Source organism: Monodon monoceros, unplaced genomic scaffold (assembly GCF_005190385.1).
Source record: "Monodon monoceros isolate NGI ecotype Baffin Bay Population unplaced genomic scaffold, NGI_Narwhal_1 Super_Scaffold_16, whole genome shotgun sequence".
NCBI lineage: Eukaryota > Metazoa > Chordata > Mammalia > Artiodactyla > Monodontidae > Monodon > Monodon monoceros.
Window position 1 is genome coordinate 80,375,385 of NW_021703772.1, and position 62,954 is coordinate 80,438,338.

Here is a 62,954-nt window from a genome sequence, read left to right on the forward strand (position 1 = left end):
TTGGTGTCATGTCCAAAAAAAATCATTGCCAAAGCCAATGTCATGAAGCTTTTCCCTTATATTTTCTTCTAGTTTTACAGTTTCAGGTCCTACTTTTAAGTCTTTAATCCATTTTGAGTTTATTTTTATGTACGGTGTAAGACAAGGGTCCAATTTCATTCTTTTGCATATGAATATCCAGCTTTGCCAGTATCGTTTGTTGAAGAGACTGTCCTTTCCTCAGTGTGTATACTTGGTACCGTCATCGAAAATTAGTTGAACATATATGGATTAATTTCTGGGCTCTCTACTCTGTTCCACTGATCTTTATGGGAGTACCATACTGTTTTTAATTAGTGGAACTTGGTATTATATTTTGAAATCAGGAAGTGTGATGCCTCCAGCTTTGTTCTTCTTCCTCAAGATTGATTTGGCTATTCAGGGTTCTAAGTGATTCCATATGGATTTTAAAATTGTTTTATATATATATACAAAAATGCCATTAGGATCTTGATAAGGATCACATTAGATCTGTAGATTGCTTTGGGTAGCATGAAATTTTAGCAATACTAAGTCCTCCAAATCATAATCATGAGCTTTCCATTTGTTTGTGTCTTTTTAAATTTCTTTCATCAATGTTTGATAGCAGTCAGTGTACAAGTCTTTCACCTCCCTAGTTAGGTTTATCCCTAAGTATTTTATTCTTTTTTGTTGCTATTGCAAAGGGATTGTTCTCCTAATTTCCTTTTCAGATAGTTTGTTGTTAGTGTATAGAAATGCAACTATCTTTATATGTTGATTTTGTTTCTTGACTCTTTACTGAATGTGTTTATCAGTTCTAACAGTTTTTCTAATAGAGTCTTTATAGAGTTTTCTATATATGTAAGATCATGTCACTTGCAAACAGGGACAATTTAACTTGTTCCTTTCTAATTTAGATGCCGTTTATTTTTCTTACCTGATTGCTCTTGCTATGACTTCCATACTTTGTTGAATAGAAGTGGTGAGAGTGGGCACCCTTGCTTTGTTCCTAGTCTTAGAGGAAAAACTTTCAGCTTTTCGCTATTGAATATGATGTTAGCTGTGGGCTTTTCATATATGGCCTCTATTATGTTGAGGTAATTTCCTTCTATTCCTTGTTCATTGAGAGTTTTTATCATGAAGAGGTGTTAAACTTGGTCAAACACATTTTCTGCATCTATTGAGATGATCATGTGACTTTTACCCTTTATTCTGTTAGCACTGTGTATCACAGTAATTGATTTTAGTACGTTGAAATATCCTTCCACCCCAGGGATAAATTCCACTTGATCATGAGGTTCAAACTTTTAATTTGCTTTTGAATTCATTGTTATAGTATTTTGTTGAGGATTTTTACATTTATTGAATATATTCATTAGGAGTATAGGTCTCTAGTTTTCTAATGATGTCTTTATCAGACTTTGGTAGCAAAGTAATGCTGGTCTCATAAAATAAGTTTAGAGTGTTCCCTTCTCTTCAATTTCTGAAAGAGTTTGAGAAGGACTGGCATAAATTCTTCTTTAAATGTTTGGTAGAATTCACCAGTGAAGCCACCAGGTCCTAAGCTTTTCTCTGTTGGGAGGTTTTTGACTATTGTTTCCATCTCCATACTCATTATTGATCTGTTCAGACTTTCTATTTCTTCATGATTCAGTCTTGGTAAGATGTATGTTTCCAGGAATTTATCCATTTCTTTTAGGTTGTCCAATTTTTTGGTGTTCACAACAGTCTCCTAAGATTTTTTTATTTCTGAGGCATCAGTTGTAATGTCTGCTCTTTCATTTCTGATTTTACTTGAGTCTTCTCTCTTTTTTTCTTACTCTAAACTTTGTCAATTTTGTTTCTTTAAAAACAAACTCTTATTTTCATTAATTTTTCTATTGTTTTTCTATTCTCTCTTCTATTTATTTCTGCTTGAATCTTTATTATTTCCTTCTTTCTGCTAACTTTGGGATTAGTTTGTTCTTTTTTTTCTAGTTCCTTGAGATGTAAAGTTAAGTTGTTTATTCGAGATCTTTCTTTCTTTAATGTAGGCATTCATCGCTAATAATTTCCCTTAGTATTGATTTTGCTGCATCCCATAGGCTTTGGTGTGCTGTATTTTCATTTGTCTCAAGATATTTTCTAATTTCCCTTTTGATTTTTTTTTCTTTGACCCTTTGGCGGTGGTTCAGGAGTATGTTGTTTAATTTCCATGTATTTGTGAATTTTCCAGTTTTCTATCTGCTGTTGATTTCTAGTTTTATTCCACTGTGGTCAGAAAAAGTACTTATTATGATTTCAATCTTATTAAATTTGTTAAGACTTGTTTTGTAAGCTAACATGAAATATCCTGGAGAATGTTCCATGTATGCTTAAGGAGAATGTATATTCTGCTGCTATTGGATGAAATGTTCTACAAATGTCTGTTAGCTCCATTTGGTCTATAATGTTGCTCAAATCTGCTGTTTCATTGTTTTCCTGATTTTATTTGTCTATCTGTGTTCTCTTACATATCATTAAGCTTCTTTAAGATGATTATTTTTAATTCTTTGTCAGACAATTTATAGATTTCCATTTCTTTGGGACTGGTTACTGGAGTTCTATTAGTTTCCTATGGTGGTATCATGTTTGCCTGATTCTTCATGATCCATGTAGCCTAGTGTTAGTGTCTATGCATTGGAAGGTGCAAACCCTCTTCCAGTCTTTACAAACTTGTTTTAGCAAGTAAAGACCTTCTTCTGTTGGGTCCCTGGGCTGATGGTATTGCCTCTAGAATTGCAGTTCAGTGGGGTTCGAGCCAGATCACATTACTGCTGCTAGGTCTACAGTGGGATCCATGGTTGTCGGACCTGTTACCAGGGACTCACATGGACACAGGTCCTGTTTGGTCCCTGAGCGGACAAGACTGTTTACAGGACCATGGTCATTAGAGCTAGTACCAGGACAAGGGTCCACTTCAGGGTCTGCAGCTGGATCCATAGATGGCAGGCTTCTTACCAGGGGCACAGACAGGTGTGGCTCCCATTGAGTCCCTGAAAGGTCTCCCAGAATTGGCCCTGGACTACAGCTAAGCGAGGCTAAAATCAAGATGCAGGACTGCTTCAGGATCCAGAGCTGGAACTCAGGACTGCAGGCTTACCTCCAGGGGCACCAATGAGCATGCTTGCTGCTGGGTTCCTGTGTGGGCAAGACTATCCAGGACCATAGGAGAGCAGGGCTGGAGCAAGGCTAGAGGGCTGCTTCAATATCTGCAGTCTGACAGAGGTCAATGGGCCTGACCTCAGGGACATGAGGAGTGTGTCTTTCACCTAGTCCCCAGGTGGACAGGACTGTTCCTGGATTGCTGCTGAGAGGGGACTGAGCTGAGTCACAGGACCACTTCAGGCTCCACGATGGCCAAGGTCAGTGGATCTGACAGGCATGTCTCCTGCCAGGTCTCCGGGTGGGAAGAACTCCCTGAACATAGTTGGGTGGGGATAGAGCTGAGTCACAGGGTCACTCAGGATTCACAGACCAATGTCAGCAGGTCTCCCTACAGGGGCATGGATGGGCAAGTCTCCTTCTGTGTCCCTGAGAGGGAGGACCACTCCCAGATCATAGCTTGTAGTGGTTGAAGCCAGGCAAAAGGACTCCTCCAAGATCTGTAGTCTGAGTAAAGTTGGTGGGCCAGCCTTGGCGGAATTGACAAGCATGTCTCCAGATGGGTACTTGGATGCATAGGACAGCTCCCAGCCTACAGCTGAGTGGGGCTGGAGCCAAGTTACAGGGTTGTTTCAGGATCTGCAGTCAGACCGAGGTGGACGGTCCAGCCTTGGGTTAGGGAAAGGCATGTATTCCACCTGGTCTGTGGATAGGCTGAACTGCTCCCAGTCTGAGGCTGACAGGGCCTAAAGCCAAGTTACAGAGCTGTCTTAGGATCTGCTAACAAACTGAGATTGGTGGGCCTGCCTCCAGGGCTCCAACGGGTATGACTAGCGGGTCTCCTGCGGGAGGGCAGGACTGCTCCTGGCCTGTGCTTGGATCCCAAAGTTCCCACAAAGGTACTTCTGTCTATGGATGGCTGTCAAATTAGTGTTGCTGAGGGGGGATACAGTGGGTTCTATTCCACTATATTGCTGATGTCACGCTGAGAGATTCTACAATGAGGATAAAGTCTCTGCAGAGAAAGACTTAAAAAAAAAAAAACAACTAACACTGATATCCTAAGAAAAATCAGAGAAAAATAAGAACAGGATACTACTATATAGGAACATTCAGAAACTAAAACAAAGCTCTTGGAATTAAAAGTGATAGCATAATTAAAACTTCATAGATCAAGACAATTCAATGAAGAAAAGAGTAGCCTTTTCAACAAATAGTGCTGGAACAACTGTATATCCTGATGCACAAGAATGAACCCTATACACACCATATATAAAAACTAACTCAAAATGGATCAGCAACCTAAATATAAGAGCTACAACTAAACAACTCTTAGAAGAGAACATAACAGGTAATCTTCATGACCTTGGATCAGAAAATGGTTTCTCAGATTTGACATCAAAAGCACAAGTGACATAAATAAATAAATAAATAAATAACTGCAGATCATCAGAATTAAAACTTTTGTACATACATATAAAAAAAACAACAAGGACCTATACTATATAACACAGGGAACTATATTCAATATCTTGTAATAACTTATAAGGAAAAGAACCTGAAAAAGAATATATACATATATATATGCATGTACAACTGAATCACTTTGCTGTACACCCAAAACACTGTAAATCAACTACACTTCAATTTAAAAAAAAGCTTTTATACATCAAAGGACACCATCAAGAAAGTGAAAAGACAATTCCAGAAGTGAAAAAAAAAATTGCACATCATACATCTCTTAAGAGATTTATATCCAGAACACATGAAGAACACTTACAACTCAACAATAAAAAGACAAATAAAGCAATGGGAAAAGGATTTGAATAAACATTTTTCCAAAGATGATATGCAAATGGCCAATAAGTATATAAAAAGATGCTTGATATAATTATTCATTAGGGAAATGTATATCAAAACCACAATAAGACAGGCTTCCCTGGTGGTGCAGTGGTTGAGAGTCCGCCTGCTGATGCAGGGGACACGGGTTCGTTCCCTGGTCCAGGAAGATCCCACATGCCGCGGAGCGGCTAGGCCCGTGAGCCATGGCCGCTAAGCCTGTGCGTCTGGAGCCTGTGCTCCGCAACGGGAGAGGCCACAACAGTGAGAGGCCCCTGTACCAAAAAAAAAAAAAAAAAAAAAAAAAAAAAAAACCACAACAAGATACCTCTTCACAGCTAGTAGGATGGCTATAACAAAAAATACAGATAATAACAAGTATTGGTAAAGATATGGATAAATTTGAACCCTCACACATTGCTGATGGGCACATAAAATGGTGCAGCTACTTTAGAAAATAGTTTGGCAGTTCCTCAAAAAGTTAAACATAGAGTAACCACACGACCCAGCAATTCCACTGATAGGTATACACCCAATAGAAACAAAAATATACAAAAACTTTCACATAAATACTTACAGCAGCACTATTCATAATAGCTAAAATGTGCAAACAACACAAATGTCTATCAACTGATTAATGGATACACAAAATATATATCCATAAAATTGAATATTATTTGACTGTAAAAAGAAACAAATACTAATACATGCTACAACACGAATCCACCCTGAAAATATTAAGCTAAGTGAAAGAGCAGACACAAAGAGACTATATTATGTGATTAATTTACTTCAAGTGTCCAGAATAGGCAAACTCATAGAGAGAAAAAGTACATTAGTAGCTGCCAGGGGTTGCAGTAGAAGGAGTAATGGGGAGTGACTGCTAATGGTAGGTGGTTTGTTTTGGGGGTGATGAAAATGTTCTAAAATTAGATAGTGATGGTTACACAACTTTGTGTATACACAATAAACACTGAATTTTACAGTTTAGGAGGGTGAACTTCATGGTATGTGGATTATAGCTCAATAAAGCTGCTCTTAAATTTAAAAATCCCCCAAGGAGTTAGTAATAAAAGAGAAGGAGGTCCAGGATTAAATTGCTGGGGCACTGTATTTTCTAGAAACTTAATAGAAAAGGAAAAGACAGCAAAAGATACTGAGCAGGATCAACCAGTGAAGTAAAAGAAAGAACAACATGAGGTCATTGAGGTTGAGAGAAGAAAGTGTTTCAGGAATTAGGGAATGGTCAATTATGTCAAATGCTGCTGGGCAACAGAGTAAGAAGAAAATAAAGTGACCATTGGATTTCACAAGCAATGTCAATAAAACAATATACTTGACTTATCTTTATGATCTTCATTAATTTGGTCTATTATTTCAAACTACCAACATACATTATTGGAAAATGGCAAAAAAATTGCATTTATAGAATTTGGCAGCTTTTTAAAATTTGCAATTTTCTTAACTTATATAAATATTCATTCATAATGAAACTTAATAAAGGGTTGGAAGAAAGATCGAGGATATATTCCAAAACTCAGACAAAAAGAAAAATACGGAAAATAGGAAAGAAAAATAATAAAATTAGAAGAACAATACAAGGGGTCAAACATTTGATTAATAGGCACTCATAAAAAGATAAAAAAGAAAAATGGAGAGGAGAAAATCATCATATAAAAAGTCAAGAAAATTTTCCAGAGTTGAAGGGCATGAGTTTCTAGATTAAAAGGGCCCAGTGAGTGCTAACCATAATGAATGAAATCAGGTCACGCACCAAACACCATCACTGTGAAATTTCAGAACGTGGGAGGAAAAAAACAGATAATCTAATATGGGACCAGAAAGGGAGGAGAAAGGAATTTCATACAAAGTTTCAAGAATCACAATTAAAGAGATATTTTCAATTTCCAACACTGAAATCACAGGATGGTGGAAATCTGTCTTCAAAATTTTGAGGGGAAATTATTTGCAACCTAGAATTCTATATGTAGTAAAAAACTAACAATCATATGTGAAGTAGAATAAGAGCATTTTTAGAGGTACAAAAGTATCAAAAAAGTTATTTTTTAATTGAAGTATAGTTGACTTATAATGTAGTGTTTCAGGTGTACAGCAAAGTGATTCAGATATATATATATATCTTCGTTTTTAGATTCTTTTCCATTATAGGTTATTACAAGATATTGAATATAGTTCTCTGTGCTATACAGTAGGTCCGTGTTGTTTATCTATTTCATATTTAGTAGTCTATAAATTTTAATCCCAAACTCCCAATTTATCCCTCCCCATCTTTCCCCTTTGGTAACCATAAGTTTGTTTTCTATGTCTGCGAGGCTACTTATGTTTGGTAAATAAGTTCATTTGTATCATTTTTTAGACTCTACATATAAGTGATATCATATGATATTTGTCTTTCTCTGTCTGGCTTATTTCACTTAGTATGATAATCTCTAGGTCCATCCATGTTGCTGCAAATGGCATTATTTCATTCTTGTTTATGACTAATATTCCATTGTGTATATATATGCCGTATCTTCTTTATCCATTCATCTGTCAATGGACATTTAGTTTGCTTCCATGTCTTGGCTATTGTAAATAATGCTGCTATGAACATTGGGGTGCATGTATCTTTTTGAATTAGACTTTTCTCTGGATATATGCCCAAGAGTGGGATGGCTGAATCATATGGTAGTTCTATTTTTAGTTTTTTAAGGAACCTCCATACTGTTTTCCAGAGGCTGCACCAATTTACATTCCCACCAACAGTATAAGAGAGTTCCTTTTTCCTCTCCAGCATTTATTATTTGTAGACTTTTTTTTTCCCCTTCCCTCGGTCTCCAGCTTCCTGGCTTATCCTGCAGATTTTGGACTTGCCAGCCCCTACAATTGCACGAGCCAACTCCTTAAAATAAATCTCTCTGTTTTTCTCTTCCTCTCTGTCTCTATACACACATCCTATTGGTTTTGTTTCTCTGGAGAACCCTGAGTAATACATTGAGGGAGGATAGACATTAGTATATGTTTGTGTGTATGTGTGTGATGGAGGGGGGTGATAATAGGACCTGGGGTTTTACTCTTGTCCCTAGATAGTCTGGGTATACCAATTTTCAGACTATACTGATCATCCCAACATGAAAATAGAGTAAAACGTGATTTTCTGAGCCTCACAACCAAAGATTCTGCGTTAATAGGTATAAGGTGGGGCCTCAGGAAACCTGCCTTTTCTACCAAACACCCTGAGATTGTTCCAGTACACAGTGTTCACACAATTTAGTTAGAAACAATAGCCATGGGAGTGTCACTTCTCAAGACAGGTGTTATGGTTTGAATGTTTGTGTCCCCTCAAAACTCATATGTTGCAATCCTAATCCCCAGTGTGATGTATTAGGAGGTGGGGCTTTGGGGAGGTGATTAGGTTATGAGTATGGACCCTCATGAATGGGGTTAGTTGTAGACTTTTTTTTTTTCTTTTGCAGTACGCGGGCCTCTCACTGTTGTGGCCTCTCCCGTTGCGGAGCACAGGCTCCGGACGCGCAGGCTCAACGGCCATGCCTCACGGGCTCAGCCGCTCCACGGCATGCAGGAACTTTCTGGACCAGGGCACGAACCTGTGTCCCCTGCATCGGCAGGCGGACTCTCAACCACTGCGCCACCAGGGAAGCCCTGTTGTAGACTTTTTAATGATGGCCATTCTGACCAGTGTGAGGTGATAGCTCATTGTATTTTTTTTTAATATTTATTTACTTTATTTATTTGGCTGCACTGGGTCTTAGTTGCAGAATGAGGGAGCTTCGTTGTTGTGTGGGGATCTTCGTTGCGGCGTGTGGGATCTTTTAGTTGCAGCATACAGGATCTTTAGTTGCAGCATGCGGGATCTTTAATTGCAGCATGTGGGATCTTTTAGTTGTGGCACACGGAATCTTTAGTTGTGGCCTGCAGAATCTTTAGTTGCAGCATGTGGGATCTTTAGTTGCAGCATGTGAAATCTTGGTTGCAGCATGTGGGATCTAGTTCCCTGACCAGGGATCAAACCTGGGCCCCTGCATTGGGAACATGGAGCCTTAGCCACTGGACCACCAAGGAAGTCCCCCTCATTGCAGTTTTGATTTGTATTTCTCTAATAGTTGGTGATATTGAGCATCTTTTTATGTGCTTTTTGGCCATCTGTATGTCTTCTTTGAAGAAACGCCTATTTAGGTCTTCTGCCCACTTTTTGATTAGGTTGTTTGTTTGTTTGTTTTTATATTAAGCTGTATGAGCTGTTTGTATATTTTGGAAAGTAATCCTTTGCTGGTTGCATCATTGCAAATATGTTCTACCATTCTGTAGGTTGTCATTTTATTTTGTTTATGATTTCCTTTGCTATGCAAAATCTTTTAAGTTTAATTAAGTCCCATTTGTTTATCAAAAATATCAAATTTTATTTGGTATTTAAGCCTTCTCAAGAAGATACTGGAAGATGTGTTCCTCCAATAAAAGAGAGTGAACTAAAAAAGAGAAAGATAGAAAACAAGGGATATAATATAGGAAAGACAAGGCCCATGAAGGAAAATCCCAGGATCAGAGCTGTGCTACAGAGCTAGAGAGCAACTGGTCTAAGACTGGAGCAGGTGAAAGGTATCAGGAGAGATTTACTCAAGAAGATGAATCTGATAGAACCCCAACAGGCCTGAAAGTTTTGAGATGATATTCCCACAACTGGGGGAGAGTTTGGTCTAAGATAGAGATAAAATCATAGAAAACTAAAAGAATAAAAACAATAAAACCAGATTTCAGGGAGAACAAAATGTTGTTCAAGAAAAGGAAAGTGATTGTGGTACACTACCTAGCTCATCCATGAGCAATAATAAGCAACAGTCGGGCTTCCCTGGTGGCACAGTGGTTGAGAGTCCTCCTGCCAATGCAGGGGACGCGGGATCGTGCCCCAGTCTGGGAGGATCCCACATGCCGTGGAGCAGCTGGGCCTGTGGGCTGTGGCACTGGGCCTGCACGTCCGGAGCCTGTGCTCCGCAACGGGAGAGGCCACAACAGTGAGAGGCCCGCGTACCGCAAAAAAAAAATAAAAAATAAAAAAATAAGCAACAGTCATGTTGGGAGGTGGGGAGGACCAGAAGTGGACTAAGTATGGTCAAGGCAAGTAGCTGCAAAGCATTAAATCTTCATCCTCCAGAGTGTTAAGTCAAAACATAATGCTAAAAATATTTTCCACTTAAATGTCTCTTTCCCTTGACTTTGTCAGTGCTCAGACTTTCTCTGTGTTCCAACAGCTGCAGCACAATGTTGAGTATATAACAGATGCTAAGGAAAACATTTTACGGTAAATCATTAGCTAATTGTTTATTTAAAGAGGAATTATATACTGACAGGCAAAATGAAAATGTTTGACCTTAACTTTATGTAAAAGTTTCCTCAGAAGTAGTTATGGATTGAAGAAAATATTTTGAAGGTACATGTTAAAATTTAGAAATACCTTTTGCAATTCTGCTTATGGTATTCTCTTCACAGAAGAATTATAATACATAAGAAAACATAAGCTTTAAATATAACTAAAAGATATCATCTGACCATGTTTTCTGGTGGATGGTCAAGTAAAATAAAGAGAAATAAGTCAGTATGAAAGCTATTGAAAATCTCACTGTTCTTTCTATTTATGAGCATTATCAAACACATTTGCATCTTCAACCTTTCCCTATGTGCAAGCCCAGAATCCAACACTTTAATCATCAGGACCATGGTAAGGCTGTAGGAGCACAGCCCACACACTAGAATTCTGAGTGCAATGGCTATCTGAGTTATTCCTGTTTTTCTATCATTAAATCCTTTGGAAATCCTTAGCTGTTACCTCTCACTGCCCCCTTAGATTTCTAACTTCTTTCCCTTATAAGTGAAAAGTCTTGGAGACCTTCAAGACAGCAGAGGAGTAAGACGTGGAGATCACCTTCCTGCCCACAAATACATCAAAAGTACATCTACATGTGGAACAGCTCCTGCAGAACACCTACTGAACGCTGGCAGAAAACCTCAGACTTCCAAAAAGGCAAGAAAATCCCCACATACCTGGGTAGGACAAAAGAAAAAAGAAACAGACAAAAGAATAGGGATGGGACCTGCACCTCTAGGAGGGAGCTGTGAAGAAGGAAAAGTTTCCACACACTAGGAAGCCCCTTCACTGGCGGGAACTGGGGGCGGGGGGCGGTGAGTCGGGGGGAAGCTTTGGAGCCACGGAGGAGAGCACAGCAATAGGGGTGCAGAGGGCAAAACGGAGAGGTTCCCACACAAAGGATTGGTGCTGACCAGCACTCACCAACCTGAGACGCTTATGTGCTCACCCGCCAGGGCGGGTGGGGGCTGGGAGCTGAGGCTCGGGCTTCAGGAGTTAGACTGCAGGGAGAGGACTGGGGATGGCTGTGTGAACACAGCCTGAAGGGGGCTAGTGCACCACAGCTAGGCGGGAGGGAGTCCAAGAAAAAGTCTGGACCTGCCGAAGAGGCAAGAGACCATTGTTTCCGGGTGTGTGAGGAGAAGGGATTCCTGCTCTGTGTGCCTACAGAAGGCAGAGCACCACCTAAGCGAACTCCAGAGACGGGCATGAGCTGTGGCTGTCAGCTCAGACCCCAGAGACTGTCATGAAACGCTAACACTGCCGCCACTGCCACCAAGAATCCTGTGTGCAAGCACTGGTCACTACCCACACCCCCACCAGGAGCCTGTGCAGCCCACCACTGCCAGGGTCCTGATATTCAGGGATAACTTCCCTGGGAGAACACATGGCACGCCTCAGGCTGTTGCAATGCCACATCGGCCTCTGCCACCTCAGGCTCACCCTGCATTCGAATTATGACTACCGTACCCTTGCCTCTCCCTGGCCTGAGTGAGCAAGAGAGCCCTAAACAGCCGATCCTTTAACCCCCTCCTGTCTAGGCGGGGAACAGATGCCTGAGGGTGGCCTACATGCAGAGGTGGGGCCAAATCCAAAGCTGAACCCCAGGAGCTGTGCAAACAAAGAAGAGAAAGGGAAATCTCTCCCAGGAGCCTCAGGAGCAGCGGATTAAATCCCCACGATCAACTTGATGTACCCTGCATCTGTGGAATAACTGAATAGACAATAAATGTTCCCAAAACTGAGGCGGTGGACTTTGGGAGCAACTGTAGACTTGGGGTTTCTTTTCTGCATCAATTTGTTTCTGGTTTTTATGTTTATCTTAGTTTAGTTTTTAGTGCTTGTTATCAATGGTAGATTTGTTCATTAGTTTGGTTGCTCTCTTCTTTTTTTAATTTTTAAAAAAATTTTTTTCCTTTTTTCTCGTTCTGTCAGTGTGTATGTGTATGATCCTTTGTGTGATTTTGTCTGTTTAGGTTTGTTTTTACCATTTGTCCTAGGGTTCTGACTGTTGGTTTTTTGGGAGGTTGTTTTTTTTTTCCTTTTTATGAGTGTGTGTGTGTATGTTTGGGTGATTGTGTCTGATTACTTTTACTTTTACCATTTGGTTTCAGGTTCTATCTGTTCGTTTTTCTGGGGTTTTTTTTGCTTTTCCTTTTTTTTCTTCCTTTTCTTCCAAGCTGTGCGGCTGGAAGGGTCTTGATGCTCCAGCCGGGTGTCAGGTCCGAGCCTCCGAGGTGGGAGAGCCAAGTCCAGGACACTGGGCCACAAGAGACCTCCCAGGCCCACATAATATCAATCAGCAAGAGCTCTCCCAGAGATCTCCATCTCAAAACTAAGACCCAGCTCCACCCAACAGCCAGCAAGCTCCAGTCCTCGACACCCCATGCCAAACGATTAACAAGACAGGAGCACAAACCCACCGTTAGCAGAGAGGCTGCCTAAAGTCATACTAAGTTCACAGACAACCCAAAACACACTACTGGATGCGGCCCTGCCCACTAGAAAGACAAGATCCAGCCCTACCTACCCGAAGACAGTCACCAGTTCCCTCCACCAGGAAGCCTAAACAATCCACTGAACCAACCTCACCCACTGGGGGCAGACACCAAAAACAACGGGAAATATGAACGTGCAGCCTGCGAAGAGGAGACGCCAAACACACTAAGTTAAGCAAAATGAGAAGACAGAGAAAAACGCAGCAGATGAAGGAGCAAGGTAAAAACCAACCAGACCAAACAAATGAAGAGGAAATAGGCAGTCTACCTGAAAAAGAATTCAGAGTAATGACAGTAAAGATGACACAAAATCTTGGAAACAGAATGGAGAAAATACAAGAAACATTTAATAAGGACCTAGAAGAACTAAAGAGCAAGCAAACAGTGATGAACAACACAGTAAATGAAATTAAAAATTCTCTACAAGGAATCCATAGCAAAATAACTGAGGTAGAAGAACAGATAAATGACCTGGAAGATAAAATAGTGGAAATCACTGCCACGGAGCAGAATAAAGAAAAAAGAATGAAAAGAATTGAGGACACTCTCAGACACCTCTGGAACAACATCAAACGCACAAACATTTTAATAATAGTGGTCCCAGAAGAAGAAGAGAAAAAGAAAGGGTCTGAGAAAATATCTGAAGAGATTATACTTGAAAACTTCCTTAACATGGGAAAGGAAATAGTCGATCAAGTCCAGGAAGCACAGAGTCCCATACAGATAAATCCAAGGAGAAACACGTCAAGACACATATGAATCAAACTATCAAAAATTAAATACAAATAAAAAATATTAAAAGAAGAAAGGGAAAAGAAACAAATAACATACAACGGAATCCCCATAAAGTTAACAGCTGATCTTTCAGCAGAAACTCTGCAAGCCAGAAGGGAGTGGTAGGGCATATTTAAAGTGATGAAAGATAAAAACCTACAACCATGATTACTCTCCCCAGCAAGGATCTCATTCAGATCTGATGGAGAAATTAAAACCTTTATAGACAAGCAAAAGTTAAGAGAATTCAACACCACCAAATCAGCTTTACAGCAAATGTTAAAAGAACTTCTCTAGGCAAGAAACACAAGAGAAGGAAAAGACCTACAAAAACAAACCCAAAACAATTAGGAAAATGGTGATAGGAACATACATATTGATAATTACCTTAAATGTAAATGGATTAAATGTTCCAACCAAAAGACACAGACTGGCTGATTGGATACAAAAACAATATCCATATATATGCTGTCTACAAGAGACTCACTTCAGACCTAGGAAAACATACAGACTGAAAGTGAAGGGATGGAAAAAGATATTCCATGTAATGCAAATCAAAAGAAAGCTGGTGTAGCAATTCTTATATCAGACAAAATAGACTTTAAAATAAAGACTATTACAACAGACAAAGAAGGACACTACATAATGATCAAGGGATGAATCCAAGAAGAACATATAACATTTGTAAATATGTATGCACCGAACATAGGAGTACCTCAATACATAAGGCAAATGTTAACAGCCATAAAAGGGGAAACTGACAGTAATACAATAATAGTAGGAGACTTTAACACCCCAGTTTCACCAATGGACAAAGTATTCAAAATGAAAATAAAAAAGGAAACACAAGCTTTAAATGACACATTAGATTAGATGGACTTAATTGATGTTTACATGACATTCCATCCAAAAACAACAGAATACACATTCTTCTCAAATGCTCATGGATCATTCTCCAAATAGATCATATCTTGGGTCACAAATCAAGCCTTGGTAAAGTTAAGAATATTGAAATCACATCAAGTATCTTTTCTGACCACAACCCTATGAGACTACCTATCAATTACAGGAAAAAAAACTGTTAGAAATACAAACACATGGAGGCTAAACAATACACTACTAAATAACCAAGAGATCACTGAAGAAATCAGAGGAAATCAAAAAATACCTAGAAACAAAGGACAATGAAAACACGATGACCCAAAACCTATGGGATGCAGCAAAAGCAGTTCTAAGAGGGAAGTTTACAGCAATACAATCTTAGCTCAAGAAACATCTCAAATAAATAACCTAACCTTACCCCTAAAGCAATTAGAGAAAGAAGAACAAAAAAAAAGTTAGCAGAAGGAAAGGAATCATAAAGATCAGATCAGAAATAAATGAAAAAGAAATGACCAAAACTATCTCAAAGATCAATAAAACTAAAAGCTGGTTCTTTGAGAAGATAAACAAAACTGATAAACCATTAGCCAGACTCATCAAGAAAAAAAGAGAGAAGATTCAAATCAACAGAATTAGAAATGAAAAAGGAGAAGTAACAACTGATACTGTAGAAATACAAAGGATCATGAGATATTACTAGAAGCAGCTCTATGCCAATAAAATGGACAACCTGGAAGAAATGGACACATTCTTAGAAAAGCACAACCTTCTGAACAGAACCAGGAAGAAACAGAAAATATAAAGAGTCCGATCACAAGCACTGAAATTGAGACTGTCATTAAAAATCTTCCAACAAACAAAAGCCCAGGACCAGATGGCTTCACAGGCAAATTCTATCAAACATTTAGAGAAGAGCTAACACCTATCCTTCTAAAACTCTTAAAAAATATAGCAGAGGGAGGAATATTCCCAAACTCATTCTACGAGGTCACCATCACCCAGAGACCAAAACCACACAAAGATGTCAAAAAGAAAAAAAACTACAGGCGAATATCACTGATGAACATAGATGCAAAAATCCTGAACAAAATACTAGCAAACAGAATCCAACAGTACATTAAAAGGATCATACACCATGATCAAGTGGGGTTTATCCCACAAATGCAAAGATCTTCAATATACTCAAATCAATCAATGTGATACATCATATTAACAAACTGAAGGATAAAACCATATGATAATCTCAGTAGATGCAGAAAAAGCTTTCAAGAAAATTCAATACCCATTTATGATAAAAACCCTCCAGAAAGCAGGCATAGAGGGAACCTACCTCAACATAGTAAAGGCCATATAGGACAAACCCACAGCCAGCATTATTCTCAGTGGTCAAAAACTGAAACCATTTCCCCTAAGATCAGGAACAAGACAAGGTTGCCCACTCACAGCACTATTATTCAACATAGTTTTGGAAGTTTTAGTCACGGCAACAAGAGAAGAAAAAGAAATAAAAGGAATCCAAATCAGAAAAGAAGTAAAACTGTAACTGTTTGCAGATAACATGATACTATATATAGAAAATCCTAAAGATGCTACCAGAAAACGTCTATGGCTAATCAATGAATTTGGTAAAGTAGCAGGACACAAAATTAATGCACAGAAATCTCTTGCATTCCTATACACTAATGACGAAAAATATGAAAGAGAAATAAAGGAAACACTCCCATTTACCACTGCAACAAGAAGAATAAAATACCTAAGAATAAACCTACTTAGGGAGACAAAGGACCTATATGCCAAAAACTATAAGACCCTGACAAAAAAAATTAAAGATGATACAAACAGATGGAGAGATATATCATGTTCTTGGATTAGAAAAACCAACATTGTGAAAATGACTATACTACCCAAAGCAATCTACAGATTCAATGCAAGCCCTATCAAACTACCAATGGCATTTTTCACAGAACTAGAACAAAAAATTTCACAATTTGCATGGAAACACAGAAGACCCCAAATAGCCAAAGCGATCTTGAGAAAGAAAAATGGAGCTGGAGGAATCAGGCTCCCTGACTTCAGACTATACTACAAAGCTACAGTAATCAAGACAGTATGAGGCTGGCACAAAAACAGAAATATAGATCAATGGAACAGGATAGAGAGCCCAGAGTTAAACCCATGCACATACGGCCACCTTATCTTTGATAATGCAGGCAAGAATATACAATGGAGAAAAGCCAGCCTCTTCAATAAATGGTGCTGGGAAAACTGGACAGCTACATGTAAAAGAATGAAATTAGAACACTTCCTAACACCATATACAAAAATAAACTCAAAATGGATTAAAGACCTAAATGTAAGGGCGGACACTATAAAACTCTTAGAGGAAAACATAGGCAGAATTATCTATGACATAAATCACAGCAAGATCCTTTTTGACCCACCACCTAGAGAAATGGAAATAAAAATAAAAATTAACAAATGGGACCTAATGAAACTTAAAAGCTTTTGCACAGCAAAGGAAACCTAAACAAGACGAAAAGACAGCCCTCAGAATGGCAGAAAATATTTGCAAATGAAGCAACTGACAAAGGATTAATCTCCAAAATATACAAGCAGCTCATGCAGCTCAATATCAAAAACAAAAACAACAACCCAATCCAAAATTGGGCAGAAGACCTAAATACACATTTCTCCAAAGAAGACATACAGATTGCCAACACATGAAAGCATGCTCAACATCACTAATCATTAGAGAAATGCAAATCAAAACTACAATGAGGTATCCCCTCACACCGGTCAGAATGGCCATCATCAAATAATCTACAAACAATAAATGCCGGAGAGGGTGTGGAGAAAAGGGAACCCTCTTGCACTGTTGGTGGGAATGTAAGTTGATACAGCCACTATGGAGAACAGTATGGAGGTTCCTTAAAAAACTACAAATAGAACTACCATATGACCCAGCAATCCCACTACTGGGCATATACCCTGAGAAAACCATAATTCAAAAAGAGACACGTACCACAATGTTCACTGCAGCACTATTTACAATAGCCAGGACATGGAAACAACCTACGTGTCCACTGACAGATGAATGGATAAAGAAGATGTGGCACACATATACAATGGAATATTACTCAGCCATAAAAAGAAACAAAATTGAGTTATTTGTAGTGAGGTAGATGGACCCAGAGTCTGTCATACGGAGTGAAGAAGTAAGTCAGAAAGAGAGAAACAAATACCGTATGCTAACACATATATTTGGAATCTAAAAAAAAAAGAAAATGGTTCTGAAGAACCTACGGGCAGGACAGGAATAAAGACGCAGACATAGAGAGTGAACTTGAGGACACGGGGAAGGCGAAGGGGAAGCTGGGACAAAGTGAGAGAGTAGCACTGACATATATACACTACCAAATGTAAAATAGCTGGTGGGAAGCAGCTGCATAGCACAGGGAGATCAGCTCGGTGCTTTGTGACCACCTAGAGGGGTGGGATAGGGAGCATGGGTGGGAGGCGCAAGAGAGAGGGGATATGGGGATATATGTATACACATAGCTGATTCACTTTGTTATACAGCAGAAACTAACATAACATTGTAAAGCAATTATATTCCAATAAAGATGTTAAAAAGAAAAGTTTGAGAGAAAGATAAGGTATAAGCCTAATCAAAGGAAGACTGATTACTTTTTTGACATTCTGTAAAAAGAGCAATAGCATTTTAAGCAGCTAGAAAGCTAGAAAGGTTTCTTTATTTATTCATTTTTTAAATAAACCTGTAATTGGATCATTTGGTTTTAACAACTCCTTTGATTTAGAAAGTCAGATTGGTATTTAGAAATTCATGTCAAAGAGAAATTTATTAAGAATCATGGTTAACAAAATTCAAAAAGAGTCATGTACCAAAATATTCATTGCAGCTCTATTTACAATAGCCCGGAGATGGAAACAACCTAAGTGCCCATCATTGGATGAATGGATAAAGAAGATGTGGCACATATATACAATGGAATATTACTCAGCCATAAAAAGAAACGAAATTGAGCTATTTGTAATGAGGTGGATAGACCTAGAGTCTGTCATACAAAGTGAAGTAAGTCAGAAAGAAAAAGACAAATACCGTATGCTAACACATATATATGGAATTTAAGAAGAAAAAAAAATGTCATGAAGAACCTAGGGGTAAGACAGGAATAAAGACACAGACCTACTGGAGAACGGACTTAAGGATATGGGGAGGGGGAAGGGTGAGCTGTGACAGGGCGAGAGAGAGTCATGGACATATACACACTAACAAACGTAAGGTAGATAGCTAGTGGGAAGCAGCCGCATGGCACAGGGATATCGGCTCGGTGCTTTGTGACCGCCTGGAGGGGTGGGATAGGGAGGATGGGAGGGAGGGAGACGCAAGAGGGAAGAGATATGGGAACATATGTATATGTATAACTGATTCACTCTGTTATAAAGCAGAAACTAACACACCATTGTAAAGCAATTATACCCCAATAAAGATGTTAAAAAAAAAAAAAAAGAATCATGGTTAAAATTTGCAATTGGCCAATACGAGAAAATTCTTCATTATTTTTCTTTTGCAGAACATTTTTAATATTATTTGACACTAAGATATTGTGACTTGGGATTTGAACCATTTTTTAAAGATAGTAAAAGCTGCCACAAAACAGAAAAATTCTCCCAATATATTATTCCATATAACATTGGGAAACCATAACAACTTCTGAAGAAGCAAAGAATTTACATATTATTCCCTAGAAAAATATCTCTAACTGAACAATAGAGAGCAGTTTTATTTGAAAATTCATGACATTTTAAAAGACAAATCAAAAAAATGTTAAAAGTATAATCCTTTATAGAGTTTTAAAGCTATATATACATATTCACGCATGTGTACATTTACATGATTTTGAATGGTACTACTATGCTCATAAAAATGCTGTACTCTCTTTCAGGGAGATTTAGATACAAAGTTTTACACTGAATCACTGGGGATTTATGCCAAAGTTAAAGCAACATACAAAAGCAAAATTCCAGGAGGAGCTGTTTTTAAGCAAGAGGAATTGAAAGGCAATAAATTGTTTATCTATTAGGAAGTTAAACATATAATTGTCTAATGTGAAGTCAGAAGACTAAAGTTGCTTTTCATTTACCTATACCTATGCACACATTATTAAGGCAGTTGGTATATTAGATCTACTTGGTGGCCCTTCCTGCCAACTCTCTGCCAGATAGAAAGGTAATGACCTGCTTGAACGTCAGGCATTCCATCTAAAATAAGGGAAGCAATACATTTTAAAAGTCTAAAACTTTGCAGAGATCATAGAAGAAAAGGACTCCACATTTCATGCCATTGTTCCACCACAGTTGATGTACAGTTTAAAGAACAATCTAATTCAGAGGATCTTTGTGATTCTTTTATTTATCATTGCTTGAGAATTACTAGACTACTAATACATGCTCTGGTCTGATCAGTAATTTGCTGGCTATTCTCTTCTATCATAAATTCTGGGGTGTTCATTTGGTCTTTAATAGCAGTGTGTCAAGAAGTAAGACTCACCTTCCAGCTCCATCAGTATATCCACAGACACTTTGTCTTCAAGCCAAAATGGAGTAAAAAAAGGATGGATTTAGCACCACAATCACCCCCTGTGTTAAAAACAACTAGAAAATCAGACAAAATATAGGAAACAATGGCTTACAGACATTAGAGAAGAGACCTGAGAGCTAGAAAACACACAGTGGAACCTCAACATTCACCAGATCACTTCCTAGGGGCAGTTTTAAGGCAACAACACAGAGTCAAGCAGTCTTCCTGCATTGAAGAAGCAGAGATCACAATGCAGGTAAACCAAGAAAGTTAGAATTTGTGGAACATAGCACTACAGAGAAAGTAGCTGCACAAAGAAAGAACTCCAGAGATCTGCCGTGGGATCCACTTGAGACTTTGGCTACTTATCAGTGCATGCATGAGAGGAAATGGTCCAAGGCTAGAGAAAGAACCACAAGAAAGGAGGAGTCAGAAAAACCTCTGTGAGTCACAGAGGACTAGAAATAGTTTGTCTCCCCTCAAGCCAAACTGGAATACACACAAACACACACACACACACACACACACACACACATATATACACAGAGCATCAAGTAGAATGCTCAGAAGGGTATTGTATGTCAAGACACAATGTAATCAAATTGCTGAAAACTAATGATAAAAAGAAAATCTTAAATTTATCCAGTAAAAACAAGATACACTGACACATTACCTACAGGGCAATAAAGAAAAGAATAACAGCAGACTCATCAGAAACTATGGAAGCCAAATGTATTAGAAGAAAAAACAAAACAAAACACTGTATACCTACAGCTCTTTCCCAAGGGAAAATACCTTTCAAAAACAATGACTAAATACACATTTCTGGATGAACAAAACTAAGAAACTTCATCACCAGTAGAGCAGCACTCCAAAAATATTACAGGAAGTTTCCTAGGCAGCCCTAAAATAACACAAGATAAAAAGTGAAATCTTCACAAAAGATAGAAAAAAGCCAGAAATGATAAATATGTGGAGGAATGTAAAAGATAAATTTCTCACTTTTATACTATCTTCACAATATAATTGACTGTTTAAAGAACAATTGATAACATTATAGTTTGGGATTTACAGCATTTGTGGATGTAAAATATATGACAATGCTAGCACAAAGGATAAAGAGATGGAAGTATACTGTTGTAAGGTTTTTATATTACATGTGAAAAGGTACAATATCATTTGAAGGCAGACTGTGATAAGTTGAATGTACATATTGTCAACCCAGGAGAAACTAATAAAAAACAAAAGAAGGAGGTACAATCCAACAATGTAAATAAAATGTAATCATAAAAAATAGTCAATTAATCTCAATAAAAGGAAGGGCAACAGGAAAAAGGAACAAAGAACAGGTGGGAAAAATAGAAAGCAAACAGCAAGAAGGTAGATTTAAATCCAACCATATGAATAATGACATTAAATATAAATAGTTTAAACATTCCAATTAAAAAGCAGAGATTGCCATATCGAACCCCTCCAAAAATGACTGCAAGACTCATTAAATATAAAGGCATAGGTAGCTTAAAAGTAGAAGGATGGAAAAATATATAACATGCTAACACAAATCAAAAGAAAATTTGAGTGGCAATATTAATACGAGACAAAAAAATAGTTCAGAACAAGAAATATTACCATGAATAAAGAAGGACATTCCATAACGATAGGGAGGTTAACTCATCAAGAAGACATACCAGTCCTAAATGTTTACATACCTAATAACAATTTTAAACTACAAAATGTAAATCTGAAAGGAGACAACCAAATCTTAGTTATACTTGGAGACTGACACCTCTCTTTCAGAAATTAATAGAATAAGGATTCAGAAAGTCTGAAGGACACAGAAAATTTCAACAAGGCTATCAACTAACTTGACCTAAATAACATTTATAAAACACTATACTCAACAACAGCAGAATGCACAAACTTTCCAAGCACACATTGCTGCATATTCTCCAAATCAGATCATATTCAGGGCCATAAAATGTCTCAATAAATTTAGGAGAACTGAAAACAGTTAAAGTATGTTCTATGTCTACCAAAGAGTTAAACTAGAAATCATCAGGAGATATAGTATGGGAAATCCCCAAGTATTTGAAAATTAAACAACACACTTCTAAATAACTCATGAATAAAGAAGAAATAAGGAAAAATAGAAAAAAATTTTAACTGAATAAAAATAAAAACATATCAAAGTTTAAGGAATGCAGCTGAAGCAAGGTTTAGAGGGGAAATTATAGCAAATGCTTATATTAGAAAACAAGAAAGTTCTCAAATCAATTATCTAAGCTGCTACCATAAGAAACTAGAAAAAGAATGAAAAACTAAACCCAAAGTAAGCAGGGGAAAGAAAATAATAAAGAGCAGAAATCAGTGGTATTGAAAACAGAAAACCTGTACAAAAACAATGAAACCAAAAACTATTACTAGGAGAAAAGTCAACGAAATTGATAAACCTCTAGTCAGACTAACGAGGAAAAGAAAAAAGACACTAAATACCAATACTTGGAATGAAAAGGGGACATAATTATATTCTCTAAGATATTAAAATGAAGATGCCTGCCCCTGAAAGTTTATAATCTAATTGGTAGGACAAGTTCTAAGTACATAAAACAAAGAACAATCTTATATCAGTAACAATAATAAACAATACCAATCAATCACTTATTATATGCAAGGAAAAGTTCTAAGTACTTTATATATATTAAATCATTTAATCATCACAACCGTAACAGGTAGACACCAGTATTAACCCTACACTACAGATATGAACCTTAGGCACTTGCCCAACATAGATATGATGAAGGGAGATAAGATAATTTAGTACTTTAGAATAAGGAGGAGAAATCAGGATTGTGCTGGCCTTGGAAATTTCTCATGGAGGAGATAAGGCTTGAACTAGCTCTTGTAAGGTCTACACTGATGATTACTAAGTTTTTCACAATAGATGTCACAATCTAATATTATCAGAGATCTAGTACTTCAGCAGAGTAGTTTAAATCAATTTTTCAGCTCTTTCAACAAACATTTATTGAACACCTACTATGTTTCAGGCTTTGGGATCACAGAGACGGATAAAAGATGGATATCTATGGGGTATGTATATTCAATACATACCATACTGCTAGATGGCACTGGGGTGCAGTCCTCACCTTCAAAAAGCTTGTAATCTAGTTAGCTGTGCGTGTGTGTGTGTGTGTGTGTGTGCACATGTGCATGTGTAAACCAATCAGAAAGCAACTGAGCCTAGGTTATAATCATGAGCTAACCTTAGTAATATTATATGAGTTGAGGAAAGCAGATTAGTATGAATTACCCAGAAATAACTTCTTAAAGGAGACGCCTTGGAGCTGAATACTGAAAAGGAGGGAGAAGGGGCATACCAGCAGGTATTAACAGGATGACAAAGACTCAGGTAGGAATAAGTTATAGTTTGCTTAGCTAACCATAGGTAATGCTAGAAGATAGCTGAAGACAAAACTGACCATGTAAAGGGGGCAAGAGTGATACAAATTGGTGCATGAAAATTGACTTAAATCCCAAATTTTCGTTGAGAATATAGGCTTTGTAAATTTCATCCCCAAATCCTAACTAAACCCTTCTGTTTTACTTAGGCGGGAGAAAGGGCATAAATACAAGAGGAAATTCCCAAAACAATGGATAAAAAGGTTTCAATGATCATTTGATATGCATGTAATTTCCTTGGAACTCAGAAATATCAATACAAATTAAAATAGAGAAAAGCTTACCTGATCTAAGCTTTTATAGATTTTTTTAAAGACAAAAGCTTCTTTAAGTAATTAACAAACATGCATCACTGATGCCACCAACATCATCAAACCGTAAAAAAAACGGGAACCTTATGCCAAAGCGTAGGCTAATCATTGATACTCCCGTGGGCTGGTGAAGAGCCTACTCTACTCAAATGACAGGGCACTGGGCTTTCAGCATGTCCAGGAGATATTCCCATTGCAATTTGTCAGCAGATTAGCAAATGTTCTTAGTGACAGGAACACACAGCCCAGGAACCCTCATTGGTGGCTGAAATCACCTCAGTGCAATGTCGCTCTCCTCTCCTGTTAATACCTCTCCAATTAAACAGCTTTGTCATCTCTGTATCTAAATTTAGACATAGGTATCAAGTTTGGATGCCCGATGAGACTAAGTGCTTTGCAGAAGTTTGAAGTAACCAGTCTTAAAATGGAAGAAAATAAAAGGAAGGAAAACACTAGAGGTGGATCCGACCCGATCCCTGCCCCATTTAAGTTTCATAAGAACACAGCTGAAGGAACATTCTACCGTAAATTGAAGGGCTCTGTATTAACAGCAGGAAACCAAAGCTCATCTCACAGCTCTTCCCCCGCTAATTCAGCATCCCACCACAAATTCGAAAATCCTCACGTTGCCATGTATTGCCACCTAGTGTCCATAGGCTAATGTTAACATTAGCTGAGCCAAAAGGTGCCATTTTTCTGCAGTTACCCTCCAAGGGCTTCCTGTTAGACTTGGCAGTTCAGTACATCAGGATTCCTAAGGTTATTCCTCATTCTACTTCAGGGCATACCCATGAAAGTGTAATTCTGGATTTATTTTATTTTGTTAACCCCCATTTTGTGTATTATCCTCAAGTACTTTGAAATTGCAAATTGTTCCCCAGAATAACTCTTTCTCAACACTTAGCATATACCTCACTCCCACCGTTCCTTCTCCTTACTCTTGTCCATTATTGGGATGTGGACTCTCTATGTATAGTCTATACACTTTAATAGCATAATTTGCTGCATGAAATATAATTGGGAAGAGAGGACTGTGCCAGAAATGCATCAGAATTTTTTATACACCAACATTTGAGTGGCTTTCATTTTGGAGATTCACGCTTTCCCTCCTTCTAGTCCCACAACCACACAGTGGGAGAGAGAAAGACATTTTAATGAATAATCAAAAATCAAAAGAATAACAGACTATAACAGAAATGAAAAATAATTCCAAGAATTAATTAAGTGGCCCTATTTCCCTCCAAGCAGTCTTTAGTGTATAAGCCCAAGCAAGCCATTTCTAGACAGGAAGTATAAACATTTTTGAAGATGTGAGCTTTCAGTTAGCAATAACTCTCCAAAAGCATTTTTAGACCTACATTTTTTGAGCCAGACTTTTTCCATACAAGGCAGAATAGAAGATTTGATCAATTAGATGACCTTCGGGTACAGAAATATAAACATGGAACAGCTTCCTTAGTTTGCCTTTGAGTTAGATTTGCCAGATTGCCATGCAATATCTAACCCATACTTACACTAAAAAATTATGCATTGTTTATCTGAAACTCAAATGTAACTGAGTATCCTACATTTTATCAGTCAACCTTACATGCGGAACAAAAGATGTAGTTGGGGAAAATAACCAGGCTCTTAGCAGAACCAGAGTCATTTTTATGGAAAGGGTACTTTGGTGAGGTTTCAAAGACCAATATCAAAGCAAAGGTCCAACACTATAAGCATTCAAATAATACTTTGTATTTATTTAACACTTCAAAATTATTTCACATTTATTATCTGGGTCCTCCTCATGATACCCCTTATGTGGACATTTTTTATGCCTGTTTCAAGGCTCACAGACGTTAAGAAATTGTCGTGGTGATCCACATGGAGCTTTACAGAAAAGCCAGAAATTGAATCCAAGTCCCCCAGCATGCTGCAGTGTCTACAGATAAAGACAATGTTTACAGGGACAGCACACAAGGCTTCAATCCCTGAGCTGCAGATGAAAATTAAATATCTGGCAAACCCAGTATAAAACTAACATTGTGATATAAGGCCAGGAAAAGGAAAAGATATTCTAAGAGTCATTGAGTGCCTTGTATACTTTGACTGTGGAATCCAGTTTGGTTTTTTAAACCACAAAACATTCACTTTATTTCCCCAAGTACACTGAGACATTATTCCTTAGAACAGGTTTACTTACATGTACCCCAAATTTCTAAATCTCCAATCACTCTTTGTAAGCTGTTCATATGTCCTAGAGATCTTTAATAAAATCACAGGAAAATCCAACTCTGTTTAAATTAGAGTTCATTTTCCCTGGATCTTTACATTGCAAATTTAGAGAATGTTCTTGTAATAATTCTTTTGGCTGCTAACGATGTCATTTTCAAATTGTACAGTAGTGACATCTACTGTTCATAGTGTATATTGCACTCCTCCCCAGGACAGTTTTTATCTTTTACTTGTGGTCCTTGAACTCTAGTGTTCATAAAAATTCCCTGAAGGGTTTCTTAAAATGCAGCTTCCTTAGCCCGTTACATATTCTTTTTTTTTTTTTTTTTTGGCTGTGTTGGGTCTTCGTTTCTGTGCGAGCGCTTTCTCCAGTTGCGGCGAGCGGGGGCCACTCTTCATTGCGGTGCACAGGCCTCTCACTGTCGTGGCCTCTCTTGTTGCGGAGCACAGGCTCCAGACATGCAGGCTCAGTAGTTGTGGCTCATGGGCCCAGTTGCTTCGTGGCATGTGGGATCTTCCCAGACCAGGCCTCGAACCCGTGTCCCCTGCATTGGCAGGCAGATTCTCAACCACTGCACCACCAGGGAAGCACCCCTTACATATTCTGATTCTATATATATGGGCGATTTACATTATGCAAGGCCCAATGCTACCATCTCTCTTCCACTTCCTAGTCAATCTCATTCAAGAGAATTTAATTGTACATATGAATCACTATGGATTTTTTTAAAATACAGATTCTGGGGCAGTAGTTTTGGATTGGAGCCAGAGATTTTGCATTTTTAACAAGCTCCCTGGTAGCTTTATACCCTCCTTTCAAGTCTAAGTATTTCCACTTCTTTACGGAGCCAGATCACCACAGCCTGAATCCTAAGTTTACCAAATGTGACTTATAGATGCTTCTCACTCAGTGGTTAATCAGTTTTTGCTTAAATCTTCTCCTCATCCTTGTTCTCTGCTCTGTCTACATGCTTTGAGTTCTAAAATACAAGCATAATCATGGGCTTCCCTGGTGGCGCACTGGTTGAGAATCTGCCTGCCAATGCAGGAGACACGGGTTGAAGCCCTGGTCTGGGAAGATCCCACATGCCGTGGAGCAACTAGGTCCATGAGCCATGGCCGCTGAGCCTGCGCGTCTGGAGCCTGTGCTCCGCAACAAGAGAGGCCACGATAGTGAGAGGCCCGTGCACTGCCGATGAAGAGTGGCCCCCGCTTGCCACAACTAGAGAAAGCCCTCGCACAGAAACAAAGACCCAACACAGCCAAAAATAAATATAAATAAATAAAATTTTTTTTAAAAAAAAAGAAGGGCTCCTTGGACTAAGCAATGAAATGTCCCCTACACCCTTACCCCTTAAAAAAAATTTTTTTAAATAAATAAATAAAATAAAATACATGCATAATCACCTCAAGGTAAAGTAGCTCAAAACAAAGCAGGCCAACATCCTGAGGGGAGTCTCACCTAAACCCATGCCTGTTCCTTTCTAGACCAAACAATGTCCCAGTACCAAAGAGATAGGAAGGTCGTGGCAGTATTATCACCTCTGATAAGCCTTGTGCATATATAAGGGAACCAAAGCTCCTTACCACATTATCACTTCCCTGTGAGAGTAGAGTTCAGAGGAGTTCAGTGATGATGACAATAATGTAGCTGATAAGGAGGAAGGCGATATCAGCTAACATTTATTGCATACTTGCCGAGTGCCACGCACTGCGCTAAATTCTTTTCATGGATTACCTTCATATATCTATGAGGGAGGCAATATCATTGTCTTCATCGTAACAACAAGGAGAAAGACAGAAAGAAGAGCAGATAGGCAACTGCTATATCTAATATCACAATTACAGTCCCGTGACACACTGTATGAATCACATTCAAACTAAAAACCAAAATATTAAATCACAGGCTCCTCCTCCTCCATTATGTCCTAGAGACAAATAACACTCACTCTGTAACATTTCTCTGTAACATCCACATATTGCTACCTAGCAATGGATGGCTAGAACATGCAAGGGGTTTCCAGGAAAATCTTGAGTTTTTAGAAATGGCCAAAACATATACCTGCCTTAATGTATCAAACACTAAAGAGCTATCACAGCACTGATGCAGGCAACTTAAAAAGATGTGTTCTCAATGGCTGAGTTCTGTGACCAAGTCAAAGAATAAAAACCAAGTGTTCACACATCTTTTCTTTTCTCCATACCCTTTTTACTCATAACATTATCCCTTTTTACATGCTATTTTCTTACAACCAGGTAATAGTTCCATGCAACCTTTTTTTAAAAAAAATAACACAGAATATTGTCTCCAAACTTCTAATATGCTTTAGATATGCTTGGTTGAGCAGAAAATATTCCTTCTTGTCTCTTTTGGTTTTATAATCCTACTCTCTTTACAGAAAGAGCTAGCTGCAATACAATAGTCTTTCCAAGTTGAGCATTCAGTGATGACTATATATTCCTCGGTTTGCTTAAATATGCATCCTTTGTTATTGAGAATCGATGTTTTCCAGAATAAAAAGGAAACCATGTGTTTATCAGAGAGTATTAATGCAGGCAGCTGTGAGAGTGAGATGAGAATGAAAGCCCCAAGGATTACATATTGGCCTCTGAATAATCTCATAATCTGGTACTTTGATCAATCTTTATAGTTCTGTGAAGGCACTGCTTTGTCTATGAAGAATAAGAACAACCCAAGAGAGAGTGAAAGGAAGAAGGCGAATAGATAAGGGAAAATTTAATAACAGTTGAGAGGCACATACTCACCTCTCGCTCTTCTTCTCCTTTGTTTTATTGTCATGGAAGTAACAGAGATTTTGGAGCCAGACAAATCCAAGTCTGAATCTCACATTCATCACTGTATGTAGTTGTACAGCATCAAGCAGTTTACTCAGCCTCTCTGAGTCACAGTTTCTTCGTTTATGCCATAGAGACACTACTGCTCCCCCAGCCCGGTTGTTGGGTGGATAAGTGCTATTGAAGGATGGAGCCTGGAAACAGAAGAAAAAGCAGCTGTTACTAATGGTACCTGGTTATTAATGGTCACCACTTCTTTATCTGTTCAACCTTCAATAAATACTATTGATCACCTCGCTGTGGCAGGAATACAGTGAAGTCCCAGGAATACAGTGAAAAAACAGGTGAAATCTCTTCCCTTAAGAGGCTGTGTTTCATCCTGCGAATCCACAGTTATCAAAATTTCATCCTCCCACCCCCACTCCACCGAAACTCCTCTGGCAAAGTCAACATTGCCCTAGTTATCAAATACAATGGATTGGTTTTGGTCCTCAATAACACCTTTTTGTAGCATCCAGTAAAACTGAGCAGTTATCTTCTTCATGCCTAGAATACTCTCTCCTGATTTCCTTTTACCCTCTGACTGAAATTTCTCAGTCTCCATTTCTAGTTTTTTCTTCTTCTGTTACCCCTTTAATTAATATTTCCTACTCTTCTGACTTTTGCTCTTTTTCTTTTATACTCTACACTAGTAGTTCTTGATCTTTTCAGAGTCCTGAACTCCTTTAAGAATCTGAAGAAGCTATGTGCACTCTCCCTAGGGAGGGAAGCATGGATCTGCTTACAAATACACAAAAATTTCCATACATTTTCAGGACCTTCCTCCCTAAAAGCCCACTGTTGAGTTCCAGGTTAAGGGGTTCCTATGGCTTTAACTGTTACTCATATGTCAATGACCTCAAATCTCTGTCTCCAGCATAAAACACTTTCCTGAGCAACAGGCCTGCTTTCAAATGCCCCTCAGGCATCTTAAAATTCAAACATCCCAAATCAAATTCATTATCTTTCCCCTAAAACCTGTTTTACTCCTAGGAGACAACACCTATGGGAAAGAAAACACTATTCTTAAACCTAACAGACATAGATTTAAATCCAGCCCTGGAAGCTTCATAAATATACGTAAGCTATGTGCTTTAATTTCTTCATATTAACATGAGAATAATAATACATTCAGTTTCTGGATTGTTATGAGAATTAAAATAAATAATGGGAAAATCCCTATACAGGTGCCATCACATAGCATACATTCCACAAATTAATATTACTGGATTCCAAATCTCAGAAAAAGCAACTCCATTCACCAAGTATTCTAAGTCGAAAATGTAGGAGTTATCTTCAACTCGTCCTTTTCCTCATCTGCAACCAATGGATAGCTATGCAGCATCAATTCCTCAACTCCACCTGCCCTTAATTCAGGCTCGCATGTTCTTTCTCATGGACACAGCAATAGTCCCCTAACCACTTGATCCAGTGGTTCCAATTCCACATCCTTCCAACCTATCCTCTATACTGAAACCCAAGAATCTTCCCAAGACACAAATCTGATAATGCCATGACTGCTTAAATCTGCCCAGTTGCTTCTCGTTGCTTCCAGGGTTACATCCACATTAGTACTGCACTGCAGGCTGACTATGATTTGGCCCCTGTCTACTTCCAACTGAATCCCTTGATTATTTGGGGATCTCCCCAACTGCCCATAGCGTTTTGGATTCTGTATCTCTGTCCCAACTGCTTCCTTTGACTGAAATGCCCTCACCCCTGTAATGCCTTTTCTTGGCATTCAGGCAGACAACTACTCATCTTTCAAAACACTGATCAAGCATCACCTCCGCTATGAAGTTATTCCTGACAGCCTCCTGCCATTCTGCCTATCACTGACTCCTCTTATCTCCCACCTCTACCTGACAGATGATTTTCTATCCTGGCAAAGATGTATAACATATGGTTCCCAGGCTCAAAAAGCTTAGGATCATCATTCAACCAGTAATCTTGTTATATAACCTAGACAAGTAAGCCGCTTTGAAGGAGAAATTATAAGTCATGAAGAAATAACAAATTATAAGTAACTTCAACACTCAGAAGCCCCTGTGACTCCCAAGCCATGAGCTGTGCGTGCGCACGTGCGGTGCTATATGTGTTAGCTACATATCAACTGATCTAATCTTCACAAACTATGAGTTAGCCACTATTATTATTCCCGTTTTATTATTTTTAACATCTTTATTGGAGTATAATTGCTTTACAATGCTGTGTTAGCGTCTGCTGTATAACAAAGTGAATCAGCTATATGTATACATATATCCCTATATCTCCTCCCTCTTGAGTCTCCCTCCCACCTCTCTAGGTGGTCACAAAGCACCAAGCTGATCTCCTTGTGCTATACGGCTGCTTCCCACTAGCTATCTATTTTACATTTGGTAGTGTATATATGTCAATGCTACTCTCTCACTTCGTCCCAGCTTCCCCTTCCCCCTCCCCGTGTCCTCAAGTCCATTCTCTACATCTGCGTCTTTATTCCTGTCCTGCCCCTAGGTTCTTCAGAGCTTTTTGTTTTTTCTCATATTCCATATATATGTGTTAAAGTATGGTATTTGATTTTCTCGTTCTGACTTACTTCACTCTGTATGACAGACTCTAGGTCCATCCACCTCACTACAAACAACTCTATTTCGTTTCTTTTTATGGCTGAGTAATATTCCATTGTATACATGTGCCACATCTTCTTTATCCATTTATTCCCATTTTAGAAGTGAGGAAACTAAAATAAAGAGACTAACTTGCCCAACATGACCCAACTAAATATATCAGTATGAATAAAGTATGGACTTCAGTTAATTGTCTTTAAATGTAACTGACAAATGAAAATTATATACTCTTTACATTTTTTTTTGCATTACGCGGGCCTCTCACTGTTGCGGCCTCTCCCGTTGCGGAGCACAGGCTCCGGACGCGCAGGCTCAGCGGCCATGGCTCACGGGCCCAGCCGCTCCGCGGCACGTGGAATCCTCCCGGACCGGGGCACGAACCCGTGTTCCCTGCATCGGCAGGAGAACTCTCAACCACTGCGCCAACCAGGGAAGCCCCATATACTCTTTATAAATAAGGGGATATATATTTATTGCGCCTATTTTAAAGGCCTGGTACATAAAGAAAGACGTTAAGTGCCCTATTCTCAAAAACAGTGATTTCTTGAAAAATAAAAAAAAAACACATACAAAGAACAGAAAACTGTACCTCTTGGAGGCAATAAAAAAGTCTTAGGGAGAGAGGAGGTTTTCAAATACCTCAGTTCAGTGAGTTAATGCACGAAATTAAACAGCTGCCTAAACCCAGCTCCAGAGCTCAAGCCTCCAGGCTCTCACGTCATCCGCGCGTCACTTTATCTCCGCCCACGTCGCGGCGGGGGACTATCCAATGGAAGGGCGGCTCTACGTGGGCCTCCTGTGCGCGTGCGCATCATCGGCTCGACGATCCTTCCCATCGATGCGCTCAGAAGCAACTCCTTCAGTCTGGGCACTGCCAGCTTCGGCGCTACCCGCTCTGCCGTCGCGCCGCCATTTTGAAGACGGGAAGAGTCCGGGTCTCCAACACCTGGGGGCGGCGGCGTAGACTGGTACGTATGATTTCCGCCCGCATTAGCCCCTCCAAATTCGCCCATCTTCGGGCTGCAGCTCTCGGTGTTGCCTCTATTCCCACAGGGTCCTTATCGCTGTCGCCAGTCGTCCTGGCACTCTGTCTTTAGGATCCTTTTCGCTTCCTCATCCTTCATCTCTGCTGGCACATTTGCTTCTGTCGTCGGGCAGCCCTGACCGGTGTTCAAATACCTACTTAGAGCCTCAGGACTCCATCCCTGTGGAGCTCCTCATTGGCCACCCCGATCTAGTCGGAGTCGAGTCCGATTCGCGGACTCGAACCGGGCGGGCTGAGAGCCTCACGCCCTCCTGTGGGCAGCGAGCTGTGCCCTGTGGGGGCGGGGGGCGAATTTTGGGGTTCGGGGAGAGCTTGGACTTTGGTCCTGTCTTGGTGGAGGGGCACACAGTAGGCGGTGGTGGACGTTACCCCAGTGATCTGTTGTTAGAGTTTAATCCGTCACCGGCCTGTTTGTTTTGTCCTTTCCCAGGAATAACTTTACAAAAGGGAAGATATTTTTCGCCTGCCCTTCCCGCCAGAAATGGCCAATGTGAGTAAATTAGCCTCTTAAGAAGCAGTATAGTAATAAAATAGTTTGGGAACTCGTTAGGAAGGACGGGTTTAATGATAATGGCATTGATGGCATAATGTTTTTCGTAATTAGTGTACCGGAAATGGCAAGAGAAGCAAGGGGTGTGAATTGGGTTGATACGCTTTGCGGGTAGTTTGAACGCAACATATTTCTCAATACACGTCTATTTATTTCTATAAATTCGTTTTTAGAAGTAAATTCAGTGCCAGCACCCTTTCAGTAGTTTTAAAAGACATTATTTCAGTAAATATTTAGAATTATTTTTAAGCCGTTTTCTGTTACTTTGGTTAGGTAAACTGAAGGTTTTTGTAGCAGTTTCAGTACAGGAAGTCACCTTCCAAATACTACAAAATGGGCGCAAGAGATATTATTCTCACAGGCCAGAGAGATTTATTCACTGTAACAGTACAGCGATTACTCAAACGCATCCTGCCATAGGGAACACAAGACATATTTTAAAACAATTACAATAAGAGTAGAAACTAATTTTAAAACCTACACAAAGGTACAGTGCAGATTCAGAGCTTTGTGGAGAAGGAAAAGTAGGGGTTTGTGTTCACTTAATCAGAGAAGCATTTGAGGTTTGAAAGATGGGTGGGATTAGATAATCTGAGGTTTGGTTGGGCAGAGCAGGAGGTATATTTAAAGACACCCCCCCTTTCAAAAATCAGGAAGTCAGTTCTGTCTTCCTCAATGTAAGATGTGTGAAAGAGATAAGTGAGAAATAAGGTTGGATTGTGGATTTGGAATCATGTAATAGAGAGTCTTGAATGCCAAACCCAGTAATTTGGACTTTATTCTTTAAATTTTGGTGATTTAATTAGAGCTGTGTGTTAGGAAGACTAATATGGCAACAGTTAGCCAGGAGAGTATTCCTGTAGTCAAATATGATATATTAAGTAATAGCCTAATGGTAAGACTATAAGGCCAAGTCGTAAAAGTAGACCACTAGTGTATCCCGTGTGTTAAGGTGAACTTATACCTAGACATAATCATAGGAAGGGAATGTTGTAAAAGAAACATGTGCTACTCTCAAAGGAAAGATACTAGTTAGAGTAGTATGCTAATATTTGACCTGGCTTTATTTTGATTTGAATGAATAAATTAATCCAGTAGGTATTTTGAAGGATACTTTTATTGTTAGAAAGAAGTTTACATAAAACAATATTCAAATATATGTTTAAAAATTTGTGTTCGTTTATGTGCATTTTAAGTGCTGAATGGATGTTACTAATGAAACATGAAGATAGATATGTATGTCTTCAACAATTTAGTTTGCATACATAGCATGGGTCAGGTATGTCTATGCTTCAGAGGCTGAACAGGTCAATTAAGAAGCCTTGGTGGGGACTTGTACAAACTGAAATACTCATTTCTGATATAAAGGGAGCAGCCTTTCCTTAGCTACAGTGATGTGTTGCCAACTAATGTCATTTGGGAATGTGAATCCAGCGCTGCCATATCTTTGGAGTTTGTAAGAACAGCTGAAAGTCTGGATATTTTGTGTGAAATATCACAATTGCTCAATGTTGATATACAATTCAAATTTCTTGTACCACTGAGAATTACCATTTTTGTCTCTGAGCAGGTTGGGTGCACACCCAAGGGAGGATGCTTAAATTTTCAGGTGGGCAGAATGCTCTGGAGACAGGTCTTGCATTTTGAAGACATATAAAGGAGGTTCTGTCTATCCAGATCTTGTAGAAAGAGTTGGAATTTGTCAGGCCTAGGAGGAGAGGGAAAAGGACGTTTTAGCAGAAGAAATCTTGTGGCAGAATAAAAGAAGGCAGACAAATATGGGAAGAGTTGGGTAGATATTTTTATGTGACTAAAGAGTGGAGTAAGAGAAGGAGGGATAAAATGAGTAAGAAATTATGTCAGAGAAGTAGAACGACCAGTTAGGATGTATTCTTGTACTTAGGATGAGAAAGTCAGAAGGAACACAGGGCTGGATTTCAGAATACTATGTGAAAGGGAAAAAGAGTGATTCTACAGTATCTAGACTATTTCAACATCCTGGTAACTATTTTTCATACCACCTCTCTAATCCCACTCCATTCTATACACTGCCCTTAGTGGTACATTCCTTAAAACATCCTTTATTTTTATCAGTTTAGTCTTTTCCTCCCTGCCTACAGGTTAAAATTCTGATTTATTATCTTGATATAACAGGCCCTTTCCTGTCTGTGTCAAGTATAAAGCCTTTTATAGTTGCCCACAAGTTAACTTTCAAGCTTGTTTTTTACTGCACTACCTTATATCCACCTTCAGTGAACTTGTCACTCTTCTGAGTACATCCTTTATGACTCCATCCCTTTGTTCCTGAAAGTCACTCATTGAAATGCCCTTTCCCCAGCAAATTTCTGTTTCTTCACAACTAAGTATATCCTCCATGAAACTTTTTGCCTATGTCCTCAAGGGTCTCTTAATTGTTCAGATCTTTTAATAGCATTTCACAGATGTTATGGTATTTGTTCTTACATGTTTTCCACTAATCTAAGAGTCAGCGATTTCTTTTTTTAATATAAAGAGCCAGATAGCAAATATTTTAGGCTTTGTAGGCCGTAGAGTCTCTGTGAAGCTACTTAACTCTGCCATTATGACATGAAAGCAGCCACAGACTATACATAAATGGGTATGGCAATAAAACTTTATTCACCAAAACAGACAGAAGGCTATATTCAGCTATAGTTTGCCAACCCCTGCATTAAATTATTCTGACTTAAGTATTTTGATTAAAGTTTACACGTGAAAGATGTTTACACATTCATCCATTGTAACTGACCTCAGAGTCTAGGGAATGAACATAAGAGCAGAAAATGTATCACAAAGTTGTATGCTAAAATGGAGGAAAGTGGACATTGCCATTAAAGAAAGAGGAAAGATGGTATGGTAGATAATTAGTACAATTTACAGCAGTAAAAGAAGAGAAGAATTAGCAAGTAAATAGGTTTTGTTTCTAGGAGAGGTTTTGAAAGTTCTTTATTTTGAGAATAGAATCTTATTAGTTGTGCTACCTTTTTAGTGTCATCACTAAATAGGGCAACTTTTAGAGGTTCCCATTCTTTCTGTATGGCACTCTTAATTCTGGGAATGGGAAAGCCATATATTTTTACCCAAAGTAACTTATTACTTGTTTTTTAAATATTTGTATTTATCTAAAATTATAAATATACATGATGCTTATCCTGTGGTAGCTGCTCAATAATAGTAGAATAAACATTGGTTTTAAAAGATATATTGCAATGTGAGGATTTACCAGAGATTGTCTATGTTAGTATAGCATTTATATCCAGAATAATTTTGATTTTTGTGTCCTTCTTAGGTGCTCTGTAACAGAGCCAGACTGGTTTCCTATCTCCCAGGATTTTGCTCTTTAGTTAAAAGGGCTGTCAATCCCAGAGCCTTTTCAACTGCAGGATCTTCAGGTTCTGATGAGTCTCATGTGGCCACTGCACCTCCAGATATCTGTATGTAAAAGTTATTATTGCTTTACTTATAATTGTTTCATAACATTCTGAGTTGTGTTTCCTGTAATACAGTAAGTCCCCTACATACAAACCTTCAAGTTGTGAACTTTCAAAGATGTGAACACGAGTTCACGTGACCAGTCACGCAAGTTAGTTCACGTGTCTGGTGTACATTGTCACGTGTGTGCCTTCTCTACAAGTGGTTGTGCTTTTGTGTACTTTATGGTACTGTATAGAGTACAGTGGTACAGCATCTTTATTTCAAGCCCAGGATGTCCGGAAGCAAGCATAAAAGCAGCGTATAGCTGGTATTGCTAAGAAGCACCAAGCAATAACAATGGAAACAAAAGTGAAAATAACTGAGAGAGTGGAATGAGGCGAAAAGAAGGTAGACGTTGCTCATTCTTATAACATGAATCGTTCAACCATCAGCATGATTCTAAAGAACAAGGACAAGGTCATGGAACACGTGAAGTCTGCTGTGCCGATGATGTTGACAATAATATCGAAGAAGCGTGGAAAAGTGATGAAGGAGTTGGAGAAACTTCCCAGTATGTGGGTGCAGGATCAGCATCAGCGTCAAGTCCCACTCAGCTTAATGCTGATTCAAGAGAAAGCTAAAAGCCTTTATGAAGACTTGAAACACGGCAAAGAATCAGAGGGCGCATCTTTTAATGCCAACCATGGCTGGTTTCATCGGTTCAAGGCTAGAGCCAACCTTCACAATGTAAAAGTAAGTGTCAAGGCAGCAAGTGCAGATATGGTAGCTGACCGGGAATTTCCTGAAATGCTTCGAGAAATTATTGATGAAGGTACGTATTCACCTGAGCAGGTTTTTGATGTGGATGAGACAGGACTGTACTGGAAGAGGATGCCAGAGGAAAAGTTACATCAGTAAGGGGGAAAAGTTGATGCCAGGCTATAAAGCAGCAAAGGATAGGCTACCGCTGTTGTTTGATGGCAATGCTTCTTTCCAGTGATATGAAGCTGAAGGCTGTCTTAGTTTATCACTCAGGGAACCCAGGAGCCCTTAAAAACATAGCCAAGGGCTCTCTTCCTGTTGTGTGGAAGAGTAACCCCAAAACCTGGGTCACACAGGCCATTTTCCAGGACTGGTTTTTCCACCACTTTATCCCAGAGGTAGAGAAATATTGCTTGGAGAAGGACATCCCATTCAACATTCTTTTGCTGCTCAGCAGTGCTCTGGGCCACCCCCCATTCATGGACGACTTTCATCCCAACATCAAAGTAGTGCATCTGCCACCGAATACTACATCTCTCATCCAACCTATGAACCAGGGAGTTATAGCAACTTTCAAGAAATATTATTTACGTCACAGTTTTCATCAGGCAGTAAAGGCAAGTGACGAATCAGGAACAACCTTGTGACAATTTGGAAGGACTGTAACAGCCACGAGGCCATAAAAAACATTGACTTTGCTTGGCATGAGGTTACGGCCGTCCCCATGAATGGGGTTTGGAAGAACCTTTGCCTGCAGTTTGTTCACAATTTTCGTGGATTTGAAAGGTGGATGAGGAGTCCAAAGAGGTCTTCAGCAACTTAGTGACCCTCAGCGAGAAGCTGGAGCTAGATCTGCAAGAGGACAACTTCATTGAAATCCTTGCTGTGCACCATGAGGAGCTTACTAATGAAGACCTGATGGAGTTGGAGGGCAAGAGAGGATGAAAAGAGACAAGAGGAAGAAGAAGTAACTGAAGAACCGAAGAGATTCATGATGCAAGGGGTTTTTCTTTATTTGAGGAGGCACTGTTAGTTTTTGAGGCACAGGACCAAAATGGAGAACAGTACACAGAGGTTGCAGCAGCCATTCAGAATGCAATCCACTGCTACCATGTCATCTGTGATGAGAAAAAAAGACCTACTACCCAGACATCACTGGATTGTTTTTTCAAGAGGGTAGATAGAATTGAGTCGAGCAAGGAAGTAGAGCCTGTGCCATCCACGTCAGGCATCAGTGAAATTGCAGTTTGCCCTCCATCTCCTTGCTGATGATCCTTCAGCTCTGTCATCTCCCACCTCCTCTCCCTCCTCCAGTCAGTAACTCTTCTTGCCTGTTCACCCAATGCCAGCCCTGTACACCAGCTGTTGTACTGGACTACTGTACTTTTCAAGGTACTCTACTGTAAGATTTAAAGGTCTTTATTTTTTGTGTTTGTTTTCTATGTATTACTTGTGTGAAAAGTATTATAAACCTATTACAGTACAGTACTATATGCTAGCCGATTATGTTAGTTGGGTACCTAGGCTAACTTTATTGGACTTATGAACACACTCTCGGAATGGAACTCATTCGTGTGTAGGGGACTTACTGTATTTCTTCTTGAGGTTTTACTGATTTTCTAAAGTTGAGTTTATCCCATTGAAAATAAAATCAGAGCTCTTGCCTAAATATTTATACCAGAAAGTTACAATATTTTTTTAAAAGAAGAATGAATATTGGTTTCCAAAACTTATTTTCTTGAACTTTAGTGTTTTTCTAATGATCTTTGAGCACACAGTCCTCCCTGAAACAAATCTTCTTTTGATCCTATTAAACTATGTTACTACTTCTTGCCATTCTTTGCTGAATTTCTTAAATGTAGCTGTCACTTTGAGTGTTTATTAAATCAAAGTCTGCTTTTTCTTATCCATCTTGTGCACCACTATCAATCATTCTAAAATACTTTAAATCATGTCACTTCCTTCATAAGCCTCGATTATCTCCCACTGCTTTCAGTAGCAGTTCCTAAACTATTCCCAAGCTATGAATCATTGTTCAAGGATGAAAAAAGAAATTTTTTTAAGCTCTGTGATTAGTTAACTTAGAGAAATGCTTTATACCATAGTCCTATCGTAGAGGTTTATAATACACACTAAAATATTCAGGGAGCACTCTTAGAAACTTCACCTAATGTATTCTAAAGGGATTGCCCATGGAATCCTTTTTCATGCAACACATTACTTACAGTGTAATATAAGTTCACTTGGGCATGCAAAGCCTCCCCTGGTTTTCTTGGTCCAGTTTTCTAACTCCATCTCTGATTACTCCTCAATTTTCATAATCTGAAGGCTAAATATACATCTATCATAAATGAAAGATTTGTCACTCAGAAAATGTAAAGGGTTTGCATTGTGAATATACAGCCAACCCTCCCTATCCATGGGTTCTTCATCCTCACATTCAGCCAACCAAGGATTAAAAATATTTGGGGACAAAAATTCCAGAAAGTTCCAAAAAGTAAAACTTGAATTTGCCACACACCAGCAACTATTTACATATCATTTACATTGTATTTGATATTATAGGTAATCTAGAGATGACTTAAAGTATACAGGAGGATGTGATGTACGAAGGTTACAGTATATGTGCGTGCAGTTGACTCTTGAACAACATGGTTTTGAGCTGCTCAGGCCCACTTTATACGCAGATTTTTTTCAAAAATAAATAAGTACGGTACAATTCTCGGTTCATTGAATCTGAGGATGTGGAACCGACTATACAGAGAACTGCCTATAAATTATATTCAGATTTTTGACTGCATGCAGGGTTTGAACAGCTAACCCCTCAGTTGTTCAAAGGTCAGTAGAGGTATGCCCTTTTATATAAGGGACTTGAGCATATGCAGATTTTGGTATCTGGGGTCCAGGGAGCAGTCCCCTGTGAATAACTAGGAACAACTATATAAAGAATTTTTGTAGATCAATAGGAAAAAGAAAACCCAGTAGAAAACCAAACAAAAAATTTCAAAAATGGATTTGAACAGGCTATTTCTGTAGGAGAAAACCTAAATGACTGGTAAACATTTGAAAATATGCTCAAATTCACTGTTAATATGGGATATTTATTTAAAGAAACAGATCTGAATAATCTGTAGAACCCATGTTCTTCAAAATAGCTGGTAAGTTTAAGTTTGTGAACTGACTCCAGTCAATCATTAGTGGCTGTCTAGAGCCTTGTTACTCAGTGTGATCCGCAGACCAGCATAGCATAGCATCAGCATCATCTGGGACTGTTTAGAAACGAAGAATTTTTAGCCCCACTGCAGACCTAGTAAATCAGAATCTGTATTTTGAGAAGATCTTAGATGATTCTTAAATAATTAAAAGTTTGAGACATACTGGGCTAGAGTGTTTAGGTTGAGAATCATGTGACAATGTCTGTGTTCAGCAGGGAAATGTTCTGCGATTGATGGGTGATGTCTGTCATAGGTATGGAAGAGAGATATGGGGGCAGCCATATTGACATGGTCGTTTTTAGTCACTCAGTTCTGGCAGAGTATTTATAAATATTTTTATTGCCAGCTAAAGTCTGCAGCAGTTGTCCCTTCCTTTCTCTAAACAAAATTCCTACTCTGAGTATTTCTTCATTTGATTTTCTAGTTTATTCTTTTCTGGATCTTTTTGAATTTTTCACATGTTACGATTTTTTAAAGTTTTACAGGAATAAAATAATGTGGTCTATTCTTCTGTAAGTATTAAATCCATATTAACTCATGTAGCTGGTAAACAGGGCATTATGTCACATTGGTTCGTACAAGATTTTTTTCCAGTCCATTAATGTTTTGTGCCACCAGGTAACAGCAGTTGAATGCCCCTCCCCAAGGGTAGCCACCATTAAGTCTGATGTCTTTCCTTACAGATGTTTTTTTTTTTTACTGTATTTAAAAACACAAATATAAGGATGAAAAGTAAATGTCATATATGCTGTTCTTTGACTTAGCTTTTTCTTTTAATGTAATATGTCCTGGACTTCGTTCACTATCAGTAAAGATTTACCATATTCTTTTTAATGACTGTCAAGAATTACATAGTATGGGAGTTCCCTGGTAATCCTAGTGGTTAGGATTCCGGGCTTTCACTGCCATGGCCCAGGTTCAGTCCCTTGTCAGAGAACTGAGATCCCACAAGCCGCACAGCATGGCCAAAAAAAAAAAAGAATTACATTTACAGTACTTTATTGAATTCTTTCCCTAGTAATGGAATTACCTATGAGCTGACAGCTGGTTGCTTTGATTAGTCTTTTGGAATAACATGAAACAAACTAATTTATATTTACACAGGAAAGCAAACTTCAAACAACTATTGGTTAGCTAAAAAAAATACCTAATTGGAAGAAGAACATTCTTTCAGTCTACCAATGTACTTAACTAGTAAGGAGAAAATGATTCATTTTGTCGTTCCTCTTTAGGCTCTCGAACAGTTTGGCCCGATGAAACTATGGGACCATTTGGACCTCAGGATCAGAGATTCCAGCTTCCTGGGAACATAGGTTTTGATTGTCACCTCAATGGGACCACATCACAGAAGAAAAGCCAGGTTCATAAAACTTTACCTGATGTTCTAGCAGAACCTTTATCAAGCGAAAGACATGAGTTTGTTATGGCACAATATGTGAATGAATTTCAGGTAAGTTGTTAAGGTCATTCTGTTTTTCTAATTATTAATGCTATATTAATTTCTGATAACTGAACATATTACTTTCATTGAAAAAGTAAAAAAAAAAATCTATTTAAGTCCAGTATAAACAGAAACAACATATATAGCTTTTAAAAGCTTGGCATTGTCCTGTACATAGCGTTTGCTATACAATTTTTTTTACCTAACTACATTGCAGTCTCTTTTAGGTAATTAAATAATTCTTCAAAAATATATATTTTTTACTAAATGTTTATTTCAAATATAAATAACTTAATTCTATAACTGGAAATTTATATTCCCTGTTTTTCACTTTTATTAATGGTAATTGTAATTTATATATGGACCAAATTCCGACTAGTTTTATATTCCCCTAGCCATTTAAAAAGAAAATTTTGAGATCTCTGAAACTCTGGATACAGTAGACTAAAGAGGAGGATTTTTAAATAGCTTTTGTAAAAACAATTCCTGAGGGTTTTTTTTAATGAGTTTTTTAAACTGGTATCGCATATGAATTTTTAAATGCATTTTAAAACTAGTATTGCTCATTGCTCACTCAAATGGAAAGTTACATGCATTTCAGAGTTTCTTTCAAACCCCAATCCTTATCATTTTTCATATTTCTGTATAGCTTCAGGTTGAGATTTTGATCAAAGCCATATTATTAAAAGCAGCAACCCCTCAAATTATGGGTGATATCAGATAACCTAACACTGGGACACAGTTGACCTCCCCTGACTTTTTATCTCAGATATTCCTTCTCAGTCTTTTTGACTCCTCCTCTGTCTACCAGTTACATGATATTTCCCAAATGTCTCTGATCTTCATTTTCTCATTTGACTTGCTCCCTGGTCACTTAAGTCCTTGGCTTTCTCCACAGGCTGTGTATTCATATTTCCTAGCTTCTTATTTCTGTTTCTGACATTTCTGGTTCTATATTACTATCTGCCTGCCAAACATCTTTATCTGGATGTCTCAAAAGTCCCAAGATTTTACACGTCTAGTACTGAATTAGTCCTTTTTCTCTCAAAACTTGTCCTTATTCCCATGTTGTCAGTAGTATAAGGGACTGAGTCATCCTCCCACTGTCCCAAAAATAAAAATTATAGTGCCAACCTTGACTCCTCCTTTCATCATACCCCTGTAAATAGTGACAGAATTACATTGCTTCTATCTCTGAAAGTAGCTCTTAAATTATTTGTGTACCTTCAATTCTCACTAATACTGCCAAAGTTCAGCGCCTCCTTATCTTACCTCAATTTTTATAGGCATTATAGTATGATGGACTGTGGAGATAGGATAAATCTGTATTCAGAGATTAACTCAGCCATTTACTTAATTTTGTGACCTTGAGAAAGTTACTTCACCTTTCTGAGCCTCTGTTTCTTTATATGTAAAATGAGGATAATAATAATCCCTGGCCTACAAAGTTGCTATGAGGAGTAAACGTGAAAATGTATGTAAAATACTTATTAAACTAAGTGATCAGTAATTGTTGGCTGTTACTGGTCTGTCACCTGCTCTTCCTCGTTGCCATACATCCTCTACAGTAATACTGTCATTAGATTTTTATATCGCATGTTGATATTCCTCATTGCTTTTACAAAATTTCGTAATGTGGCATAAATGGCTTTCTACAATTTTGATCCCTTATCTTTCTCACCTTACTTCCCACTACTTCCTACTCCTTCTGTTCTCCAATCACAGCATATTTTCATTTTTTTAAAATTACGCCATTCCCTTTGACCATTGTATGCCTTTGCACTGTTATTATCTCTTGCTGGACTGTTTTTTTCCTCCTGAATTCTTAACCTATAGTCTGTCTATTCTTTATCTGTCAGACACAAATGTTAATTAATATGTAACTCAAACGTGATTTCAACCTTTTCCTGATTTCTGCCAGCAAAGCAAGTTTCTTCCCCATCTATACCTCCAGAAGACTTCCGTTATAACTCTATAGCATTTCTGATATGGATTGCATTTATTTGTTCATGCATTTTTCTTCTACTAACTCTTATATACCTAAGAGTGAAGACTGGATTTTTTACCATTGTAGTGCCTGTTCCTGTTTATAATGTCTAGTGTATAACAGACACCCAGTAAATTTCTGTTGAATAAAAGCCTCTAAGCGCTTCCTGTTGGAGAAGCTATATGTTTAATCATGTTGCTTTGTAAGTTAGTGTTCTTATCCCCATTTTACAGATTATACAACAAAAGGAAGGATAATTAGATATAACAGAATATCAGAAGAGGTAACATTGTAAGACACAATCATGGCGCATTTTAGTTAGTTTTTTAGCCAACTTCTATTCATATTAAGTCTTAGAATATCAGGGTATTTATATGTTCCTTTTTTTAATTCAACATTTTTTTTTAATTTTCAAATATTACATTCATCGTAGAGAAAAGTTTGAGTATGTAAGAAAACACTGACTATTACTCCATCACCAGCTAGGTTAGGATTACTGAAAAAACTTTCTAGGGAAAACAGGTTTATAACAGGCAAGATATTTTATTTGAACTCCAGATTTTGTTTACTTATATTTCTTATTCCGCCTTAGGGTAATGATGTACCTGTTGAGCAAGAAATTAACAGTGCGGAAACTTACTTTGAAAGTGCCAAAGTAGAGTGTGCAATCCAAACATGTCCGGAATTGCTGCGAAGAGGTATGTTGTGCTATATTCATATTTACACTAGTGTGTGTTAGATAATGTCACTAATTTTTTAATGTGTTGAATAATGTACTCCATAGGAATCGTAATGCTTTATAACTTAGTATTTTAATATGTCTAGCTGGAAATGATGATTGCCTGGCCAAGATAAGGCTTTCAAGTGTCCCCTGACATCTGACCTCATGCTGCCATTAGATAGGAATAGTAGAATTTTTAATAACTTTTTTCCTAAATCTTTCCCTAAAGTCATCCCACTCCTGGGTGATTATTACAGCCATAATTTCCATGAGCTAATACATTAGTACTACTGAGAAAAATCTTAATAATGAACTTTTTTTTAAATTACAAGACCAAGAACATGTAACCCAACTTACTCTTCAGAATTGTTGGCAGTGTATTTTTGTTCATCCAAAAAGAGCAGAAGTAAACCAAAACTAAATTCATTTCATCCTTTTCAAAACTAATATGCATTTATAAACCTAACTTGGTACCATAATAATTTAACTTAATCATCATTTTTCTAAAGTATTTTATGAACTGTTTCTTTTTTAAAAAAATTTATTTTCTTCTGGAGTTTTATTCTTATTTCACTTACAGATTTTGAATCACTGTTTCCAGAAGTAGCCACCAACAAACTAATGATTCTGACTGTAACACAGAAAACTAAGAATGATATGACTGTTTGGAGTGAGGAGGTAGAAACTGAAAGAGAAATGCTCTTAGAAAAGGTAATTCTTTCAGCTGCTGACAATTTAATTTTATGATCTTATTTAAATACCAATGAACCAGTGTTTTAAAATGATGGCTATCTTTTCTAGCCTTTACTAATTCTCTGCTAATGTATTCCAGTACTAAAAAACTTACATGTTTTCTGAGAATAAAAATACCACAATTTTTTTTTTAGTGTCTTTGAAAAACTTAGATTCTGTCCAGTACTTCCTCAGTTTTTTTTAAATTTATGTCTGTTTTAGGAAATTTGGGAATATAGTAAACAACAAAAATGTAAAATTAACTCTTCATACCCATCTCTCTCTCCTTCTCTCTGATCCTCTCTCCCCCTCCATGTCTCTTTCTCTCTCTCTCTCAAGCATGTCAAGTAAAAAGTGAAAATACCTCAGCCTTCTTAAAGGAGTAAACGATAAGTGTACAGTACAATAATAATATAATGTATATACCCACATTTTTTCCCATCCTTTGCTTTTAACTTAGAAGATATGTTTTGACACCTTTCCATAACATTACGCATAGATTTTATTTCATTCTTTGTAAAAATCTGTGTAATATTACATTGCATGGGCAAACCATAAATTTTTAAAATTATTTTAAAAAATTTTTAGTCATTTATAAGTTGAAAATCAAACTTAGGCTATTACAGGCAGTGAATATATTTGTACATATATTTTTTGTACATACTTATATATTCCTAAATAGGGAATTGCTGAATCAGAGGGTATATTCATTTTAAGTTTTGAAAGATACTGCCAATTTGCCCGCCAAAAAGACTGTCCTAGTATATATGCTCTCACCTTTACCCTGGATATTAGCATTACTTTTCATTTTTACCAACCTGAGAAATGAGAAGTAGTAACTTAAAGTCTTATATTTAAAAATTATATAATTATTTATCTAAGAGCTTGATGTTCAGTTATATCAATTTCTTTCTCTACAAGATAGAAAGGAATATTCCTTTGCGTGTATGACATGTTGGGATTAGCTCACTTGGACACCTTAGCTAACTATAGTTGAAAAAATTCTCTTTATTAATTTACATACAGGATAATATTTGGAATTATTTTATATTTTCTTTAGGGTTGGATGTATGGTTCTCTTCATTTATAAAAATATTATTTACATACTCAATAGAGTATTTTATGGTAATGACTTCATACTTAAATGTCCCACATATAACTTTACTAATAAATTCCATGTAGTAATTAATAATCATGAGCAAGTTATATATGCCAGCTAACAAAGAAGTTACAGAGAGGCATAAGGCATTCTCTCTGATCTTTAAAAGATCTGAATTTGGAGAAGTGAAATTTAAATACATAATAACTCAATAAACATTTTCTATTTATATATTAAGACAATGATTAGTAAATGTATACTACCATTTAGACACTAGAGAGTTTGCTCTGATATGTGCATTGTATTAGTAAGTCCTACTTTTTGAACCATTCAAGATTCTGAGCCTCATTTGATACTGGCTCCCGTATAGATGTAAGTCAGCAACAAAGACCCAATGCAGCCAAAAAATAAAATAAATTTAAAAAAAATTTTCCAGCCTTTGAAATGGCAACACGCTTTATCATGTGCATTTTAAACGTTATAATAACTAAAGCTATTTTATTTTTTTATGAAAAAACATTTTTTATTTTAGACATGTTAGTGGTTATTTTAGAACCACACATAGCTTACTGTCCAAGTAGATATTGTATGTTGTGGTTTACTTTATTTCAGGTTTTTTCCAGCAGATGTCAGTGTTTGCTATTGATGAGCAGAAATCTTTTTTTTTTTAATTAATTTATTTATTTTTGGCTACGTTGGGTCCTCGTTGCTGCACACGGGCTTTCCCTAGTTGTGGCGAGTGGGGGCTACTCTTTGTTGGGGTGCACAGGCTTCTCATTGCGGTGGCTTCTCTTGTTGCGGAGCACAGGCTCTAGGTGTGCTGGCTTCAGTAGTTGTAGCTCGCGGGCTCCCAGTGCAGGCTCAGTAGTTGTGACACACAGGCTTAGTTGGTCCACAGCATGTGGGATCTTCCCAGACCAGGGATCGAACCCATGTTCCCTGTATTAGCAGACGGATTCTTAACCACTACGCCGCCAGGCAAGTCCCAAGCAGAAATCTTTAAGAAAAATACTTAAACTGGTTCTTTTTGTGATCATTTGGGATTCTTTTAGTTAACCTTTGCAAACATTTAAATGCATCGTTTTGTTCACCTTGTAGTTTTTGTGTGTGGTACATCTTTTATTAAATTGATACATAATTCTAATGACTTTCCTAAACCATACTCAGTTTTCCTATTTTTAAGAATTATGAGGATTAATGAAATACAGCAGTAAGTGTAAATATTAAGTATGAAAATAACCTATAGAGTACAGTATTATCTAAATGTTTTTCATTAGTCTACAAGAAAGTACAGGCATGCCTTGGAAGTATTGCAGGTTAGGTTCCAGGCCACCATAATAAAGCAAATATCGCAATAAAGTGAGTCACACAATTTTTTGGTTTCCCAGTGCATATAAAAGTTATGTTTATACTGTACTGTAGTCTAAGTGTGCAATAGCATTATGTCTAAAAAAAATGTACGTACCGTAATTTAAAAATACTTTATTGCTAAAAAATGCTAACCGTCATCTGAACCTTCAGTGAGTCATAGTAGTAAAACATCAATAAAGATCACAGACTACAGATCATCATAACAAATATAATAATAGATGAAAAAGTTGAAATATTGAGAGAATTACCGAAATGCCACACAGACACGTGACGTGAGCAAATGCTATTGGAAAAATGTTGCCAATAGGCTTCCTGGACACAGGGTTGCCACAAACCTTCAATTTGTAAAAAACTTACCTGCGAAGTGCAATAAAGTGAAGCCCAAAAAAATGAGATATGCCTGTATTTGGAGAAAATAGGTTAAAGTTGTATATCTCTATAGCAGGGATCAGCAAACTTTTTCTGTAAAGAGCCAGATGATAAATTTTTAGGTTTTGTAGATGATAGGTTCTCAACTACTCAATTCTACCATGTATTGTTAAAGCAACCACAGACCATATATAAATGAACAGGCATGGCTACGTTCCGCCAAAACTGTATTTACACAAACAGGCAGGCAGCCAGCCAGGTTTGGCCCTCGGGCTATCAAGGCTTGGACTTCTGAGCATCTCAGGTTAATGCCAGAGATGCTCAGTGAGGTCTCATAACTCTAGGTGGGCCAGAAATTCACGTTACCCTGTAGTGCGTGACCCCTGATATCACCATTCAGCTCTCAGCCCCGCAGCTGGCACTCTCTGCTAGACCTTGAGGAATCTCACCTTGTATCTGCGCAGCTCAACCCTTGGCTACTGAACCAGGGTAAATTGCTCTGCGGACCACATGGGAAGCCCATTTGTGCATCTCCCTCTGCTCCATTACCCTACGCCAGAAATTCCAGATGCTTCAACAGTTCAGAACTCTTGCTTTCTACCCCCTCAGCTCAGTGACACTATCACTTTGCTTGGGCTCCACTTCTTTGCCCTGCGACAAGAGAGTGTCCCCAGACAGAAGCCTGGAGCATATATGGGGATCACCTTATTTGTTTCCCTTCTCCGCTGCAGTTTTGTCTGCCTATTGTTCAGTGTCTAAAAACAGTTGCCTCATATATTTTGGTCAGTTTTATATTTTTCAGCAAGTGGCAAGTTTGATAACTGTTACTTTGTTATGGCTGTGAGCAGAACTGTGCCCTTGTCTTTAAACACTTACGGTCTGTCTTTTTTTTTTTTTTTTTAACATTCTAATCTGATTCTAATATTTGCTTCTAGTCTTTTTCACTGCTTAGACTTCTGATAAAGCTAATAAAGACATTGTAGGAATTAGGATGGTAAGACCAAGATTTTAATACATGCACGTGGTCTGTAATGTTTATACACAATACAAAAGATAGAGAGGTGTATAGTGAAAAGGAAGTATGTGGTCCAGCCCTGTACCCAATCTATCCATTTATCTTATTATTTTTATGTGCCTTTTCAGAAATATTTATAACTATGTGAGTGGATAGATGTGTTTTTGAAGGACACACAAACAAGTACATGTTTTTAACCAACTTTCATTCAAATTAATGAATGGTCCATATCTTTTCATTATGAATATTTTGTTTTACCTTTCTTACCTTATTTCTAATACCTCTGTAACGATACAAAATAGCAACTGTAGGTTATAATCCATGACAAATTTGGGAGCTAATAGCACAGAAGTGATTAGAAATAGTTCCTAAAATAGGAAATAATTTAGAAGAAAAAAATATACAATTTAGACTTTTTAAAAGAAATGAAAATGTTATATGAACCATTAATCTTTTGGACTGGTGAAAATAATCTTAGGACTTTACAGTCTTAATTTATCATTAGTTTTAATTGTTTATTAATCTTATTGTATTCTCTATCTGAAGCAAAAAATATCTTAAAAATTTATTGAGAAATAAAACACTCTGTGCTGCTGCTTTGAGCATATTATTTGTGCCTTTTTCTATGCAGTTCATCAGCGGTGCTAAAGAAATTTGCTACGCCCTTCGAGCTGAAGGCTATTGGGCTGACTTTATTGACCCATCATCTGGTTTGGCAGTGAGTAATTAAATACATTTTGAAAGCCACATTATATAATTTGAAGTAGGAATTATTTTTATTATAAAATTGTTTATAATTATAACCTTGGTAAAAGTAGACCATTTAAGACTTTGAAAACCTCACAATTTTATGCAAAGAAGTATAAAAATAGGTACCAAGAGTCTGTTGTAGGTACCAAGGTACCAAGAGTCTGTTCAATTCACAATAGGTACCAAGAGTCTGTTGAATTCACAACTTTGAGGGACCTCTGGCACTCATAGTTAAGCTTCTCCATCACTTTAAATTTTTTTTCATTAAAAATAATTTTAAAATTTATTTTCCATCCTCATTAATAGATATTGTTTGAATTACATTGAATTAGTGTGTTTACTGTTCATTAGTTAAAACTTAGTATCCAATAGTTTCATTAAGGAAGAAACAGTTATTTTTAGAATTAAGAATATGGATGGTAAAGAAATATTTAGAAAAGTAACTTTTTGGAAATTAACATTTATAAAGCTATACTTTAAAGAAAATAACTGAACCACTATTGTGGTCATATTTTAAATTCTGTGTATATCTTTCAGCTACAGATAGTAATTTTTTTCAATCTTAAAATAGGAATATATACGGTTTCTTTTCAAAGTCAAGATTTAGTGAGTACTAGAAATGAAAACCTTACTCTGATAGTTTTCTTATCTTAAAAATTACAAAGGTGAACCATAGATGATTGCCTAAGGCTTATTTCATCTCTAAAGGTCATATAATATTATGCATTTGGTTCTAGGTAATATGCAGTCTGCTAGATCATTCATTTCACATTTCCAGAATGCACAGGTATTGAGGGGAGAGGAGGTATTAGGACAGTTAGGTGTTCCATGTGACCTTTTTATTTCTTATTTGATTTTTTAAATATTCAGAGTATTTATATAGATATGTGTTCGTATTTGCATAAAAATTATTACTTCATTATCTTTCTAGCTAATGAAAATATGACTTGTTTTATTTCCTCCAGTTTTTTGGACCATATACAAACAACACTCTTTTTGAGACAGATGAACGCTATCGACATTTAGGATTCTCTGTTGATGATCTTGGTTGCTGTAAAGTGATTCGTCACAGTCTCTGGGGTACCCATGTGGTTGTAGGAAGTATCTTCACTAATGCAACACCAGAGAGCCATATTATGAAGAAATTAAGTGGAAACTAGCAGTAATGTCAACTTATTTGCTCTGCTATTTGTAACATTTGGGATGATCTATACACTGTCGAAGGCTTCAGTTTTCAAAATTTAATTCCTTGTAGGTATTTATTTCAACATTTATGAATTTACAATATTGGCAAGCGGTTTGTGATTTTTAAATTTCAAATGTTCATTCATAATATCATTAAATACATCTTGAGCACATCCACATTGTATAGAATGTGTTAACTAACATGTAACCAGGGTATGATCTCATATTATTTCTCTCCTTAATTGGAAAAACCTCAGTTTTAATTATTTTTCTCCAAAAATAAATCATACATTTGGTTATGATATGTTTTTTCATTGCAGTATTTTTAAAATATAATTCTTAAAGATTCCTAAGAAACTACAATATTAATCTTCTTAAAGTTTGTTTTTTCGTTTTTGGGTTTTTTTTTAATAAATGCAGTTGAGAAATCTGGATTCAGTGTAGATTTAACTTTTTTTTAATTTTCTTTTTACTATATTACTTGTTAGATGTCCTGGTGCCATCTGAGTATTACTTTGAAATAATGTATGTACAGGAAAAGAAGAATAAGGATAATACTAAAACTTTACATATAAAAGAATATGAATCTCATCTTTATACATAGTGAAAAATAATTCTTAACTCCTGGGTTGAGACAGATAAATGTAGTTTATTCTCAGACAAAACTATGCTTCAGCTGCTAAGTCATATTTCTCCAAATTTAGCAATAGATGGAAACTGCAGTAGTTTACAGAAATGCCTCATGTGGGACAGAGTTGTTTTTACAGCATTTTAAACTTAGACTCATCTTTGATTTGTCTTTTGTCATTAGGAATATAGATAAATCTCAGGAGAACAAGTAACTTCTACCAAATGAATTAATTGAAATGGATTTTTCTGTATTTTTAAAATTAACTGCCTGTTTTTCAAATGATCACATGGAGATGACCAGCTTTTTAATTTAGTTTACAACTTCATTTAATACTGTTTGTTTAACATGTATCGATAGTTTGATAATGAGTGTTGCTTATGATTCAAAGAATAAGAGCTACAGTGTTTTCATTCATTATGAAAAAGATGAAGTCTTGACTTCCAAAACATTTTTTTTTTTTTTTTTTTTGTGGTACGCGGGCCTCTCACTGTTGTGGCCTCTCCCGTTGCGGAGCGCAGGCTCAGCGGCCATGGCTCACGGGCCTAGCCGCTCCGCGGCATGTGGGATCTTTCCGGACCGGGGCACGAACCCATGTTCCCTGCATCGGCAGGCGGACTCTCAACCACTGTGCCACCAGGGAAGCCCCCAAAACATGTTGAAAAAAATTTTTTTGAAGTATATATGCTCGATAAATTTTCATCTATGTAAGGAGCACCCAGATCAAGACAGAACATTACTGGTACCTCAGAGGCTCATCCGACTCCCTTTCAGGCACTTCCTCCCCTTACTTGCCCCTCCCACAAACAACCACTATCCTGAATTCCTACAGTATAAGTTGGTTTTGTGTGTTTTGATGCTTTACATATATGAAATCATATATACTAGGTTCACTCTGGCTTCTTCCACTCAGCAATGTGAGATTCACCCTTACTGTGCATAATTATAGATCGCCTGTTTGCATAGCATTTGCCTTCTCAGTGAATTGGGACAATTTTGCCCTCAGAGGAAATGTGGCAATGTGGAGATATTTTTTGATTGTTACAACTTGGGGTGGGAGAGTGCTATAGGCATCTAGTAGTTACAGGCCAGAGATGCTACTAAACATCCTACAATGCAAAGGACAGTTCCCACAAAAAAAGAATTATGTGGTCCACTCGTTTCTTGTATGCGTATTGCTTATTCAGGCCTTTCCTACTTTGCACCATTCTTTGAGCCCTGTTCCTTGAAATTTCACCATTTGCTTTAACAATTCTGAAGTGCCATCTACTGGTTGAAAAGGATACTTCCTCCTTATAGGTGGCTATGGTTACATACTCTATTATGTGAGGGGTAGGATACACAATGTTGGGACTCCTTTTATCGTCTCGCTTTCTAACAGGATTTGCAGAAACAAAAAGTATGAGAAGTAGTAACTGCCAGTTAAATTTTTTTTTCCTTGAAAAGTAGGAATGGCCAGATTTAGGTTTGGGATATATAATCCAAGGGATTCTTACTAATAGTAGTAGAAAATAGTTAACTATTATGTACTGCAGTAAGAAAACTGCAGTTATCAGTTTCATCATATTCATTTGATTAGGAGCCATTAAGAAAGAATTGGTAAAATTATCTTAAACATAAATTTGCTACCTTTTAAAGTAAGTCTGAGCCATTGAAATTAATTTTAGACCTATCATTGAAAAACACCTTTTTGTTGTAAAATTTGTATTTTGACAAGAACTTAGGAATTATTGTATAGAAGATAAATGCTAGAAGGGGTCTTTCAGATCATCTGACCCACCTCCCTCTTTTTACAATAGACAAAATGGGAAACAAGAACATGCATCACGTCACACAGCTAGTGTTAAGACCCAGTGCATCAACAAGTTTATAAAGTGATTAAAAATATCAAAGAGTTGCAGAATTTAAGTTTCAGATTAATAGTGCTGCCACATTTCATAAACAGACTTCTGAGTTCATTCCATTGAATTCTACATGCTCTGAATTTCTTTGAAATTTTACTGAAACGTATCTAAAAATTCAGTTATAGATCCTACACTTCACACAGTAATTCTCTGACTTCAAGATTAAAACTAATTTCTTCGACTTCCCTGGTGGCGCAGTGGTTAAGAATTTGCCTGCCAACGCAGGGGACACGGGTTCAATCCCTGGTCCAGGAAGGTCCCACATGCCGCGGATCAACTAAGCCTGTGCGCCACAGCTACTGAGCCCGTGCACCGCAACTGCTGAGCCCACGCAACGCAACTACTAAAGCCGCACGCCTAGAGCCCCTGCTGCACAACAAGAAGCCACCGCAGTGAGAAGCCTGCACACCATGATGAAGAGTAGCCCCCGCTCACTGAAACTAGAGAAAGCCCATGCACAGCAACAAAGACCCAACACAGCCATAAAGAAGGAAAGAAAGGAGGGAAGAAAGGAAGAAATTGCCCTCATTATAAATAAGTAAATAAAACTCATTTCTTTCTTGGGCTTCTGTCTCTTGTAACATCAGTATAATCCTTACATTTGAACAAAATTCTGCTTTTAGTTCCAACTCTATTTCTTCTTCTTATGATTGGTTCTCTTGTTGCTCCAAAGCAGAATTTATCTACCTCAGTGCTGTTGACATTTTGAACTAGATAATTCTTTGTTCTCGAGGATGTCATGTACATTATAGGATGTTGAGCAGCATCCTTGGCCTCCATCCTCCAGATGCAGCAACCCCTGGTCATGACAAAAAAAATATCTCCAAAAATTGCCAAATTTCCCCTGGGAAGCCAAATGTTTATCTGAAAAAATTTAACCAAGTGTCCTGTATGTTATCTGACAGTATCATATCACCAGTTGAAAACCACTGATTGAATGTACCTTCTAACTCAGCAGTCCTCACCTTCAGCTGTACATTTGAATCAAGTGGGAGTGCATTGAAACACATTGATAATTTGGCCTCCACTCTCACAGATTGTTTTATTAGTGTGAAGAGCCTTGGGCATCATTATTTTTTAAAAGTTTCCCAGATGATTCAGATGTACAGTCAGGATTAAAACCATTAGTAGGTTTTGAAACTCAGAGATTAAAGAGGCATCTAAAGAAATAAGGGCAGGATATGATAACTGATTTAATGCACTAAGGAGATACAGGAAACAAAAATGAAATCTCTAATGTTCTGCATTAAGAGTGATCTAATCAGGCTCAAATAAATTCAAGGGTTCTTTCTCTATGAAGCCTTTGCTAACTACTCCATCCCTCACTGATCTTTCTTTTCCTTTCATTTGTATAGCACTTGGTTTACACCACACCATTTTGCACTTGCTACTTGTACGTAATTCTTTTGTTTTTTTTATTGTCTTTTTTTCTCCTGTACCTGGAAAGTAGGCATCCAGTTCCCTAATAAGCATTGCAGTACACCCAGTAATAATCTTTATTATCATCTCTTTACTACCCAGGATGTTTTCAACTGTTTCATAAGCTTTCTTTGCCCTCCCTTTGTGTCAACAGGATATATGTAAGCTATAACTTCATTATCCAGAAGATTCAAATTCAGGCTTTGAGCATTTGCCTTCCAATCATATTATTGGAAGTTATAATCACTTAAAACCATCTTGCTACTATAAAGCTATCGTCATTAAGACAAAGTGATATTGACACAAGGATAGACAAACTGACCAATGAAGAGAAAAAGAAGTCCAAGAAACAGACCTGCACGAGTGGTCACTTGATTTATGACAAAGGTAACACTGCAGTGCAGTAAGAAAAGTGATCTTTTCAATTAATATTGCTGGGTCAATTGGATAGTCACATAGGAAAAGAATGTATTTTTGCTTTTATGTTACACCATACACAAAAATTACTTCCAAATGTGTTGCAAATCTGCAAGATTAAGTGAAACTTTTAGGGGGAAAAAATATGTCACCTTGGAGTAGGCAAGGATTTTTTTAAAACAGGACACAACACTAACCATTCAAGGGGAGAAAATTGCTTATAGAATATTAGAATTAAGAACTTTTTAATTCATCAAAAGACATTATAAAGGAGAAGGCAACCAATAGAATTGAATATATATATATCCAACAATCCAGATTTATATCCAACAAAGGACTTGTTTCCAAAATATATATAAAGAACTCCTAAAATCAGTCAGCAATAAACCAACAGAAAAATAAAAGACTTAAATTTTCACAAAAAAAGCTATCCGAATGATAAATAAACATGAAAAGGTGCTCTGCTTCATTAATCATCAGAAATGCAAATTAAACCCACAATACCACACCACTACATGTCCCCAGAATGGCTAAGATGAAAAGGAAGGTACCAAGTGGCAGAGATGTAGAGCAACTACAACTATTATTGATGGAAAATGTAATGGTATGAACACTTGAAAAAACTGTTCGGTAGTTCTAAAGCCTAACATACCCTACACCTAGGACCTAGCAATTCCACTCTGAGATATAGATCCAACAGAAATGCACACCTCTGTTCCCCCAAAGTCATGCACTCATTAAAATCTATACCAGCACTATACATAGGATACTGCTCAAATGCCCAACAGCACTGGAATGGATATATTAATTGTGGCATATTCACATAGTGAAATGCTATACAATAATGAAAATGAATGCTTTATGACTACTTGCAACAAAGTGATGACACTAATAATGTGTGAAAGAAGCCAGACGCCAAAGAGTATATACTGTATAATCCCAGTAATATGAAGTACAAAAGCAAAACTGCTGCTAGAAGTCAGGGTGAGGGGAAGGGTAGTGACAGGAAGGAAGAAACAGGGGACTTCTGTGGGGGTTGGTAATATTCTTTGTGTTTTTAATTTGGGTGCTGACTGCATGGGTAATTTAATTGTACAAACTTGAGTTGTATAGTTACGTGCACTTTTTTGTATGCGTATTATACTTAAATAAAAAGTTTTTAAAAATACAACCAAATCCACTCATAAAGTACTGGTAAAACCTATTCAAAGTGGTACCATAAAAAGACCCTGAAAATTGAATCCACTTTTAAAGAAAGGAATTAAAATTTATAGTTAACCCTGAGAAATGTTGAAACAAAATTATGAGGTTTCTTTTTAAATATTTAGGTATAATTTCAACTGTACATTAATTTCTAGATTAAACAAAGAATCACGTTTTCAACCATTTAACCTTTCTTATACTATTGTATTAGACACTTTATATTTTTTATAACATGATCAATTTTGCAAAGAGCTTAGAGAGTTTTCCAAGAACATCTTAATCCTTGGATAGTTAATCATTCTCTTTTAGGAGTTCCTAACACTGAGTCATCCTTGTAGATTTTCTCTAATTATTAATTGATCTAACAGTTGTTTCATCATATTTGATTATCTCATGAAATGTTTAATTTCTGTCATACTTACAATTTTACTATAGTATATTTACATGAAATGCCATAGTCATTAAATTTGCTTCCTTAAAAGTAAAACAGACTAAACAGATAAAGTTGCAATGCTATATTCTGCTTTGATTTTATTGTCCTATGTAAAAATAGAGGCTCTAATCGCTAATTTTGTTTTGTGTAAGATTATATTTAAGTTACAACTTCTAACACATTCTAGTATAAAGGAGCAATATTCCTATATTTAAAATGAATAGCAATTTAATGTTACAAAAATAGGTATTAAGCTTTTTAAACACTGTTTTGTACTCATAGTCTAGGCCATTCTGCTGTAAATTGAATTTTCAATAGTTTCTGAATAGTAAAATGCCATCCTTGTCACAAACTTCATGAAAAAGTTGTTACTGGAAGAATGCTTCCGCACAGTGCGTTGCACACAGATGTTCTGTAATTGATGTTGTAAAATAGATGCTGACTAATTTAATGAAGGTTCAGAACAGTAATGCAGATTTGATGGGGTCAAACTGGAACTTTGTGTCCATTTTCATTGAAAAACCTTGTATCGAGAGATCGTCCAATTAGTTTCAGATTAACTCAATCTGTTTTACAATTTCCGTGCAATTGGAAGTGTATTTAATGAATATACTGCCCACCTCCCCAATATTGCATGGTACATATTTATACTAAAAAGTTACTTGCTTTTTTTCTGAAATTCACATTGATCTGAGTATCCTCTATTTTTACTCTATGTGAATGACAACATTGCTGTCAAACAATAGTTACTTTTAATGGTGAGATAGTAGAGGGACTTTAATAGAATTACAAACTAAATTTTTTAAACATACAAATACCTACTAAAGTTGAAAAGGGTACAAGCTTTGAGCACCCTGAAAAATTAGCACTTTCGGGGTTAAACCTCCATGACTGGTCATCATTTTTTAATTTCAGTTTTTTACCTTAGAACGTTAACAGTACTCTTCATTGATTGCTACTTATTTCTCTTATTCATTTTAAAACTGTGACTAAAATTGATCCTTAACATTCAAATCAACAATATTTTCTGGAAGAATTTTATTCTCCACAGTCCTGTTTGATAACAGAAGGATTGAGATCCATTTGTAATTTGCTTACAGAGCATGAGACTTCATTTACATTTAAAGTTATTTTAAATAATATGAATTCCATCTCTAATGTCACACAATCTTAACTGTAAATTACTGGATTTGGAAAACTTCAAACTGAGTTAAATCACCAGTAGGGTCAAAAGGAAGACTTAGTTCTGACACTGAGTAAACAAGCTGGGAAAGAGAAGGGGAAACTATGTTTATTGCAGTGTAAATAAGTTATAGTAATAAGATTTGTCTTGTATTAAGCTGTGTGCATTAAAATACCTTTGCAGAGTCAAGCGGTCACTCATGGGAAATAAATTAACTTGCCTGGGACACTGGGGTATGAATTAGTGACCTGGAAGAGGCAGTTAATCTCAAATGGATGAGTGCTTGGCTTTTAGATTGCCATTTATAGTTCCCTTAGAATCAAATGTAGATCAACACACAGTGTACTTTTATGCAAATAAGCCCAAAGCTCTACATTGATTCAAGACAATTATGTCTCCAGGTGGCAAAAATCATTTTAGCATACTGGGAAAAACCTAAGAGTTGGTCAAGGAATCTACTATGGAGATAGAACTAATATTATAATTGATACTACGGAAAGCTTTATGGATTTTGTTTTGGAAGTTTCGTTTATAACAGTTAATACAAGTTCCTCCAAGCAAATTAGACTGGCAATAAAGTAAAAAAGATACAATATACTATTAGAACTCCTGGCCTGCTTCTCAAATTACTCCTATTTTTATTTGTTTTGTTTTGTTTTTCTGTTTTGGGGGGGTTTTTTTGTTTTTTTTAAATAGATCTTTATTGGAGTATAATTGCCTCACAATACTGTGTTAGTTTCTGTCGCACAACAAAGTGAATCAGCCATATGCATACACATGTCCGCATATCCCCTCCTTCTTGAGCCTCCCTCCCACCCTCCCTATCCCACCCCTCTAGGTCATCGCAAACCACCAAGCTGATCTCCCTGTGCTATGCTGCTGCTTCCAATCAGCCAACTATTTTACATTCTATAGTATATATATATGTCAATGCTACTCTCACTTCACCCCAGCTTCCCCCTCCCACCCCATGTCCTCAAGTCCATTCTCTATGTCTGCTTCTTTATTCCTGCCTGGCAACTAGGTTCATCAGTACTTTTTATTATTATTTTAGATTTCATATGTATATGTTAGCATATGGTGTTTGTTTTTCTCTTTCTGACTTACTTCACTTTATATGACAGACTCTAGGTCCATCCTCTTCACTACAAATAACTCAATTTCATTTCTTTTTATGGCTGAGTAATATTCCATTGTATATATGTGCCACATCTTCTTTATTCATCTGTCAATGGACATTTAGGTTGGTTCCATGTCCTGGCTATTGTAAATAATGCTGCAGTGAACATTGTGGTACATGTCTCTCTTTGAGTTATGGTTTTCTCAGGATATATGCTCAGTAGTGGGATTGCTGGGTCATATGGTAGTTCTATTTTCAGTATTTTAAGGAACCTCCATACTGTTTTCCATGCTGGTTGTATCAACTTAACATTCCTACCAACAGTGCAGGAGGGTTCCCTTTTCACCACACCTTTTCCAGCATTTACTGTTTCTAGATTTTTTGATAATCACCATTCTGATTGTCGTGAGGCGATACCTCATTGTAGTTTTGATTTGCATTTCTCTAATGATTAATGATGTTGAGCATCTTCATGTGCCTCTTGGACATCTGTATGTCTTCGTTGGTGAAATATCTATTTAGGTCTTCCACCCATTTTTTAACTTGATTGTTTTTTTGGTACTGAGCTCCATGAGCTGTTTGTGTATTTTGGAGATTAATTCTTTGTTGTTTCATTTGCAAATATTTTCTCCCATTCTGAGGGTTATCTTTTTGTCTCGGTATCTTTTTGTCTCGTTTATGGTTTCCTTTGCTGTGCAAAAGCTTTTAAGTTGAATTAAGTCCCATTAGTTTATTTTTGTTTTTATTTCCATTACTCTAGGAGGTGGGTCAAAAAAGATCTTGCTGTGGTTTATGTCAAAGAGTGTTTTTCCTATGTTTCCCTCTAAGGGTTTTATAGTGTCTGGTCTTACATTTAAGTCTTTAATCCATCTGGAGTTTACTTTTGTGTATGGTGTTAGGTAGTGTTGTAATTTCATTCTTTTACACGTAGCTGTCCAGTTTTCCCAGCATCACTTATTGAAGAGGCTGTCTTTTCTCCATTGTATTTTCTTGCCTCCTTTGTCATAAATTAGGTGCCCATGTGTGTGGAGGTTTATCTCTGGGCATTCTATTCTGTACCATTGATCTGTATTTCTGTTTTTGTGCCAGTACAATACTGTCTTGATTACTGTAGCTTTGTGGTATAGTTTGAAGTCAAGGAGCCTGTTTCCTCTAACTCCGTTTTTCTTTCTCAAGATGGCTTTGGCTATTCAGGGCCTTTTATGTTTCCATATGAATTGTAAAATTTTTTGTTCTAATTCTGTGAAGAATGCCATTGGTAGATTCCCTCTATGCCCATTTTCTGGAGAGTTTTTATCATAAATTTTATTCCTTAATTTGTTGATGTGGTGTATCACATTGATTGATTTGCGTATATTGAAGAATCCTTGCATTCCTGGGATAAATCCCACTTGATCATGGTGCATGATCCTTTTAATGTGCTGTTGGATTCTGTTTGCTAGTATTTTGTTCAGGATTTTTGCATCTATGTTCATCAGTGATATTGGTTTATAATTTTCTTTTTTTGTGATATCTTTTTCTGGTTTTGGTATCAGGTGACAGTGGCTTCATAGAATGAATTTCGTAGTGTTTCTCCCTCTGCAATTTTTTGGAAGAGTTTGAGAAGAATCAGTGTTAGCTCTTCTCTAAATGTTTGATAGAATTCGCCTGTGAAGCCATCTGGTCCTGGACTTTTGTTTGTTAGAAGATTTTTAATCACAGTTTCATTTTCAGTGCTTGTGATTGATCTGTTTATATTTTCTAATTCTTCCTGGTTCAGTCCTGGAAAATTGTACCTTTCTAAGAATTTGTCCATTTCTTCATGGTTGTCCATTTTATTGGCATATAGTTGTTTGTAGTAGTCTCTTATAATCCTTTGTATTTCTGCAGTGTCAGTTGTGATTTCTCCTTTTTCATTTCTAATTTTATTGATTTGAGTCTTCTCCCTTTTTTTCTTGATGAGTCTGGCTAAGGGTTTATCAATTTTGTTTATCTTCTCAAAGAACCAGCTTTTAGTTTTATTGATCTTTGCTATTGTTTTTATCAGTTCTATTTCATTTATTTCTGCTCTGATCTTTATGATTTCTTTCCTTCTACTGACTTTGGGTTTTCTTTGTTCTTTCTCTTGTTGTTTTAAGTATAGGGTTAGATTATTTATTTGAGATTTTTCTTGTTTCTTGAGATGAGACTGAATTGCTTAAACTTCCCTCTTAGAACTGCTTTGGCTACATCCCGTAGGTTTTGGGTCGTCGTGTTTTCGTTGTCACTTGTTTCTATGTATTTTTTATTTCTTTGATTTCTTCAGTGATCTCTTGGTTATTTATTAGCGCACTGTTCAGCCTCCAAGTGTTTGTGTTTCTTACAGTTTTTTTCCTGTAATTGATTTCCAATTTCATAGCGTGTGGTCAGAAAAGAAGCTTCATATGATTTCAATCTTCTTAAATTTTCTGAGGCTTAATTTGTGACCCAAGATGTGATCTATACTGGAGAATGTTCTGTGTGCACTTGAGGAGAAATTGCATTCTGCCACTTTTGGGTGGAATGTTCTATAAATATCAATTAAATCTATCTGGTCTTTTGTGTCATTTAAAGCTTGTGTTTCCTTATTTATTTTCTGTTTGGATGATCTGTTGATTGGTGTAAGTGGGGTTATAAAGTCCCCTACTATTATTGTGTTACTGTCGATTTCTCCTTTCATGGTCGTTAGCATTTGCCTTATGTATTGAGGTGCTCCAATGTTGGGTGCATAAACATTTATAATTGTTATATCTTCCTCTTGGATTGATCCTTTGATCATTATGTAGTGTCCCTCCTTATCTCTTGTACCCGTCTTTATTTTAAAGTCGATTTTATCTGATACGAGTATTGCTACTCCAGCTTTCTTTTGATTTCCATTTGCATGGAATATCTTTTTCCGTCACTTCACTTTCAGTCTGTATGTGTCCCTAGGTCTGAAGTGGGTCTCTTGTAGACAGCATATATATGGGTCTTGATTTTGTATCCATTCAACTAGTCTGTGTCTTTTGGTTGGTGCATTTAATCCATTTACATTCAAGGTTATTATCGATATGTATGTTCCTATTACCATTTTCTTAATTGTTTCGGGTTTGTTTTTGTGTGTCTTTTCCTTCTCTAGTGTTTCCTGCCTAGAGAAGTTTCTTTAGCATTTATTGTAAAGCTAGTTTGGTGGTGCTGAATTCTTTTAGCTTTTGCTTGTCTGAAAAGCTTTTGACTTCTCCATCGAATCTGAATGAGATCCTTGCTGGGTAGAGTAATCTTGGTTATAGGTTTTTCTCTTTCATCACTTTAAGTATATCCTGCACTCCCTTCTGGCCTGCAGAGTTTCTGCTGAAAAATCAGCTGATAACCTTATGGGGATTCCTTTGTATGTTATTTTTTGTTTTTCCCTTGCTGCTTTTAGTATTTTTTCTTTGAATTTGAATTTTTTTTTTTTTTTTTTTTTTTTTTTTT

The 62,954-nt window shown here is 37.2% G+C and overlaps 1 protein-coding gene across 2 annotated transcripts; it reads left to right on the plus strand.

Annotated features, from left to right (window-relative positions):
• The first annotated feature begins 32,396 nt into the window (after window positions 1-32,396).
• MMADHC (metabolism of cobalamin associated D) lies at window positions 32,397-51,499 on the plus strand. 2 transcript variants are annotated; one of them, XM_029226061.1, is made up of 8 exons: window positions 32,397-32,491; window positions 32,999-33,058; window positions 36,426-36,570; window positions 41,760-41,977; window positions 44,548-44,653; window positions 45,257-45,387; window positions 49,894-49,980; window positions 50,978-51,499. In XM_029226061.1, exons 2-8 carry the CDS (start codon window positions 33,050-33,052, stop codon window positions 51,170-51,172), a joined length of 891 nt encoding a protein of 296 aa, XP_029081894.1. In that variant the 5' UTR covers window positions 32,397-32,491; window positions 32,999-33,049; the 3' UTR covers window positions 51,173-51,499. The 2 variants fall into 2 exon arrangements, with proteins under 2 accessions (XP_029081894.1, XP_029081895.1); XM_029226062.1 differs by lacking the exon at window positions 32,397-32,491 and having other exon boundaries at window positions 32,901-33,058.
• The last annotated feature ends 11,455 nt before the right edge of the window (window positions 51,500-62,954 follow it).

Bases quoted from the DNA above. Each gene is read 5' to 3' on its own strand.
- MMADHC (XM_029226061.1), top strand. The intron at 36,571-41,759 runs GTATGTAAAAGT...GTTCCTCTTTAG, and splicing joins CACTGCACCTCCAGATATCT to GCTCTCGAACAGTTTGGCCC. The intron at 41,978-44,547 runs GTAAGTTGTTAA...ATTCCGCCTTAG, and splicing joins AATATGTGAATGAATTTCAG to GGTAATGATGTACCTGTTGA.